The sequence below is a fragment of the Hyperoodon ampullatus genome (assembly GCF_949752795.1).
Source record: "Hyperoodon ampullatus genome assembly, chromosome: 10".
NCBI lineage: Eukaryota > Metazoa > Chordata > Mammalia > Artiodactyla > Ziphiidae > Hyperoodon > Hyperoodon ampullatus.
The window spans coordinates 72,631,558-72,702,556 of NC_136923.1; the positions used below are offsets into that span (position 1 = coordinate 72,631,558).

Sequence of the window (70,999 nt, forward strand, 5' to 3'; positions counted from 1 at the left end):
GAGGCCAGTGTCAGCAGGATACTAATCTTTTATGTCCTGTTCCGCAGATACAGTTGGTCCCACCTGGACAGATCCAGATCCAGGGTGGGCAGGCTGTGCAGGTACAGGGCCAGCAGGGCCAGACCCAGCAGATCATCATCCAGCAGCCCCAGACAGCCGTCACTGCTGGCCAGACGCAGGTAATTCCACTGTCCACTGTGTCACCACAGGAGCACAGCTGCTGTGGGAGGGTTAGACAACTGAGTCAAATATTTCACATGTAGTAGAAATGGGGAAGAAAACCATCCAAAAAATTTCTTTTTCTTAAAAAGGACTACATAGTCCTTTTCTTTGTGGTGTCTCTGGAATCCGTTAAATTGTGGCATTATTTATTTCCTACAGACGCAACAGCAGATTGCTGTCCAGGGGCAGCAAGTGGCACAGACTGCCGAAGGGCAGACCATCGTCTATCAGCCAGTTAACGCAGATGGCACCATTCTCCAGCAAGGTACGTGTGCCCATCATTTCTGTGGCACTTTTGGGGGGGCATCCTTTTTATCTTGAGCAAATGACTGCTTTAGAAATTTTGTGGTGACCTCTATACGACATATTTTTGAAAAACAACAGAATTTCCTCTAAGTCTCCGTTGATTGTTTAGTTCCTTGTCACCAATATGCGACCAATGTTGATTCCATTTGTAGAACTACAGTGGTTGTTAAAGACAACCACTAGGACCCTAAGGATTATATAAGCTTTTTATTCTTTCTGGGAAGAAATGTTTTCTAAATAGAAGATGAGAAATATGGAGTTTCTTTAGTGGTAGAGACATACATCGTAAGTCAAGTTGGCATTTATTGCTATTGCTGCTTTTTTTTTTTTTTTCCCCTGGGCCACTTCATTATTAATTTATTCCAAAAAGACTTATATGCCCACTGTATATATGTAGCACATTACTAAAGTAGTTTTCTTCTCAAAGACCCTCTAATCTAGTAAGTGAGACATGCATGTGACCAAATAAACACAGTGCATAGCCCTTATTAGAGGTATGTATTCTATGACTAAAGGTTTGACATGTGATTAAATTCAGCAGCATACAAGATCCAGTGAGTGCAGTAAGTGTGCTCTCCCATGACTCGGGCCTGAACTGGCAGGAGCTCAGAGAATGATGAACAAATCCTCAAGTGCTGCTGTTGATAGCTTGGGGGCTTGGAGTACCTGGTTTAATTGGAAGTTTTAGTCCTGCAGCTGTTTGACTCATTGTCAATTTAGGGTTAACAAATTAAAAGTTTATAAAAATCTTCATCCTGAAGCAGGTTATTCATATATATAAGAACAGTTGATACAGCTGGAGTCATACTGACCCATAGAAAGGGAAGCCTCTAAACTTTTTGGTCACCCATTGAAAACTATCATTGGAATACCCAGGGAATTATCCATTTCAAGGGTAGTTTTATTCAGAACTGGAACCCAGATAGTTAATAGAATTTCTAAGATTGTGACTACTTGGATTATATACAGCAAACCAGGGAGAGAATGGAGGAGTGCTTTTTTTCTCCTTGTGCTATTGAGTATATTTTTCCAGGGTGAATAAGTGTGTGCCACATAGAAGAGGGACTAACTGTGTTCCCTCCTTTCTGTGTACCTGTTTTTTGTTTGTTTTATGTTTTATTTTCTTAAAGTTACAGTCCCTGTTTCAGGCATGATCACCATCCCTGCAGCCAGTTTGGCAGGAGCACAGATTGTTCAGACCGGAGCCAATACCAACACAACCAGCAGTGGGCAAGGGACTGTCACTGTGACACTACCAGTGGCAGGCAATGTGGTCAATTCAGGAGGGATGGTCATGGTAAGAAAATTGATTTTTCATTTCACTGTTCTCATCTGTAATTTGTTTTTCCATGTATCTTTGTCTTTGAAAATTTCTTCAACTTGCAATTTGATATCTCTCATAAAGCTTGTTTATAATGCTGACCTCTTGGGATTGTGATTAATCCCTTAAGACACTTACAGAGATCTCCTTTTACAATAAACATTACAACAAACCATAATTCATTCTGAGCACCTACTATGTGCCAGAGACTATTCTAGGTGCTAGAGATAGAGCAGAAGATAAACAGATGTATTTGCTTTTCTGTAATCTTATTCCTAATTCAAATAATGAAGGGAGATACTAGCTACTGATCTTTGGGAACTGGAAAGTATATTGCCCAGAGTGGGTAAAACAAGAAGTAAGTTCAAAATTAGAAAGATTGTAATCAATAGAGAAACCAAAAACTGTGATGTAAATATATTGGGAAGATAGGGAAGGGGAGTTGGGTGGTGTGAGTGAAAGCTAAATCCTCATATATGTCAAAGTAGGGTGTCAGTGTACAGTACCTAAAATGGATAAATTAAGAATGAGTAATACAGACCTGCACAGAAGTAGAGGAACTACCAGAAAAAACAATACAACCATTCAAAGTTGTTATAGTTGGGAAGGTAGTGGGGCACGGGAGCCCGTTACTTGTTTCCTCATACATTTAGTACAGTGTTTTGTTTTTGTTTGTTTAGGAAAATATGGGTTGAATTATATAGTAAGTTAACAATTTAATTAAATTATTTATATAACTAAAAGCGTTTAGTAGCACTTGGTCAATCTGAACCTATGCTCCTTTGTGTTTTCCTTGTGCTCTTTCATTGCCTTACGATTGCCGTTCATGACCATTAGATGGCAGCAGACACTCCTAGAAAATGGAGCAGTTGTATGGACAAAAATTTGGACATGGTTGTGTCATTTCTCAGTATGGCTCCTTGGCCCCTATTACAGAATCATCTGGAATGTTTGTTGAAAATGCAGGCCTTCATCTCAAAAAATCTACAAACAATAAATGCTGGATGGGGTGTGGAGAAAAGGGAACCCTCTTGCACTGTTGGTGGGAATGTAAATGGATACAGCCACTATGGAGAACAGTATGGAGGTTCCTTAAAAAACTAAAAATAGAACTACCATATGACCCAGCAATCCTACTACTGGACATATACCCTGAGAAAACCATAACTCAAAAAAAAGTCATGTACCACAATGTTGATTGCAACTCTATTTATAATAGCCAGGACATGGAAGCAACCTAAGTGTCCATCAACAGATGAATGGATAAAGAAGATGTGGCACATATACACAATGGAATATTACTCAGCCATAAAAGGAAACGAAATTGAGTTATTTGTAGTGAGGTGGATGGACCTAGAGTCTGTCATACAGAGTGAAGTAAGTCAGAAAGAGAAAAACAAATACCGTATGCTAACACATATATATGGAATCTAAGAGAAAAAAAAAAAAAGGTCATGAAGAACCTAGGGGTAAGACGGGAATAAAGACACAGACCTACTAGAGCATGGACTTGAGGATGTGGGGAGGGGGAAGGGTAAGCTGTGACAAAGTGAGAGAGTGGCATGGCCATATATACACTACCAAACATAAAATAGATAGCTAGTGGGAAGTAGCCGCATAGCACAGGGAGATCAGCTCAGTGCTTTGTGACCACCTAGAGGGGTGGGATAGGGAGAGTGGGAGGGAGGGAGACGCAAGAGGGAAGAGATGTGGGGATATATGTATATGTATAACTGATTCACTTTGTTATAAAGCAGAAACTAACACACCATTGTAAAACAATTATACTCCAATAAAGATGTTAAAAAAAATAAAATAAAATGCAGGCCTTTGGTGTAAATGTTCTCCAAGAATCTGCATTTAAATAAGTGTCCTATAAAAGCTGCTTTTTGTAGCATTCAGAAGAAAACTAACAGGGACCAATAAACTGTTTCCCATGTCCATACTTCATGTTGCTAGTTAATAAGCTCTGATTTTCTTTTCACACAGATGGTACCTGGTGCTGGCTCTGTGCCTGCTATCCAGAGAATCCCTCTCCCTGGGGCAGAGATGCTTGAAGAAGAGCCTCTCTATGTGAATGCCAAACAGTACCACCGTATACTTAAGAGGAGGCAAGCCCGGGCTAAATTAGAGGCAGAAGGGAAAATTCCAAAGGAAAGAAGGGTATGTATAACATTGGGAAGGATACAGGATGAGAACGGCAGGGTTCTACTTTTGAAATTACCTTTTATGTAGTTTGTTTCCTTGAGTACCTTCCAAACATTGAAGTTAGATAGCTGTTACCTTTTATAAAAGCATTTATTATTGCTATATGGAGCTGCAACTACAATATTTAAAAAATAACTATGACATAAATAGGGTGTTTTTTTTTATCTTACGTAAAAGAAGTCCAGAGATAAATTGTCTTGGGCTGTGGTAGCACATTTCCAGTCCTCAAGACCCATTCTCCTCCTTTCTTACTGTCCTGATATTCTTAGTATGCTGTCCATAGTCCAAGATGACTGTCTGGGCTTTAGCCTAGGAGCAAAGGGAATAAGAAAGGCATTCTTTCAATGAAACATTCAAGAAGTTCCATACATCTCATTAGCCAAAGTTTAATTACATGGCCACACTTAACTGCAAATAAGTATAGGAAATGCAGTCTTTTTACTGAGCAGCCAACTAAAATTTGGTTTGTTATTAAAGTGAAGGAGAGGATATATATTGGGAGGTAGGTAGTGATCTCTCATATCTTTGGGGAATCTTTATTATTACTCATTTGGCATTTACATTCTTATGGTAGTTAGATATGGTTAGCTGCTGTTTGTGTTTTCTACAAAGATTTCTCCATAATACAAGGTCATAATTGCCCCTGGTGGGTTTGATCACAGCTGTCCTAAACTTTTGAGCATTAGACAGCTATGCTAGTTTCAGCTAGTAGTTTTATTTTTCTTATTTTAGAAATACCTGCATGAGTCTCGGCACCGTCATGCCATGGCACGGAAGCGTGGTGAAGGTGGACGATTTTTCTCTCCAAAGGAAAAAGATAGTCCCCATATGCAGGTAAGAAGATTTATACCTTTTATTCTTCTCTTACTGCCTTGTATTTTCTTGGGTGGAAGCCTTCACATTGTCCTCCTGATATTTTCAAACTAGGGACTAATCAGTCTCTAAACTAGATGCAACATTGTGTGTCTTAGAGCCCTTTTCACCTTAAAAGAACTAAGGTCTTTAATCAGTGGCCTTTATTCCTTCCAGTCTTTGCCAGTTATTACTATTAATTCCTTCTTGAAATTCTCACTTTTCTTGATTTTCAAAGAACAAGTTTGTTTCTTAGTGTAGTAGTAGCAGCAGCAGCAGCAGCTAACACTTAACTGCCAGCCATTATGTTAAGCACTTTTCTTTTGTAAGCATTTTTTCATTGAATCTTTACAACAAGCTCAAGCCCCATGAGGTAAGAATTATAGTTTCTATTTTACATTTGAATCTGAGGTTTAGAGGGGTTAAGTCATTTGCCTAAGGTAAAATATTTAATAAAATGGTGCAACTGAAATTCATACCTAGGCAGTGTAATTCCAGAACTCAGTCTGTAACCATACTGGTTCTTACATCTAATTTCACTGATTGTATCTTATTGGCATTTCTAGTCAGTATGTCCAAAATAGAACGGTTGGTTTTTTTATTTTATTATTTATTTATTTTTTATTAGTTTCTGCTTTATAACAAAGTGAATCAGTCATACATATACATCTGTTCCCACATCCCTTCCCTCCTGTGTCTCCCTCCCTCCCACCCTCCCTATCCCACCCCTCCAGGCGGTCACAAAGCACCGAGCCGATCTCCCTGTGCTATGCGGCTGCTTCCCACTATCTATCTACCTTACGTTTGGTACTGTATATATGTCCATGCCTCTCTTTCGCTTTGTCACAGCTTACCCTTCCCCCTCCCCATATCCTCAAGTCCATTCTCAAGTAGGTCTGTGTCTTTATTCCTGTTTTACCCCTAGGTTCTTCATGACATTTTTTTTTCTTAAATTCCATATATATGTGTTATCTTTGTCTTTCTCTTTCTGACTTACTTCACTCTGTATGACAGACTCTAGGTCTATCCACCTCATTACAAATAGCTCAGTTTCGTTTCTTTTTATGGCTGAGTAATATTCCATTGTATATATGTGCCACATCTTCTTTATCCATTCATCTGATGATGGACACTTAGGTTGTTTCCATCTCCAGGCTATTGTGAATAGAGCTGCTATGAACATTTTGGTACATGTCTCTTTTTGAATTATGGTTTTCTCAGGGTATGTGCCTAGTAGTGGGAAAGTCCTCTTGGTTTTAACTCTAAAATATATTCTGAATCACCTTACTTTTTTCCCTCGTAACTGCTGTCAGCCTGGTCTAACCTGCTCTTCTTTGCTTCAGTTATTACAGCAGCTGCCTAGTCTCCCTTCTTCCCCTCTTATGCCCCTCTAGTTCACTCTCCACATCTTAGTGTGATCTTTCTAAACGTGTATCATATCACATCACCATCCTGCTTAAATCCCTTCTACTCCCACCCTTTTCCATTTGCACTTAGACTAAAATACAGAGTTCTTACCATGGCCAGCAAGGCCCTGCATGATCTAGCTCCTGCCCACTTCTGGCTTTATTTCCTCCTGCTGCTTGGTCTTTATGCTCTTGCTGTGGTGTTCAGGAACCTTTGTCTTCAGAATAGCTGGTCTGAAAAGCTTTTCACGCCATCCTTTTGCTTTGCTATCTCCTTGTTTTAGGTCTTGGTTTAAATCTAAGAGGCCATATCCAGAGGTCTCTTCTACCCCATTATTTTCTCACATCTTCCTTTTCTTTTGAGTGCAATATTGATAATAATCATATTGTTTTATTTGTGTGATCGTGCAGTAGTTGTCTCCTTCACTAGACCGTAAGCTGTGTAGAAAGTCGAGGATTGTTGTTCTCGATTGTACTTAGCATGATGCACATTTAAAAACAAGCACTCTGTAAATGTTTGTTGAATTAATGTGTTCCTCTCATTTACTGATTCTTTATTCTGTATACCCATCACATCCCACCTGCACTACTGTCAAATCTGTCTTTATAAGATGGTGCTTTCTTAATCATGTCAGTCCCGTGCTCAAGGACGCATGCTAGTTGCTCATTGCTTTCTGCAGCAGATCTCAAACTATTTCTGTAAGTTACTTAGCCTCACTTCCTTCACCAGTAAAGTGGGATGCTATTGATACTTTATAGGAATGTTGGCATTTCATGCAGTAAGTCACTTTAGGCACCTGTTTAGCACAGTGCTTAGTGCATGGTGAGAGCTCAGTAGAGGCTGGTTATTGTTCATGCTCACTGATCAAGACCCAGCCTCTGGTCCTACCACCTTCAGCTTTTTCTTGGATCACACCAGTTGAGGCTTCAGAGTGTTGGTGTGGAGGAACTGAATGTGGTTACTGCCGAGTGTTGCAAAAAGCTTCCAAGGACTGATCCCCTCCCCCTTTTTTTGCCACACTGCACGGCTTACAGGATCTTAGTTCCCCGACCGGGGATTGAACCCAGGCCATGGCAGTGAAAGCGCCAGATCCTAGCCACTGGACCACCAGGGAACTCCCAAGGACTGTTCCTTGTCTTAACACTGCAGGTTTTTTGGTAAAAGGCAGGCAGTAGGCAGAGTTTAAGGGAAAGAAGATTAAGTCGTAGCCAAGAGGTTTGGGAGTTAGTTCTTGCTGGGCTCCTCACTAACTTTTTGACTCTAGTCCAGGCAAATCACTTCACCCATCCAGGCTTCAGGTTTATCTACAAAATGAGTGCATTAAAGTAAATAAATTCCAGCGTCCTTTCCAGCCCTGCTGCTCAGTATTTAAATATGATGATCAGAAAATATACAACATGACTTGGTTTCTCTGGGTCTTCTTCTTAGCCGCCTAAGGATCCTTAATCCTTAAGCATAGAGCACAGCATAGGTGCTTAGAAAAGAGAGATACTCTCAACTCTGGAGTGTTTATTAATGGAATGCCAGGCCAGACTTGGAATCTTTTTATGAATAAGGTGTATTGTCTCTTCTTAGCTAATGGAGCTGCATTTCAATCCCTGTGTGCAGACTTAGATACATCACAAGCCTTTGGTTTACTTAGTTTGTGTATTTCCCTTGGTGATAAGTAGTGAGAGCCATGAGTTCCCAGTTCTTTTGCGAAGGACTTTAATTGTTATGCTTTCTTTGTAGGATCCAAATCAAGCAGATGAAGAGGCTATGACACAGATCATCCGAGTGTCCTAACCCCAGGCCATGTGATAGAACTGATCAAGGTCATGTTCCTCGCACTGTTTCCCACTGTTCCAAGGAAACTGATCAGCTCTTCCAACGGGACACTGACGATTACTTTCTGCCCTTTTCTACAGGACAGAAACCACTTAGTTTTTAATAAGTGGCTTAGTATTATAATTGCAAGGATGTCTGGCAAATTGAAGTCGCAAGCCTTTGTCTCACCCTTTCAGTCAGGACTTATTTCAGACTGTTGGTGACGTTGACATTTCATGGATTGGGATGATGCAGGGGACCCGTGCCAGCCCAGCAGTACCACACCTAGCACTTAATGTTGACTGGTAATGCCAGCCAGCCATCTCAGCAGAGGAGAACGACCTTCTCAACCTAAACTGCAGTCAGGGAAGCTGCAGCCCACTCCTTCCCATGGATTCCAAACAGCACCCATCCCTCTGATGGGGGATCTCAGGCTGACTAATGGACACTTTGTATTCAGAGATGGTTTCCAGGCAAGGAACCTTCATCTCATGATATGGAAACAATAAATTCTCTGAGATACATTCATCTAATCTGTGGTAATAATAAGACTCCCTTCTACCCAGATGATAGGTTGGTATTTTTGGACTCCAGCCAAGAAGAAGCTAACTCTGGGGATAGACTGATAAAAGACTCAAGCACTAAAAATATAGCTGAATCTCTTAGCTTTGACAAGTTGTGGTCTGCTTGTCTGTCGACAGGTCATGTGGACTGTAGTTCTTGCTGTGGTTACTTTTAAGACAATTTAGAGTGTGCTGGACCTCGACACTGCCTTTCCTAAGTAGAGAACAAAATTACAGAACGTCTGTGCTGAAGTGCTGAGGACATTTGTAGTAATTACTTAACAGAGCAGAGCTAGAGATTTTCAATCACAGGCTTTGTGACAGCGTTTGGGGAATAGAAAGGTTCATGTTTGTTTCAGTCTAGAAGGACAAAGGGTAGTATATATACTCTCGTGTTGTCATAGCACGATCCACCAGTGGATGGATGCCTGGGATGGATCATTAAGGTGAAGAGAATAATTTACATTTATACTATAACCTTTTAACAAGCACGGAAAGGGAAAAGTCTGAGATTTGGTCCTTGACAATTTCTGGAAAGCACTGTTCAATCAAGCTATCCTGGACATAGTCCAGGTTGCCTGCTAGAGCTTGAAGTGTATGTTGGCTTCACTCCTGCGCTTTGTGCTGGCCCTGGAGAGCGAACATTCTCATTCTTCCCATGGCAGCTGATTCTTTGGTGCCAGTTTCCGTTTGTTTCCCCTTTTCTCCATAGGCATTGTGCGGAAAGGTTTTCACATTTGCGTCCGTGTTCTGGGGATAAACTGCGGACTGGAAATAGAGATTCCTGCAGGGTCAGGAACAGGGCCACAACTCCCAGAGTGGATTGTGCCTCAGTAATCTGTTTCTTTTCTAGACGTGGAACCCTGGGAGAACTAAGATGATATTTCAGAAGAGTTACTGTTTTCTTGGAAACAAAGAAAGAAAACATAATCCTTTTGAAGAACGTTTGGGTTTGATTTAAATACTAAGAGTAGAGATTGGCTCTTTATTTGATTTCACTGTAGCTGTATTAAGAAGGTAAAGAAATTAAACCCTCTAAAGAAAACATCACAAAGGGAAATCACTGTAATGGTACAAAATAGAGGTACAGAGCTATGCAAAGAAAGCAGGAAGTGAAGTATCTCCCTAGTCCCTTGAATCTAGTCATCTGTCCTGGCTTGCAGATGTTAGGCGGGGTTGACCTGTGGGCTCACTAGAAACTTCTGGCTCTTTGTGTGAGTTTCAGGTGTTAACTTTATTCAGTAAGCCCCAAGTTCTTCAGATGATAGATTACTAAAAACAATGAAGAGTTTATATCCTTTGGTTTGTTTAGGAACCTTCAAGATGCAGAGTTCAGAAAGAAATTCCTCAGACCTAATTTCTAGTACTTAAGCCAACAACAGTTCTAAAATGCTATTTATTTGTGTTTGTTGTAAGTTTGTACATAGTAATACCAACCTCATATTGTTGCGGATTTTTGTTTTCACGAGTTTGAGTTTGGTTTTATTTGAAATGCTTCAGTTGTCATTTTGTCATTGCCATTTCAGGTGGCTCATGGCCCTTTTATTGCGGTCATTTTAGCACATAATAACCCACAAAGTGGGGGTGAGGTTTGGATTTTTTTGTTACTAGAAGTTCTTTTATTCATTTGTCCTTGTAACTGTAGTGATGGCTTCATAGATGCAAAAAGAGTGAATGGATGAGTGAATAACTGGTTTAATGCATAGTTATTTCACTTCTTGAGTGCTTTTTTTTTTGCAGGATAATTGTAAATATATATTTTAATTGCACTGGTACATTGAACATGTCAGTGTCTATACCACTGGACCAACAGCATTTTTCTGGCTAATGGGTGCCTGATAATAATGTCTTGATTTTCCTTTGGGACTCAACTATACAGAAGGTTTTTTCCCTCAGCTGTAGGGGGAGCACAGGTGATTGATCATTGATGTCATTTCAGTTGTTATTTTTTAAAATAAATTTATAAAATGCTTTAAAAGTGTCCTGAATTTTGAGGAGTCTACATCCCCTGGGTTCTGGGTTGTGTTTATAATGCTGATATTGTGAACTCTGTAAACACGCATGTAAGCTCTGTGGACAGTGTGTCAAACTTGAGAGTGTCCAGCCTTTCAGCTGTGTCTCCCCTTGATCTCTTTTCCTTCCCTTTTGGCCCTCCCACCCTACTGAGGAAATATTTTCTGTTGCCTGTGGACTGATCATACATTTGGTCTTCCCACTGTAAGTGTTCATGAAAACACGATGAATTAATTCCACGTTACCAACAAAACAGCATTGTTATATATTGTAGAACTAAAGATAGTAAAGATGTAATTTTTAGATTTATTTATGCAGAAAAACATAGATGCATTTCTGATTGTTAAAAATCCACAACATGCTCGTCCTTTTATTGCTTTGTGTTCACCAATCTGAGCCACAGACCGGCAGCCTCAAATGGGCCATTACCACACGGAAGTGTGAGAAAAAGGGCTCAGGGGGAGTACTCCCATGAGACCAAATGACCTGTCCTGGCAGACAACAGAAGTGGAATACGTTCCCTAACAAGGAACAAGACTTTCTGTGTTAAACGGCCTTAGTCTAACTGTTAAATTTAAAAACCATCCTGAGTTTGCTTTAGTCAGATGCCAATGGAACTTGTCCTTAGAAACTGATACGAGGAAAAGACCACCCTATTGATATTTATCCCAGGTAATCAGTTTTATCGTAATAGCAGCTTCACGTTTGAAAGAGATTTTAAAACAGCCTTTATTCCTTAGAACGCTCCGCCCGGCCCTCCTTCCGCCCCTCCACCCCCGGAATCCTGAGCGAACGCAAAAGCGTTGAAAACAGGGGGGCGGGGCCCCAAGGGAGCCCGCACTGATTGGTTGGCGGGAGGGACCCGTCAGGGCCGTCGTTGCGGATTGGCTACTACGTGGAGGAACGCTGTTTCAGGTTGTTCGGCGAAAAATTTCGCCGCTGCCGCCGCCGCTATGGCGACGGGCAAGGGGATGGCGACGCCGCCTCTGTGGCCAGTAGAGGCCCGGTTGGCGGCGCTGCTTCCAGATCTGCTGGTCTTCAGGAAGCCCCGGGGAACGGAGCACGAGCTTGCCACGGCCCAGGGCGTCCTCCTTGGCGTCCACGTGACGGGTGAGGGCGAGGGGAGGTGCGTCGCTTTCCCGACCTGCCGGAGGGGCGGCCGTTGGGCCACAGCTGGTAGGGGCCGCGGCGGTTACGGGCCTGGCCCCGGGGCGAGCTAAAGGCACGGTTTCATTGCACTTTCGCCGCCTCCGCCGGAACCTGAGGGTCATTTTCCGAGCAGGAGGACGCCTTTTCGGACGACCTGTCGTAGCCCTGGAGTTCACTTCAGCTATGATGAAACTGAGACTCAGAAAGGGGAAAGGACTTTTTCGGGGCCATATGGCAGGCTTTGGACCCAAGTTTTTCCCCAGTCCCGAGCATTTTCCAATAAGCATTCTGCTTCATCCAATGATTTTATTTGTTCAGTTATTTCCTTCTTTGGGTCCATAAGTAGGTGCCCGCCATTGTTCTAGGAGTTGAGACCTAGCAGCTACTATGAGAGTCGTTCATTTAACAGGTATTTGTGGAGTTTATGTGCCACGGATATGAAGATGAGTGATTCGGGTGCCTGTCCTCGGAGGAGCTCACCATATGAGTTCTCCATAAAGCTTTCATCCATTCTCCTTGTCAGTGATTTCTCTTATCCCTCACGTGGGTGGGGAGAGGGGAATCCTACAGGTTCCCTTGGCCAGGGAGCCTTAAGAGAGTATGATGGGAAAGCAGTAGCTGGATTCCAATGAAAAGGGCACTTGTGGGTGAATCTTCACCATCTGCAGCTTCTAGAAACATGGGGAGGGTGGCCCTCTGGACTCCCAGAGGCAGCAGCAGCCAGCCTGGCCCTGAGTACTTGCTAAGTAACACCATGTTAAAGGATAATGAAATTACTCATCTTAAAAAGATCCGCTTCCGTTCCACTGGCCTGATGTGTGGAGGGAATAGAGCCTAAAAGTTTAGGATTTGCAGCTAACATAGTAATTTTTGCTTTGTTGGTCAGGGTTTACAGCATTAATGGACAGGTTCAGCCTGAGCTGCAAGTCGGAACATGACATGGACACACTGGCCCACCTCTTCAGTTATTACATTAGTGACATCGTGGAGCGTGAGTGACTGTTGTAGGGGAGCAAGGAGGTGTGGTGATGGGCTCTTGAGGGTTTGTAACAGAAGGGGGCTCGGGGGCACTTTAAAACATACTAAAGTGACATCCTTTATTAGTGTCACCCATCCTTTATTTCTTCAGGTTGCCTCTGACAAGCTAGATCTTTGCCTGTATCTGCCATTCTACCCAGTCGCACATCCTGTTGACTCGGTGTTCAGAAAGGGCGGGGGGGGGGTAGGAAATGCTGGTTTTTACTTTGCATGTTTGTGTTTTATTTCAAAATAAAGGATTCCTCAGGTTGTGTCTTCTAACAGTAATATAATGTGCCTCGTGTGTATATCAGATATAATTTACAGAACACCTTCCCATTGTATTACTGCATTTTGATCCTGTGAAGTAGGACTGAGTGTTTTATTTTCTGCCATGTATCAATACTAAGCTTGTGGATATGTGCCTAATCTGAGGGGAAAAAAAAACCAAAACATTTTCATTTGTACAGTAAACATGTTTTGAGTACCTACTCTGTGACATAACACTGTAATGGGTGCAGGGAGTGCAAAAACCTATTCTTCGAGTTTTCAGTCTAGTTAGGTCTACCTAACAGAAATGACTCTGGCCCTATACCCTTTAGTACTAATATAACATTCCCTTCTTGTACTGACAGTATCCTGTTGAGTTATGTCCATCATTCTGAGATTCACCAGAATGATTACTTTGTGGCATCTTCTTTAGCCACATAAAGTGGCTATGTGACTCACCCCTTACCCCTGAGGAACAAGTATAAAAAATATCTTGGGCATTCCCTGACGTCCCAGTGGTTAGGACTCTGCACTTACAATGCCGGGGCCGAGGTTTAATCCCTGGGCCAGGGTTCAGACTAAGATCCTGTAAGCGAAGCGGCACTGCCCAAACTTTTTTTTTTAATTTAAAAATAAAAAGTCTTTCAATTGATTTCATCAAGTTTAGATGAAAGAAATAGAAATTATGTATCATGTGTGTATTATAACACCAGGAGTTGCTGGGTACTAGAAATACATGGAAAAATAAGAAAGACACAGTGTCCGCCCTCATGGAGATTGTATTATTGGGATCTGATGGAGGGTAGGTGGTAAGAATGAAAGCTGGAAGAGGCATTTGGAGCAGCTGTGGAGAGATGATGGCAATTTCATCTAGGTTAGTGTTTCTCAACCTTGGCAGCACATTAGGTAACAACTTAGGAAGCTTTTAAAAATCCTGAGGTCTAAGGAATAAAGACACAGACCTACTAGAGAATGGACTTGAGGATATGGGGAGGGGGAAGGGTAAGCTGTGACAAAGTGAAAGAGCGGCATGGACATATATACACTACCAAACGTAAGGTAGATAGCTAGTGGGAAGCAGCCGCATAGCACAGGGAGATCAGCTTTGTGACCGCCTGGAGGGGTGGGATAGGGAGGGTGGGAGGGAGACGCAAAAGGGAGGGGATATGGGAACATATGTATATGTATAACTGATTAAATTTGTTATAAAGCAAAAATAAAAACAAAGCAGGAAAAAAGTGTCACTGAAAGTGGTAAAATATAAAGTTTTTCATTAAAAAAATATTGAATTACTTAAAAAAAAAAAAAAAAATCCTGAGGTCTAGGCTTCACCCCAGTTAAATCAGAATGTCTTGGGTTTGCCCCAGGAATAAGGATGTTTAAAGTTTCATAGGCGATTTCAGTGTGCAGTAAAAGTTGAAACCATTGGTCTAGATATATGCAATGAAGGGAGCTGTATAGAGATGAATTGATTTGAAATATATTTTGCAGTTCAGCAGACAGGATTTTCTAATGTGTTGGATTTCAGTGGGAAGTGGTGAGGAAAGGGACTCTCAAGTTTTTTGCCTTTCATAACTGAATTTATGGTGACGTCACTTATCAAGATGGGAAAGATGGCTTTGAGAGAAAATCAAGGGTTCTGTTTTAAATATATTGAGTTTAAGATGTTAATAAGTCAGTCAACTGGAGAAATGAAGTTAGTAGGTATGATTGAGCCTGGAGCTCAGAGAATAGATCTGTTAGAGATGAAAAGTGAATTGATGGCATAAAGATGTTACTTAAAAGAACTGATTGAGTCCACGTGGGGAGAGTGTAAATGAAGAAAAAGAGCCTAAGACTGAGGCTTAAGGAAGTCCGGGGGAGGATTATGATTAGGAAGAAAGAACCTACAAAAGAGACTATAAAGCAGCCAGTCAGGTAGGATTCTGTGGTATTCCTGAAGCCAAAGGGGAGGTAGTGTCTCTAGAAGAAGAGGCCCATTCCAGCTGGGTTGAAAATGAAAAGTGTCAAATATAGTGATGTCTGAAAAATACTGAATTTAGCAAAATGAATGCTGTGATGATTCTGATCATTTTAGTGAAGTGGTGGAAATGGAAGTCAGATTGGAATAAACTGAGAAGAGAATGGTAGAGGAAGAAAATTAAGCATGAATTTGATAGGAGGAGAAACTTGTATATCGCCAGCTCTTTTGAGAGTTGTTTTGCTGGGAATGTAACAAAAATTGAGCTAGTAACTAGAGAAGAAGGCAGAGTCAAGACTAGGTGGGTTAATTTTGTTGTGTTTTGTTTTCTTTAAAAAAAAAGATATTAATGGGAATGATGGAGTAGAGAGAAGATAAGGAAAGGAGTGAAGTTCTTGGGAGGGTGAGAGGGATTAGGATGCAGAGCACGAATAGGGGGATGGCTTTGAAGATAACAGGAGGACTTTTCTTCCATTTTAGAGAAGATGGATATAGGAACAGACAGATTTGAGGAGAAGCTAGGGGAAAGGAAGAAGGAGTCTAAGCCTTGGAGTGAATAAATTGACCAGAAAAGATATGAGGAAAAACTCTGTAGGCCATTCTTTTCATCATATATTATTCTGCCATGATCTGGCATGTCTCTGATTTTGACTCATTTTCCTCTCTCTCCCTTACTTGATTTCAGATGTGCTCTGTTTTGGAGGGGATATCCTAAATATCACAGGTATTTTTCATTTTTTTCTAAATATTTAAAGCACTGTAAGCAAGGAAGACTATAGGTGGAATTTGGCATGTTTGTTTATTCAGCATTGTTTGATTATTTAGTATTTGCTAGGCCCTGGGGAAACAAAGATGAGGAAGACACAGTCTCTGCGTCAAATGATCTCCCAGTCTAATGGAAAAGCCTTGTCCATATTAAGCTCCCAAGTACTTTACATTTTGTTTACATTGAATGACAGGAAAATAAGTGCCTATAAAGCACTCATGAGAAAACTAATGAGAAACTTGGTCATTAATAGCAGAAGCTAAGTAGGTAAGAAGTCTAGCTTGTCTCCTATCTGGAAAACTCTTACGATTATTAACAGCTATATGCCATAGAGTTGGCCTATCTTTTCATTTAAACTTAAAGAAACCACCTAAAATCTTAAAATTCAACTTGAATGTAAACCTACACTTTGTGAACCTCTTAGATCTGTTAGTATACTGATGGAGAGAAGAGTACCAAAAATAGCCCTAGGTTTTAGGAACATTTCAGCTTCTACTTAGTCATGTTTTTATATGCTGAATAGTTTTAAGGATCTAAGGCCGTATTTTAACCTAGTATGATGTATAGGGCCAAGAAACCTTGTCTGACACCTTGCATGATATCTTCTGCATTATTGGGGGCTTTGCTCTGGCAAGTGAATCCAGATGTTTGATCTCTGTCAGCCTATCTTGTGTCTCTACAGGGAATGTGCTCCTGGCACTCTGGACAGTGGAACAGGATCAACTGAGTGACATCATTACCCTGGTGGCAAAATGCAGTCTGGAGATACAGGAGAAATTTGGGATCTACCATACCAGAGAAGGCCAGGACCTGCAGCTAAAGATAGGTATTAGCTACTAAAAGAGTGATCAGTTGGAAGAAAAAAAACAAAACAGTATAAACAATTCAAAAGGTAAATGACAACCTGGAAGAAAATATTTGCAACTTATATCACGTAGACAACGGGTGAGTTTTCCTAACATAGAAAAAACACCTAGAAATCAAGAGAAGACTAACATTCTAACAGAAAAATGAGCAAAGAACATGAATAAATAACACATAAACATAGAAATCATCCCTTGTAACTTGTGAAACACTGGTCAACTTCATAATAAGAAAAATGCCAATTGAAAGTACCAATTGAGATCATTTCTTACCTATAGATATGGAAAAATTCAGATGCTGAACACACTGTTGAAAAGGCTGTGAGGAATAAGCCTCCTCACCCAGTGCTGGTGGGAGTCAACAGTGGTACAGCTTCCATGGAGGGTGATTCAGTAATCTCTCCCAAGATTACAAATGCATTTATTCTTCAACCCAGCAATCCTAACATGTATCCTTCAACCCCAAAGTTTATCCTATAGGTATACCTGAGTATTTATAAAATAGCATATGTATAAGATTATTGATTGCAATATAGATTGTGATATAAGGTTGAAAATTATCTGTAGGAGACTGGTTAAATAAACAATAATAGGTCTACCCGATGAGAGTCTCTGCCACTTAAAGTTGTTTTGATATAGCAGTATCTCCAAAATATAGATGAGAAAAAGCAAGATGCAGAGCACTGTGTTTAGTATGCTACCTTGTGGGCTTCCCTGGTGGCGCAGTGGTTGAGAATCTGCCTGCCAATGCAGGGGACACGGGTTCAAGCCCTGGTCTGGGAAGATCCCACATGCCGCGGAGCAACTAGCCCCGTGAGCCACAATTACTGAGCCTGCGCGTCTGGAGCCAGTGCTCCGCAACAAGAGAGGCCGCGATAGTGAGAGGCCCGCGCACCGCGATGAAGAGTGGCCCCCACTTGCCGCAACTAGAGAAAGCCCTCGCACAGAAACAAAGAGCCAACACAGCCATAAATTAATTAATTAATTTTAAAAAATATATGCTACCTTGTGAGTAAGGAGGAAAAATAAGAATTTTTCTTATTTGTTTATATTTGTATAAAGAAACACTGGAAAGATATATAAGAAACGAATAAAAGTTACCTATTGGGGGAAAATAGTGTAGATAGGTATATAGGTGGAATCAAGACTTTTCAATGTATATTCTTTATATAGTTTGGTTTTTTAATTATGTTACTGTATTACATTATCAAAAATATAATATAATGCCATAGAAATTTAAAAGCTGTACACAGAGGCCATAGTTTCAACAGAGTCAGGATTGAAGGCAAAGCTCTATACGAAAAACTGCTTCTCAGGAGTCCAGAAACCTCAAGGGGTTTCTAAGTTAGGGCAAAAGTTGGCTCTAGCTATTCATTTGTATTTTGAGGAACAGAAGTGAAGAATCATATTGTGAGTTGTATGGCATCTCTCCTATCCTACCATCCTTTTTTTGTTCTTCTTGTTTTTGTTTTATTGATAGATAATTCATAATTGATACTGTACATAGACATATTTATATACTTTTGAAACCATCACCACAATCAAGATAATGAACATATTCAACACTCACTAAAGTTTCCTGTGCCCCTTTATAAACTCTCCATCCCACTACTCCCCTCCCCATCCCCAAGCAACCACAGATCTATCACTGCTTTTTTTTTTTTAGCCAGCTTGCAGGATCTTAGTTCTCTGACTAGGATTATTTATACACTTTTTGATCTACAATAGGATTATTGTCAGTTTTTGACTATTACAAATAAGGCTGCTATGAACATCTGTATACAAGTCTTTGTGTAGACTTATGCATTTATTTCTCTTGGTTAAATACCTAGGAGTGAAAGGGCTGAGTCATAACGGTAGATGCATGTTTAACTTGTTGAGAAATTGCTTATCTTTTTCCCAAAATGGTTGTACCATTTTACATTTCCACCAGCAATGTGTAAAGGTCCCAATTTCTCCATGTCCTAGTCAACATTTATTATTGTCTGTTTGCAGAACTTCCTTTAACGTTTCTCATAGTGTGGGTTTGCAGGAGATGGGTTAGTTTAGCTTTTGTGTGTCTGAAAAAAATCTTTATTTCACCTCTGTTTTTGAAAGGTATTTTCCCTGGGTATAGAATTCTAGATTGACAGGAATTTTTTTCCTCTTACATGAAAGCTGTTGTTCTACTGTCTTCTAGCTTGCAGTATGTCCAGCAGGAAATCTGCTTTCATCTATATTTTTGATTCTTTGTATATAATGTCCCTCCCCTTCCACCCCAGCTACTTTTCAATTTTTTCTTTATCACTGGTTTTAGGTAAGCGGATTGTGATGTACCTTGGTACACTTTTCTTCATTTTTCTTATACTTGGGACTCATTGAGATTCTTGGATCTATAGGTTTCTAGTTTTTATAAAATTTAGAAAATGTTCTGCCATTATTTCTTCAAATAATTTTTTCTCTCTTCCTCCTCCTCTGTGTAGTTACACACATATTAGGCTGCTTGAAATTGTCCCACGACTCACTGATGCTGTTTTCATTGTTTTTCTATCTTTTTTCTCCCTGTGTTTCATTTTGGATGGTTTCTATTGCTATGTTTTAAAGATTACAGATCTTTTATTTTGAAAAGTCTAATTTGCCTCTGATCTAATATATTTTCTTGTGTATTTTTGTAGTGTATTTTTCATCTCAGACCTTGTGGTTTTCATCCATATGAAGATACCATATCCTCCATGTCCCTACTTGTTTAGTATCTCTCTAGTTCTTGAATATATGGAATATAGTTATAACTTTTAATGTCCTGTCTACTAATTCTTTCGCCTATGTTATTCTACACTGGGCTTGATTGATTGATTTTTCTTCTTATTATGGGTCATATTTTCCTTTTTCTTGGCATACCTGGTAATTTTTGATGGGTGCCAGGTGTGAATTTAACCTTGTTGAGTGCTGGATTTTTAAATATTTCTGTAAATATTCTTGAACTTAGTTCTGAGATGTGGTTAGCTTAATAGGTTTTGCTTTCACATTTTGTTGGATAGGACCAGAGCAGTGTTTAGTCCAGAGCTAGTTTTGCCCCATTGCTGAGGCAGACCACTTCCGAGTACTGTACCTAATGTCCTGTGAAGCATGAAGTTTAATACTCTGGCTAGTGGAAATGGGAACTATTCCCAGCCCTGTGTGATACTAAGATTGTTCCCTCTAATCTTTTCAGGGGGCTCTTTCCCTAGCCTCAGGTTGTTTCCTCACACTGATGCACTTAAAGACCTGAGGGGGACTCAGTTCTCTGGAGTTCTGTGGCGTTTTCTCTCTACGCACTCTCCTCTCCAGCACTCACAGTGCCCTGTGAGCTCTAGCTAGCTTGGCCTCCTCAGACTCCTACCTCTGTCTCCTCAACTCAGGGAGTCCTCCAGGCTGCACCTGGGCTCACCCTCCCTGAGATGTGTACTGGAAACTCCCTCTAGGCGGTGGTGAGCTGGGGTATCAGAGAGTTCGCCTTGTTTGTTTCTCATCTCTCAAGCATACTGTCCTTAATTACCTAATGTCCAGTATCTTGAAAACTGTTGTTTCTGTTGTTTTGTGTATTTTTCCAGTTCCTTGGTTGTTCCAGGCATTAAAGTAAATTCACTGTCTGTTGCTGCACGTTGGCCAAAAGTATATGTCTCTTGCCATTCTTTTAAAACTGCTTTTTCCCTTGTTTTTAGTGTGGATTGGGTGACTTACCTAAGGGCATACTTCTCCCGGTTATAGTAATTTCTTCCCTGGCAAGCAAACCCGTTTTTCAGCTGTTATTAGCAGTAAGAAATCCCCCAGGACAAGAAAAACAGGAGGCAGAAATAAAGGGTATGGCAAAGCCGATGTGTGGTAAAATACTGTTTGTCTACTCACTGAGCCCTGGTTACGTATGAGGAGAGCTGGTGTGGTCACGGTGGCAGCAGTTCCTGAGCATAATCATCTGGTCTCTGCCATCAGGACCTAGCTGTCCATTAGAAGAGCAATTTAGAGACAAGACTCTTGGATGCCTAAGATCCAAGAGTTTCTTCCCTCATACAACCCAGGCTTGTCTGAGTGTCTGTCTCTAAGTGTGTTTAAGACAGAAGGAAATCTGGGGCAAGGTATTCTTCTTGAGGGGGAGCTCACCTAATATTTCTGCAACTGTGGGTAATAACGAGATATGGCGTGATGCATAAAGCAGTGTGAGGATTCCAGACCCCAGCCTTTGCATAGTTTTCCAGCTGAGTTTGTCTATTCACCACTTGTCTCCTTTTCTCTGGATAGGTCTGTCTGCAGGTCGATTTTCCCAGGTTATTGTTGGAGACGATCAGCGACAGTACCTCTTGGTGATTGGGCGTGATGTAGACGGTGTCCAGTTAGCTCAACGGTTGGCTCAAGCAAATGAGATTGTCTTGTCCTGGAACTGCTGGAAGCTCTGTGAGCAGTACATGTTTGAAGTGGAAATCATGAGGGAGGATGAAGCTGTGAAGGTAGGAGGTTGGTCACATCCATTGAACGTCCTGAAAAGGCCTTCCTACTGCATAGGGCAGTGCTCTGGTGGTGCTCAACACCAGACCAAACCAACCACTGGAACTTTATTTTGGAGGGAGGTGAGGGATATTCTCCCAGGAGGACAGACGAGGCAGAACAGTAAGGCTGAAAAGATAAGTGATAAACAAGGGAGATGGCATCCTTAGCCCCTCTATTAGGGAACCAAAGGTAATCCAGTTGGTGGGTGGGCACAGAATTGAGCAGTTTCCTTTCTATAGTTAAGAGATATGCGGATCATTGACCCATTTGACTTTGATGAGCATTTTTACAAGTGCCTCGATTACCTGCCACATTACCGGACAAGTGCTGGTAAGTTATTTTGTCCTTTATTATACCCATGCCCAAAATTTCAAAGATTAATTTTCCACATGGCTGGAGACATTTTGTTTGCTTTCCTTCTCTCAGACATTCTAAGAACTGCCCTGGAGTTGGATCCAGACTCTGCACTTGAGCAAACCCTGCGGAAGCACATAATGAAAAACCTTTTGAAGAAGGTTATTTCCTAGCTCTTGAGTCATTGTGTGCAGACTGTGTGTGTGTGTTTGTGTAAACAAGTGTACATGTACAAATGTGACAACCATTTGATTGATCCAGTTCATCTCCCGCTTCCCATTGTAATACCAGCAGATTTTCCCATCTGCACCAATTACTGTGATGACATGTCTTATAAGTTTAGATTTCTCAGTCCTACAAAGTAGAAGCCATATTTGGTTTTTGTTTGTTTGTCCCTCTAGAAACTAGTACACTGTAAACAGGGTATAGAGTATGTGCTTGGTAAATAAGTGTTGATTGATTGTTTATATGTGAATCCCATAGTAAGTGATATAATGACTAATAGAATTGGACATATCAAACTGTGTCTTAGAGAGGAAATATAAAAGCTTGGCAAATTTCATCAGTGAATTAGGTTTAAAGTCAAGCGATTTTAACTCCAAGCGCACTGGTTGTATATCTTCTATACCTCTTGAACCTGAATTTTAAGTTTTTTGTCTGACATCTTTAAGTCATTTTCTCATGTTTACCATGGACTATAGAATTTAACTGCCTAAACATGATACTAAAAGTTGAAGATACAGTCAAGGTAACTCACTGTGTCTTTGTAGATTGATGAAGGCCAACCTATGGAGTATATATCCGAATTCCGTACTGTGACTATGGTTTTGGTCAGCCTAGAATTCCACAAGACAGCATGGATGTTGCATTTGTGTCCTCTTATCCAGGAGGCTGCCTTATACATCTCCACAGTGATAGAGAAAGGGGGTGGCCAGCTGAGCCGGATCTTTATGTCTGAGACAGTAAGTACAAGGGAACTTGACATATCAACATTAAAGGTGAGTGAGGAATAATAGTCTTAAGACAATTATAATAGTCTTATGTTATTATTATAACATCTTATGTTATCTCTCACATAACACAGACATAAGTCAGACTCTCTGCTTCTTATTTTGTAATAAGCTATGTTACATTAAAACTTCAAGTAATAATATTTAAGGAACGGGATGTTCTAGGTAGTTTAATTTTCAGGGTAACTGAGTGTTATCCTCCATATCTTTTTTATTCTCTTCTTGTTGAAAAATCCTTATGAAAGCATGAAGAATGTTTTTCTGGCTCTATTAGTAAAGTAAGTATAATCAGATCCTTCTGAGGTAATTTAGGAGCTTGAAAAAGAGCAGTATCATACTTGACATTATAGGTAAACAAAATATAGGCAGATGGACTTAGCTCAAGGTAGACACTAGAAATTGAATTTTTGAAAAGTTCTTAACATCGATTTTTCTTATGTTTTAAATTTCAGTTCTTTAAATAGTTAAATCAAGATTTTTTTTCTTCTTTTTTTAAAATGTCCATGTTGATGTGGCCTAGAACGTCCATTTCATGAATCTTATAGAATCCTACATTCCTAATAGAAAACTAGCCAGGAAGGGGTCTGGCTTCATTTAGGGAAGTTGGTTCAGTTGAGGCGAGCCATATTTCTTCCCCAGGTCAATTTCCCTTTTCTTTCTTTGTCACCTATCTCAGGGCTGCATGTTCCTCTGTGTTTTCGGCCTTCCTGGGGATAAGAAGCCAGATGAGTGTGCACATGCCCTGGAGAGCTCCTTCAGCATATTCAGCTTCTGCTGGGAGAATCTTGCTGAGACCAAGTGAGGAGGAAGGTGGGGCAGAGAGGAGCTTCTCAGGCCCAGGGGGCTCTTCAGGCAGGGTAGGAGGCAGTAACAAGTAGCAGGGGTTGAGGGCATCCAGTGTCTGCCTAAAGGGGTGGGAACATGCTGAGGGAAGTCAGAAAACAAGACATATTAAGAAATTACTAGGTACAGAACTATGTACTAGATAGCCAGGGGAAATGGATATAAGTTTCTGTCCAGTGGGGTGGGAGGGGGGAGCTATAGAATACGCATAGCAAGATTCAAGCAACAAGCAAACATATAAACTAATATGCACATAATACATCTGTATGTGAAGAGAAGGCTGCCTGTCTATGGGGAGGGGAGGCGTGGGAACAGATGTTGTGGGACAATTGCCTAGATAGGAAGGGACCACAGCTGGTTAATGCTCTCCTTGGCTTTCACTCTTGGTCTTTCCCAGTCCTGTTGATTTTTTTGGAATTCACACTGAACTGATCTCCTGCCTCCGTATTCACCCCACCCTCCCACCTACAAAAGCCTAGCCCTAACGAAGTTATAGAAAATTCCATTTTCTGTAGTGCAACTATGACATGATTTGGTTGGAATTTTTCAAATGACCTTTTTTCTTTTTTCACTAGAAAGCTGTGAGGAAAGCCATGTACATGAATAGATTTGAAAAACGCTCGTTCCTCATGTCAGCACTGAGTCAAAGATTTGTTTGCTTGCCATACTTATTCAAGATGAATACAAATTATCTCACATATTTACATAATGCTCTAACATTTTTAGAATACTTTAGTATATGCTACCAGTGTGAACTTTTGTATCTGTTACACATGAGGAAACTAAGGCCACAGAAGAGTAGCTAGTAGCATGTAGCAAAGCTGGTAATGAAACCCAGAACTTCTGCCCTCAAATCCTGTGTTATTTTCATTACCTCACAGCTGCCTCTTATAAAATACAAATATTCCCCAAAAGGGATAGCATATATTACTATGTGATAACCATTGTAGAGGCATACTCATAGGACATTAGTACTGAAAAGGAACTTAGAGATTATCTGATCCAACTCCTTATTTTATAGATAACAAAGCTGCTACAGTTGCTTCATAGATACTCAAACCCTTAGTCCAAAGCAGATACGTGGTGGCACTTCCTTCAGGCTCGGTGAGATCTGCGGATACTCGTACAGCCTGCTTTCCAGTCGCATCTCCAGTGTGAGTGTGCTAAGCCATTCCTTTCAGTGCTGGTCTATTCTGTTTTCAAATTTTGCCTTGACCTCTGGTCTTCAAGAGTCCTGCTGTTAACCCTTACCCCTGAATAAGACAGTCATTTCTTGGTCATTAGAGGCTATCTTACAATGCCTTTAAGGATGCCTTCTATGAGTCTTAGACCATAACTTGGTCTTTTCAGTCTTTTTTAGTTGAGAATATAGTAGATGTTAGGCGCTAGATAGGATCCTAAGAGTTCATCTCATTTGGCCTCCTTAACTTAAGGAAAGTAAGATCCAGAGGTTACGTTGGAAAGCCAAATAGTTTGACAGTGTTAGATCCTAAAAGCTAGTTTCCAGGTCAGTGTTTTTTTCCTTGAAGATAATGACTAATTTATTGATTTCCCGAAGTGTGGTAGGACATTAGTCCCTTAAAAAATCCTGAAAAAAATATTTTCATGGCCAAGTATGTTTGGGAATTGATGCAACTATATTTCCTTCCTAAAGATTCACAATATACATTAACATCAAAGTTTCTGAGCAGTCTTACAGTAAAGAAATTTGTTATATTTTGTTTTATTCAACCTTTCCCAAATTTACTTGATCACCAAACACCAAGACCTGTAAACACCCAGAAGAATGAATGTTCTAAGGAGCATATTTTGGGAAATGCTGCACTAACCAGATGCTGAAGTTTGCCTTCTTCACCTGTAACTCAAGTTTAGAGACAGGGTCTCAGAGGTGCCTGTGTGGCATCGGTAGCAGATACTGTTGCTCATGCCTCTCTGCATCGCACCAGCCTCACCCAGACTCAAAACCACCTCCATGTCTCCTTTCTCAATGACCCTGTTCACCTTGGGTCATCTTCTAAGTTCCTCTTTCTAGTCTAGGAAATAACCTTCAGTTTTCAGTTCATTTACAGAAGAAAGATGATTCCCTGTGTCCAGTGATTGATCAGGCTTTTCTGGTTTGTGACTATTTCTCCAGGATATTTTTGAGACCCAGGGAGTGCAGTCTCCATATCTCATCATAACAGTTTTGTAGCCCCAGAAATACTTTACATATATGAGTAAATAATATATGTTTCCTCAATGAAGAACACTTTTAAAAATATTTTTTGGAAAGGATAGAACATGGACCACCAGGAATAGCAAGGGGGAATTATAAAGTACAACAGAAAGAAATAAGAAATAACCAAGTGAAAAAAGTATTACTTGTTTCATTATCATAGTCTTGCTAACAGCTGAGTTTCTGGCATGCATAAATGCATTCATTCAACAAGCATTCATTGAATAAGCCTCAAGCCAGGCACTGTGCTAGGTATGGTGGACATAAAGAGAAATAAGACACTACCTCCTCAGCTCTGTAAACAACTAATTTTAATACGGTGAAACTTAAATGTAGGAATAAAACACCTTAGGAGCTACAAAAAAAGTGCTGTGGGAAGAAATAGTTCTCCCCAGAGGTACTAGAGAAGTCTTGACTATAGAGATGATTTTTGAGCCAGTTGTGAAGGAAAGGCGTTCAACAGGTGGAGAAAGTGGGGAAGAGTATTTTAGACAAAGGAAGCATTGTGAGACAGCAGATTTTCAGTCATTCTTGGGGTGGTAGCAGGACCAACTGCCTAGTTCTTGTCTTGAGTGTCTCTGATTCACTCTGGGCAGTGGGCCCAGTGAGTGAATATAAGAGTCCTCAATCCTGTCCTTAGAGGAAGACAGGAAAATTTTGATGGTCTGGGAGACATCAGTGTTAGGATTGTTGCCACTTTTCGTGCTCTCGGTGAACAACTGAAAATTGTTTATTTGTAAATTTAACTTGAAGTTAATTATGCTTCATTGCACCTTCTTTCTCCAGATGTATACCTTGTTACCTGTCACATGAAATTTTCATGTCAGTCAAGTAAATCTGCTTATTCTGTTATGCATGAATTGTTCATTGCCACCTTTGAGCCTTTGCCTCACCTGGAATAGTATATGCCCTTTTTAAAAATAATTTATGTTTCTAGTGCTTTTCCATCCATGGCCTAGGTAGGACCACTTTTCCTTCCACCTCTTCCTATTTCAAACACCTCCTGTGTTCTAGCCATCTTGAACTACTTAGTTTTGCACAAATACACCAGGATTGCTAAAGCCTGTGCCTTTTCCCACTGGACAAAATGCCGTTGCCTCACTTTGGCAGTACTTCAGCTTTCAAGGTCTGATCATGTGTCCTCTCCTTTATGAATACTTTATTTCTAATCTCCAGTATCAGTTAATGCATCCCTTTGTTTGCTCTGTTAATTGCTGTATTGATCTCTAATATGTAGTATTTTCTTGCTAACTTATGAATATATCTCTTCACCTCCCTCAATCTCCTTCACCAGCCCAGACTGAACTTCTCCAGGACAGGGTATTTTAAACACCTAGCCCAGTACTTGGTACTGTACATGCTTCTCAGAGCTTATTAAGTGAGTGAATGTATGCATGTGTGAATGGATGAATGAAAAAATATTACTCCTTTTAAAAACTTTATTTCAAAGACTAATTTGCTTCAGCAAGCCTTCCATCAACAGCCTGATATTCTGAGTATTCCTTTACTCTCACATTCTGGCATTATTTGATCCATTAACCCTGTATAGATCTGTTGATCTACTTTTCATTTTGGGGTTTCATGTGAAGCAGCATGGTGTGGTGGAAATAGCACTGGTCTGGGAGTCAGGAGGCCTGGATTCTCATTCTGGCACTAATATTAACTCTTGTACAACTCTGGGAAAGTTAATTAAGTCCTTCAGTTTTTCTTTTTCTTTTGTCAAATGGGTTTTAAATATTTGCCCTACGTACCTCACATGTTTGTTGTTAATTATCCCTCAAAGAATCAGATGAGGTAATGAATTTGAAAATACTTCAAAAAGCACATAAAGAGTATCTGACAGATATAAGGTGTTTTTAGTGTTTTTACTAATAATAGCTCCTCAACTAAAATTCCTAGAGTAGGGGGACCATTTTGTTCCTTTTGACTATTTCCCTAATATTCAGTACTTTGTACCCACCATGTGATGCAAACTGACAGCAGCCTCTGGCCTTTTGCATTCTGAGCTCTAAAACTAGACTTCTGGATCTAGGGAGTGGCAGATCTAGTGCTGGACTTGGTGGCTTCTGAGTGCATATTTACCCACGGTTGCTTTTCTGATCCCCAGGCTTGTTTCCATCAGTATCACCAGTGGACCAGTATTCTGTGGCATGGTTGGGGCAGTAGCAAGACACGAATATACAGGTAGAATAGGACATTGGACTGTTCGCTCTGTGACTTAGGGGGTGAAGGTAAAGGAGGTGATCTAAAAATTCTCCATCCTTTTCTGTCTCCCTGATACAGTTATTGGCCCAAAAGTAAGCCTTGTGGCAAGAATGATAACTGCTTATCCAGGTTTGGTGTCCTGTGATGAGGTAACGTATCTAAGATCTATGCTACCTGCTTACAACTTTAAGAAACTGCCAGAGAAAATGATGAAAAACATCTCCAACCCAGGGAAGATGTATGAATACCTTGGCCATAGAAGATGTATGTGAGTGTCATTATGTGATAGTTCAGTCCCATCTCTTTTATAGAATCAGAGCATAGGAATAATCAATGCTTGATTATATGAAATTAGAAAGAAAGATGCTTTTAGTACTGGCCTGATGGAATAAGAGACATAAGAGGAGGGTTTCATATCTGAGATCTTTAGCTTTTATGTTTAGCTCTTAGCTAGTTCCTCAGGGAACAACTTCTGTCCTACAGGAAGAGAATAGCAGTAGGTCACTAGTCTAGATGTTCTTTTTTCTATGTGTACTTCACAATTTATTTACTTCCCTGAGCCTGGAACAATAAATAGTTTTTCTCCCCTTCCAAAATTTTTTTGTGTTTTTAAAACTCTTTGATTCAGAACTCTGGACCTCTTTAGTTGCCTGAAAGTACTTATTTATAAGGACAACTCATCCTCTGTCTATTTAAAAACATATTATCTGTCTATCCCAGTCTATTTTTAATTAACACATTTCCCTTTGTCCTTTTTCCCAGAATGTTTGGGAAGAGACATCTGGCCAGAGAGAGAAATAAAAATCACTCTTTGCTAGGTAAGTTTTCTTTTTTAACCTTAAATCATATTGTTTTTAGCTGTAGATGGTTAAATGTGATTTAAAAAGCAAAATTTGAGACTAAATGCTTCTAAGCTTGTATTAAAAAATAGAGAGCAACCTTCTTAGTGAATGTATGTTAATTTTGAAGAGGACTTGCCATTTCTTTTCCATGTTGAATGTTTAAATTTCAGGTTCCAACATTTAGTAAGAAATCTTTGTAAGGATTCTCATCTTTAGAGAGAAATCTTTAGAGGGAAATTCCTCATCCTGAGATAGTGACAGTAGCACCGAGACTGTTCCACCCACACTATATATTCCCTATCTTTATATTTGTTTTATCTAGATCCATTAGTCCGTTAGTTTCACATAGCAGTGACAGACTTTGAACACTAAATTGTTATAATGGAAATTTTTACAAAAAGGTAAGAAGATGTAGTAGCCCCCATGTCCATGTGGTGCCTAGTTGTTCTAAATGTTATTACGTAGGCTCTGGAGCAAGTCCCCAAGCCCAGCATACATTTCTTTATAGTCCGGAGTTGATTTACTGGAAAACGATGTGAAGGCTTACCAAATAATGGAATTCTGTCAAGGATTCTGGGGAAAAAGCCATTCTGAGAATTACCTTTACAAATTAATTCAAATAAATAAGTGTCTGCTAAAAAGCACAGGAGTGTTAGGTTCTCCTTGTCTCTTTACAGACCGGGAGAAAGAACTGGAAGCCTTCCGAATGGCACAGCAGGGAAGTTTGCACCAGAAGAAGGGCCAAGCAGTTCTGTATGAAGGTGGAAAAGGCTATGGAAAAAGTCAGCTGTTGGCTGAAATAAACTTCCTGGCCCAGAAAGAAGGGCACAGGTAAAGACTCCAGCTTTCTGATTTAGCGTCTATTTCTCTTGGGGGTCCTTTCCCTTGTTGGTGAGACTCTTGTATTGTTAGATTCAGCATTCTTGGGCTGGCGGATTGAGTAACCTCTCTGGATCAGGGGACTCCCAGTGACCACAGTAACATTCACCAGGGTGTTGCCATTGAAGCTGAAGGAAGCAGATTCCAAGCAGTGCTTCTATGCCATCCAGACCCTCATGGCCATCTTCTTTGAGATTGATATGTGCCCAGCCTGTTACCGGCAAGAGCGCCTCCACAAACAGCTCCATGGGATGGTGGAGGAATCGCTTCACTGCCTGTTTAATGACCTCTTCTTTGTGAAGGTAACAAAGGCAGTGGCTTTCTGAACTGGATTACTGATATTTTTAGTGGCTAGTTGGACCCAGGATTGTCTTTGAATATAAAACACACACACACATATACATATACATATACATATACATATACATATACATATACATATACATGTATGGCCTAAGAACACACAGTCAGCAGTGGCAGGATTGAGATTTGAAAAGTCTTTGACACCAGACCCCAGGCTTTCTCCTTTTTGAGAAGAGTGGATTCTAGGACTGACTCTGAAACTTGCTAGTTGTATATCTTGGCACAAATCACTTGGCCTCTCTGAGCCTCAATTTTTTTCACCTGTGAAATGACAGTAGTTGTACTTTATATGGTTTTTGCATAGATTTTAGAGGATGTAGTATATAAGAGACTGCATCGTAAATGTGAAAGTACTAAAATTTGTCAATGTGATATTGACCAGATGTGCATATCCAGCAATTATATGCATGTGTTCTTGAGTTGGTTGCAGCATTTTGTTCTTTAACCTTACCTTTCCATTCCTGGGTCATGGAGTATGTCACTTGAACCAACATCTGAATCTCAGAAGCTTCCAGTGGTCTAGGATTTATGTGGTACCCAATAGCGAGTAGGCTAAGAATTCCCTGGTCCACAATTCCATTTGTCCATCCTCCATCACTTCTCCTAATCTACCCAGCATGCAGGGCATTGTATCTAATGAAAAACAGAGAAAACAAAAATCTGTCCAGTCCCTCAGCATAGCCCTGTCTTAAGACAGGCCTTACCTGGGGCCCTGGCCGAAGTGGTCAAGGAGTAGCCTCACTTTGGCTCTCAGGTCCATCGTAGCTCATGTGCCTTAGCCTAGCACAGTGTTGGAGATGTCCATTGCAGTTCTTTCTCACAAGTCTCATGCACACATTCATTCTGATATACTTGGAATAACTGGGATACTGGACTTGTCCAAAGTGACATTGCTAACTCTGACCTGTCACTTTATTCCTTAGTCATGATCCTTTAAGAGTTTGCCAGAGTCCAGTATGGAAAGGAGCTATCTCTCTCTAACCACCTGTGGACTTTCAGTCTCACCCTCTGAACTGTATATTGACATTGGATTGGTATTTGTAACCCTATGCCTAATCCTGTAGAAATCCATTCTCACTCAAAATAGAATAATTTTCTGTTCCCTTTTGAGAACCTGTATATTTTTATTAGATTGTCATTTTGAATGATAATATATGAATAATTTTCCCGGTCAGTTTCCCTTATCCTTCAAAGTTTCGCACATGGATGACCTGACCAGACAAAAGAAGGTTAAAGCATGTTTTTTTCAAGTGCTGCAGAAGGTGGGTACTTTTGCTACATACCATTAACTCTTAATATGTGGAGATGGTTTATGCTCATTTCAATCTATCCACATCTTACCTTCACTTGGGCATTTCTCGGCCTGCCTATTTATTGATATCTTCATTGTTTCTGTCTACCTTTAACCTTGAATCCATCCTACAGCACAGCATACAAGGAAGGTCTTTGCTCTTTCCTGATCCTGTTTCTTTTTTTTTTTTTTTTTTTTTTTTTTTTGCGGTACGCGGGCCTCTCACTGCCGTGGCCTCCCCCGCCGCGGAGCACAGGCTCCGGACGCGCAGGCTCAGTGGCCATGGCTCGTGGGCCCAGCCACTCCGCGGCATGTGGGATCCTCCTGGACCGGGGCACGAACCCGCGTCTGCCGCATCGGCAGGCGGACTCTCAACCACTGCACCACCAGGGAAGCCCCTGTTTCTTAATGAAATTTTAGTAACTTAGAACAGTAGCTTCTGGATGCAGGCTGATAGCTATTTTACCTCCTATTTATTAAAAATACAGATACTCAGGCCCCAACCTAGGATTACAGAGTTAATAATCTGTACGAGGAGATGCTGATGTAGCCATTCGGGAAAGCTACCTTGAAGTAACCAGTCAAATTTTAATAACATTCATCCTCTATACTGAGCACTTCCACTCCTAGATATATATCCCAGGGAGTCTGTTCATTGCAGTGTTTGTTTGTGGAGGTTAGGGAGGTGTTGGCATGAATTCATAGATGAACACTGTGGAGTGTTTATAGTGCAGAAGTTAGAAGTAAGGCAGTAGATGAAAGCATAGCAACATGGAGTAATCTAAAAACAATCCTGAATATTTTATCTTTTCTTATGGCTGAGTAATATTCCATTGTGTATATATATACACCACGTCTTCTTTATCCATTCATCCATCAACTGACACTTAGGTTGTTTCCGTATCTTGGCTCTCCTAAGTAACGCTGCAGTGAACACATGGGTGCGTATATCTTTTTGAATTAGGGTTTTTATATTCTTCCAGTGAATATCCAGTAGTGGAATAGCTGGATTAAAAAAAGGTGAAATCTTGCCATTTGTGACAACATGGATGGACCTTGAGGGTACCATGCTAAGTGAAATAAATCAGATGGAGAAAGACAAATACCATATAATTTCACTCATATGTGGAATATTAGTAAATAAATAATCAAACAGGGACTTCCCTTGTGGTCCAGTGGTTAAGACTTCGCCTTCCAATGCAGGGGGTGCAGGTTTCCCTGGTCAGGGAGCTAAGATCCCACATGGCTCATGGCCAAAAAACCAAAACATAAAACAAGTAATATTGTAACAAATTCAATAAAGACTTAAAAAAAAATGGTCCACATCAAAAAAAAAAAAAAATTCAAACAAACCAAACAAAAACAAACACATAGTTACAGAGAACTAAGTATTGGTTACCAGAGGGGATGGGGGGTGGGGAGAGGGCAAAATGGGTAAAGGGGGTCAACTGTATGGTGATGGATGGAAACTATACCTTTGGTGGTATAACGTAATGTATACAGAAGTTGAAATATAATATTGTACACGTAAAAAGTATATAATGTTATAAACCAATTTTTAAAATCCTGAGTAAAAAGAGAAATAATGAGACCTGTTATACAGTACCATTTACATAAAAACAATTTACATGACAAAACAACAATGCACATTTTATAAGAACATAATACAAGCAGAAGGTAATATGATAAACACATTGGCATGGTTACCTGTGGCAGTGAGGAATGGAATGGGAGTAGGGAATGTGGATAAAAGAGAATACATTTGTTTTAAAGTCTACATGAGTAGGCATTATAATTGGTAGCTTTAGCTAGCACTCCCAGGTAATTCTGGTGTGCAGCCTGGTTTGGAAATTACTGTTTTAAAAATACTGTGAATTCCCACACAGTTTGAATCTTTTGCTAAAATGAAATATTTGAAAGCTTCAAGTTTGATTTGGAGAATATTTTGATGCTTATTTCATATTTCAGTTAGAGTATTTTCTTGTTCAAAGAAACTCAGTACATTTCTTTAGGAATTAGATATATAAGCTGTATTTTATATTTATAAAGTAAAATATTACCTGGACTAAGAATACATTTTACTCTGAAAATCCCAGCCTTTGTTGACATTTTATTTAAATTGTTGATGGGAAATTCATGGTAGATTTGAAAATCAGATGACTTCATTTCTAATCAGAGCTTGTCATTGTTTCTTTACTGTTATTTCCAGGCAATGAGGGAAACACCACTGACTTTCCTCATTGATGAGGCCCAGTATATGGATGCAGCCTCCTGGGAGTTTTTGGGAACTTTGCTCTCCAGTGTGCCCATCATCATGGTGATGACATTGACCCCTACCTTCACCCTTTGTGGCTGGGCCCAGCACTTCCTGCAGAGCCCTCGGGCTATCTTTGTGCCCATCTCGAAGTTGGCAGCGACCTCACTGTTGAGAATGGCATGTTGGGAACTGGGGGTGGTGAGCATCCCCCAAGAGCTGCAGATGTGAGTGGCTGGGACTAGCTGGGCACTTCATCAAGGGAGGAGCCAGTGCCGTAGTATAAGAGAAGGCTCAGGTCTCACACCGGAGTTGGGGGAGAGTATGGCATTAGAAACCATGATGAGGCCCCAAACTGCATTTAAGAGTAGACAGTCTCCTAGTAACCCAGTAAAGGGCTGTCTCCCCTGGGCTCTTCACCCAGGTTTTCACAGGACAGTTAGGACCTGGATGGCTTGCTTAATAGGTCCATTATGTGTGGTCAGGCCAACTTCTGCTGGACCCTTTAGCGAGGGGATGTTAGTTCCTTTTAACATCAACAGAAGCAAAATAGTTGAGAGAAAAGTTACTGCCAAAACCAATCAGAAACCTTTTTGTACATTTCTGTGCTGCTGCTTCCCTCTGTTAGTGTATATCATCAAGAACTGACTTTAACAAAAGAAGAAATATTCCTCAGTATGAAATACCCTTATGCTTGGCTCTCTTCAAGTGGGCATCTTTAGTCAGCAATCCCCTGCTTACCTCTCTACAGCTACCTTCTCCACAGGTGCTTTGGAAACCCCCTTTACTGTGAGGTCTTATGCCAGGACCTTCTCTCTAAAAACATACTGCTCTTTCATGGCCTCCAAAAGGAGGAGGAGGAGGAGGAGGAGAACAGCAAGTGGGAGACCCTCTCAGGTAAGCTGAGCTTCCCAGGGTTCTACCCTGATCCTACTGCTGGAGTTCATTCTTGAACATGGCATCACCTGGTCCTAATTAGGCATGTGCCTCTTCCCTGCTGCCATGATAAGCAAGATTAGACCTTCCTGGCTAAGTGTACTGTACAGATAATATGCAGCTGTGTTGAAAACACAAACTACCTGCCTCAGATAAAGTAATTGAGTCAATCTACTTTAGTTCCTTTTTGAGCAGCCCAGGAGGCGGGGATAGGAAAATAGGATTTATAAACATCAGAGAGGATTGATAAACATGACAGTCTAATAGAGAATTGCACATTACTGATGAGAAAGATGACTTGAGGGTTTGAGTGGGGGAGGGGAGAAGGGAGGAAGAAAGAGATAGAAGTATGTGTAAACCCACAAAGGCATCCTAGAGCTGTGATGTCATAGAAGAGAGGGCTATTGGAAGGTAAACAGGAAGAGTGAGAATGTTAGGTACAGAACAGAAAATGTTCCGTTCCTAAGAGAAAATAAGAGAACAGGCAGGATGGGTGGGGTAAACCACTTTAAACGTGTATGCTCCATTTAGCTTAATCCTTTCAGTTTCTTGACTAAATATTTGTGGTTTTGTGCCTTTAAAACTACAGTCACTCAGCATGGTGTTTTCCTCAGTCATAGTCTTCTTTCTCTACAGCCAATGCCATGAAATCCACAATGTATAGTATTTCTCCTGCCAGCTCTGAAGACCAGGAACTTTATGTCTGCACAGTCAAGGATGATGTGAACTTGGATACAGTGCTTCTTCCACCGTTATTAAAAGGCAGGTCCCTTGAAGACCTCAAGTGAATCAATTACAGGTGTCATTGCACTTAGTAATTTGGTGGATGATTGATTATAGATCCCTCATTATCATGCTAGCTTCATTTCTTCAAAAAAGAAACCTGCCTTCCAGAAATAAATTCTGGCACTGCCCGAAGAGTTCTTAAAGACTTGTAATGCTACTTGAGTAATGTTTTATGTACGTGAGCCCACTGTTCTCTTTGAGGCTGCCTGATAACCTGGGAAAGTTTTCTAGTTGTTTAATAAAAACTATGACCTGAGTTTCCCTTTGTGCATATTCCTGTGCTGGAGGAGACAGTAAGCAAGGGAGATAATGCTGCTGAGATTTAGGAAAATCCATGGTGCTGGTGAAGAGACAGTATTAGGGACATAGCAGGGGGTTAATAAAAAGAGTGCAAAGTAAGCTTATAATGACTGATGAGATAAAGAATAAAGTCGTCAGAATTGGGTAGGCATAATTAGACAGGCGGCGTTCTTTTTAGAGATGAGGAGGGTTTTTTTAATGTTCTGTTCAAATGTTTGGTGGCCAGTGTACTTCATTAACCCTTCTTGAGGAATGTTATGATGGATAAGCATGTCTTCAAGTCAAGCATGGTCTTACTGAGAATACAAGACACGCGTGTGAAACAGCAGTACAGAACACATTGGTAAATAAGAGCCAGGGCTCTGGCGTCAGAAAAACCTGGGTACCATTGCTTCCTCCACTTAGTAGCCGTGAAACATTAGATAAACTTATCTAAGCCTTAGTCTTCTCATACTCAAGTGAGGATAATGATAGTCCCTACCTCATGGGGGTAGTTAAAGATTAAATGAAATAAATCATGGTATATAATTAATAGTCAATGACTGTTAGCTATTATAAGCTGTTCACTCTGGTGGTTTTAGGTCCACCTGGACAGTTCATATTCCTACAACTGTGATAGGCCACACTTGGCATTGGCTTTACTAACTTAGAAGCGTACAGGTCAGGAAACACAGCACTGTAGCAGAACAGGAGCAAGTGGTTTTCTTCAGTGGGGGTCCTCACAGCAGTTCCCACTGCTATTCTCTGGAGCCTCAAGGAATAGCTTACATGTGATGGGATGAGACCATGATGGATGGGTACTTAGATGCCCCATTTCCCAACAAGGAACTGGTATCTCTTATAATAGTCCTGTAGGCATAGTTTCTAGGCACTGTGACCTGTTACAAGAATTACTACACTCAAGGAACCCCAAAGCTGTGGCTTACCACCAGGTATTTGTAGCTTATTCACAGTTTTCCTAGTCCAAATTCAGTTTCCAATCAGGGATCACTCTTCGCATAAGCAGTGTTACCTGGTAACTCAGCTGACATGCTAATTTTATAAGGATCCTAGGAAACAGCTAGAAAGTTAACCCAAGATCAGTATTGTCCACAGGGAAGGAAAAAGGATTTAATTCATAAGCTAAAATGAACAGTCCAGTCAGCAAGGCCTTGGTCTAAATGAAAGGCCAAAGCTACATGGTAAAAGGCCATGTAAGTTATAAAAGTATTTAAGAAGGGAGCTGACATGACTATATTTGTACTTTAGGTGTACAGTTCTACCACTAGTTAATGTGTTATTGAGATAAGAATGAGAGGAAATTAGAGATGTTCAGAACAGGGTAGCATAGTGATCCAGGTGAAAATGACTACTTATACTAAAATTGTTTAGGAGGAAGTATATTCCAGAACATTCAGAAAGAGAATGAGTGGGTGACAAGTTGGTTGTGAGGGAGAGGGAAAAGTTTAGAATTATTCCAAGATTTTGGGCTTGGTGCCTTACTGGTTCAATACCAACTGCTTTAATATATGGGTCAGAATATGGAGAGATTTACTAAAATGCTTGGAGTTAAGATCTTTATACTAATTAGAGTTCTGGGACCAGGAAGCCCAGCCTCCATGTTTAGTTGAAAGTAAGAAGAAAATGGATCTACCAACAAAAGGTTTTGGTGACCATGAGGAACAGTTTCAGTGTTGTGCTGAAAACCTGATTGTTGGTTGAATAATGAATGGGGAATGGGGACAAAAGAGGGCATGGAGATAAGGCTCTTTCAAGAGATTTGGCTGAGTGGAGAACAGATGGACAAAAAAGCAAGCCCTTTTTTTTTTTTTTTTGAATTAACGGACTGTTAACAGTGTATTCTATGTTTGTAGAAAGCCTGTTCATTGCAGATTTTTTTTTTTCTTCAGAAATAGCAGTGAACCAACTGGATCAACTGAGCCCAGAGGAACAGTTGCTGGTTAAGTGTGCTGCAGTCATTGGTCACTCCTTCCACATAGATCTGCTGCAGCACCTCCTGCCTGGCTGGGGTAAAAATAAGCTACTTCAGGTACTGAGGGCTCTTGTGGATATACGTGTGCTCCGCTGGTGCAACAAGAGCCAAGAGCTTCCTGCTGAGCCAATGTTAATGCCTTCCTCTATCGAGATTATTGAACAAACCAAAGAGGAGAGAAAGTCAGGTGAGGAAGAGCTGCTCCCTAGTTCTCAGGACTGAATAGAGAGCTCAGGGTGAGGGTATCTGTGTTCAGAAAGAGTATCAATATCATACATCATGGGCCTCAGTCTCTTGAAGCTTATGTCTAAGAGGTTGGGGAAATTAATTATTTTAACCATGGAAGACCCATGGTTATAGTGAACGAATAGCCTGTATTTTTCAGAATCGTCTTAATTTCAAGAATTCTAGCTCCATGTTAACCCCATGTGTTAAGTATTTGTATTTTGACTTTTGGTTCAGAAAATATTGCCATAGTCCTTTATTGGCTCCTTGGGATAAATAATAGGAAAATAGGATAAACTGTTTCTAATTTTAGAAATTCACAAGGACGTTAAACACATGTGATATTGAAACATATGAACAAAGCAAGATATAAATTAAATAGCTGCAATCTCATATTCTCCACAAAAAAGAATAAAATTGTGACATAGGCTACCGAAAGCATATATAATCCACAAATAATTTCCCTTTGACTTTGAAATATGTTTGGACCTCATATTTGAGCAGAGCCTTTCTGATTATTTGATGTTTATAATAATTTGCAGTAAAAAAGCTCAATTTAGGAGGAAAAACTAAGAAATCTATCCAGTGTAGTTCTCTACAACTAGTCATTTCTTCCCTGTTGTACTTCATACTAGATACAGTCAATATCACTCTCAGATTGGTATAAAATTCTTTATACAAAGGAAGCCATAATACCAAATAGGAATTATAAATAAAATTTTCTCATACACTAGCAGCATGTGCTTGGGAGTTTGCTGCCTGGTAGCATAAAAGGACTTTAAGGGAGACTCTCATTTAGATTTTCCTATATTTCAGATGCTGGCTCTCCTCTCAGGCTACAAGAGGAACTATCCCTACCTCAAACCGAGGTGCTAGAATTTGGAGTGCCTCTATTGCAGGAAGCGGCTTGGGAGCTGTGGCCCAAGGCACAACAGACAGCCCTACACCTTGAATGTGCCTGGTTTCTTCGAGATTTGGCCTGCCGCTGTGCGAGCTGTCATGGGGGGGACTTTGTCCCCTTCCACCGTTTTGCCATCTGTTCTACTAAGAGATCCAGTGGGACCTCCCGATTCTGTAGCTACAAAGATACTGGCTCGATACTAACACAAGTGATCCCAGACAAATTGCAGCTGCCTTCTCCCCAAGGTAAATCCAGGGGGCAGAAAGAGGACACGTGGGCAGCACTTCTCTTTAGTCGTGTACTTGGAGCTCTTTATTCAAAAGGTGAAAGCAGATTAAAAGAGAAAAATAGGTGGAGAGAGCCATTTCTCACTGAAGTACCAGAAATAAGAAAAGTGTGATCTCAGAGTTAAAAGGAACTTTAGAGATTATTCTTGGTTTGGTTGGCAATCTTGGGCAAGTTACATAACCTCAGTTAATTGAGGAAAATAACAATACACATTTCATAGTGTTGTGAGGATTAAATGAGTTAAAATATGTGCTTTGAATAGTGCCAGGCACATGGTTAGTGCTCAATACATTTTAGTTATTGTTTTTATTATTATAATTATTCAGCTCAGTAATTATTCAGCTCAGTACACATCTATGGAGCCCTTATGTGTATCAGATGCTGCAGTTAGGTGTTAATAATATAAAATGAAATTATCAGCTTTTGGGGGGTGATCCAGACATATAAATAGAGAATTCCAATATGGCATGATAAAGGTGATGAAAACGGATTACATAGGAGTTGGGGTACCTAGAGAAGGGGCCATTAGCCCAGCCTGAGAAATGAGTAAGATAAGACTCTCCCTTGAGTGAGATTTGAGGGATAAATAGGAGTTAGCTACTTAAAGAAGCTTGGATTAGTGGATAGATGTTCCCGAAAGCCTACAGCCCTCTACCACATCCCAGATAAGAGTTCACCCTCGGGAATTCCCTGTGGTCCAGTGGTTAGGACTCCATGATTTCACTGCTGAGGGCCAAGAGTTCACCCTCTTTGTTTTAACATTTTCAGTTAGCTTACCTTGTAGGACATCCCATTTCATTCTCAGTAGCTGTTAGAAAGCTTCTTTCATCAAGATGAACTCTACCTTCCTGCAACTTTTTCACTCATTTTTCAGAGTTGTGCCTTCTTTCATATTTGAAGACAGCTGTCAAGACCCAGGCAAATCTTCTCTTTTTCTACTTTGATAAAAGAGAAGTTGGTGTTGGTGTTGACAGGGGAGAGGGATATGGGAGAGGTGGTGAATCGGTGGTGGTAAAAGACTAAAATGAAGATGTTGATCTATGATCCTGCCTCTTCTGGCCATAACATTCTTATGACTCTATGAAGGTGGACCAGTGACTTGGAGAAATTGGTCACTGGCTGATGAGCTCTACAGTCATTTGCACTTTTGTACTTTCTGAGGGGAAAGAGGAAAGTAGTAGTGAATGTCCTGGTTGGTATTATGAAGAAATCACACTATCATTCATATTTCCTATATGGCCTTTTGTTTTTGAGAGGTCACTGTCAGCTGTAGTTTCGACAGCCTGGTCAGTCTAGCTGTGAGAGAGGCCCAAGACCTTTCCAGCACATCCGAACCCTGAGGAGGCTTCTCAGACCCAGGGCTGTTGTGCATGACCATGTAGAACAGAGGGTGTTATTCACGCAGGCTGTGATATGATGATGCCCTGAGAATTGTGCATTGCAGTAGTGCTGCCAAATTCCAGTTTCCTTAGTTACCTTAGCCTTGCTTTACCTTACCTTAGGTGACATCATTAAATAACCAGAGAGCCAGTCCTTTTACTTAACACAAGTCATCCCTATAATTATTCTCTTAGACTTCTTTTCAGTCCCACCACCTGTGCTCCTGAGCCCAAATAGGTAACATCCCCACATCATTCCCAGTCTTTGCTTTTTGGTCAGAAGACAGCTGCAGAGAAAAAGGCAAATCTAGAAGATAAAGGTTATTTAAGGCCAGCTAGGTAAAGCTGAAAACCCCCGCTGGTCATTGTGACTCTGGTGGGACGTGGCATCTTATGCCCTCATGATTTGCTTCACTAGGTCTTAGGATCTGTGGTTCGCTCCCATCTAGTCGTAAATCTGATCAAGATATATTCTTGGATTTCTCCTATTAGAATTAGTCATCAGACCAGATGAACACATTCTTTATTCATTTCTTTTGCAAACAGAATTAGGAATTGGTTTGGGAAGTTTGAGAATGAAAGGAGTTACTATTTGAATCACAAATAGTTGCATTTAAGGAAAAAATTAGCACCCTAATCTTGTGTGTAAGGCTAATTTTAAACCTAAACTTATCATTTTTATAATGGGGGAGGCAATTAGGTCATGAACTAAGCTGCAGTGGAAAGGTAGTCAGGAATTTTAAATATTCTCAGTTAATACAAATATGCGCAATTAAAGATAATCATCTCTTTCTCCTTACAGACAGTTTTCAGTTCCAGACAAAATCACCCAGAAGTCAGGAGGCCTCCACAAGGGAACACTGCAGGTAGATGGAGATGCTGAGAGTGGGCGTGGAGGAGGCCAGGAAGTGAGACACAGATAACCATTAAACTAGGGCACTCACCTTACCTACAGACAAGGAAGGCATCTGACCACCCAGGAGCAGTGACTCTTGTACTCAGCCCAAAATTCAAGTTAACAGAGAATCAGAAAGGCAATTTTTGATTGTTTGTAGGGAAATTATTTTTTAGTGATTAAGCAAAACTTTAATAGCTCTCAAATGTATTGTACATGTAGCAGATTGTTTTCAGCTATAAATTTGCCTTCCCAATTACTTTTGAGCCCAGATGATATTAAAATGATTTTACATCTCATAACTATATACTCCCTGGCTTTCTAATGCCTGTCTTATCAGTTTTACATGTTCCTACCTTGAATTCATCAGCCACTCTCGAGTTTCCTATTATACTTATCCAACCTGATTTCCTTCAGTTTTCAAACAAAAATCTACATTCTGCATGAATCACCCCCACACGTATTGTGTCTCTGCTCACACAGTTCTCCCTTTTAAACATACTCAGTGGCATCCACATCCTTCCAGTTAACAGAATGTTCACCATCCTTCAAAGCCCTCCTCAGTTCCCACTTTTTTCGATCATTCTATCTCAGAGAGATCAGACCTCTTTTGAACTCGTGGTGCCTTTAGAAAGCGCATTGGACTAGTAGTCAGAAAGGTGAACTCTAGTTTTGGTTCTACTCAGTAGCTGTGAGGTCATACATAAGTCACTTAACCTCTCTGAGCTTCAGTTTCCTCATCTGTAAGAGGGAGGTAATTTTTGCCTACCTGAACGGCAGGGTTATTGTAGGATAAGGTGGTGGTATTGTATAAAATAATATTCAAATATGCCATGATGGAGTTCAAATGTGGTAATAGATAAAGGTATTATTACTTACTGCTTTGTATCATTTTTATGTTTTCATGTAACAGTGTTAGTTTATTCTTCAGGTGTGGCCGTTTCCTTTAGTTTGTGAGGTACTTTGGCTTTCGGTTTTTAAAACTCCCTAATAGGGCTTTGCCATTATAGACCAGGTCCCTGACTTTCAAAACCTTATGAAGCAATGGAGGAGAAAAGATAGACATAGAATTAATGAATTACAAAGGAAAGCTTCCTGGACAAAGTGGCTTTGAGACCTGGTAATGCCTCAGCAAGAGTGGCTGCTGGGCGGCCACTCTCAGCTCTTCATCTTCTCTCCACAAAGAACAGAGGAAGAGTTCCTTGATCAAGTGAACAGGAAACTGGCTCAGACCAGCCCCGAGAAAGACATGTTGACCACGAAGCCCTGCCACTGTAAGGAAGTCCTGAAGTTAGCGCTGTCACCTCTCACCCAGCACTGCCTGGTCATTGGAGAAACCACTTGTGCGTTTTACTACCTGCTGGAGGCTGCCGCTGCCTCCTTGGACCTGTCAGATAATTACATGGTGAGCAAGCTCTGCTCTCTGCCCCTGAGCTGAGCCCTATGACTAGGGGAATTTTATAGGGATTTCTTACCATCAAGTAACTTGCAATGAAAAGTGGAGGAAAGTGGGAGAGAGAAAGGAGCTGTAAGGGGTCTAGGAGAAAATATGAAGTGGGAGTGAAGGAGCACCATGTGCTGCCAGCCCTGCCCCAACTCCTGCACACACAGTCCAGCTCCCCATTTCTAACTGAATCCTGCCCCAGTTCAAATTCATCATAACCTTGATCTAGCCCTCGCCCCAGTCACACGCTTAGCAACATCCAAATCCTAATCCATTTTCTCCATCCCTTGTCTTGTTTGGAGGCCTTCCTTTATTTGAGGAAGGCAAGCAGCCTTCTGGGCCAACCCTCAGCATTCTCGTTTTTTAAAAAGCACAAGGTGAAGATCTGTCAGTTTGAGGAGGCCACTTTCTGCTGTCTTCGGTCAGAGGTGAGGACAGGGGGTAACCTTGAAGTTTGGGTTGTTTCTCCTTGAGGAATATCCTGTTATTTCCTTTAAAATCTCTTTTTTTGCGTGCAATTATAAATGTGATTCAAATTCAAAACAGAAATACATGTAGAAAGTGAAAGAGCGCTTACTAATCCCATGTCACCCCCAGCATAGTTAATAATTGGTGTGAATTCCACCAGCTATACACACATAGTCATATCATTATTGTTTTCCATTATTTTAAAAATAGAATCATAATTCTACATTGTCTTTTTTCTGCATCTGGTTTTTATTCTTAAAAATACAGATTGAACATATTTGCATATTGGCATACATCCAATCATAGTTACAGGTGCCAAGTACTACGTTATATCCATATATCAAATTTACTTAGCCATTTCCTTCTTCATGTACATTTAGGTTGTCTCTAATTTGGGGTTATTATAAACATTTCTACAGTGAATATTTTTGTAAATATCTCTTTATTCCCTTGTGAGAGTGTTTCTGTAAGAGAAATTCCCAGAGGTGGAAATTTTGCTAAGGCAGACAATATGAATGATTTTACAATTAATAAATATAATGCCAAATTGTCCACCACAGTATTATATGAATTTGAGTTTTTCTCACTTCTTCACATCCTTACCAACATCAGATATTATAAGTCTTCTTTAAATGTTTATTGGTCATTTATTTCTGTGAATTGCCTGTCATGCCCTTTGCTCACTGGAGTGTATATAAACTAATTCAGGGGGATGCAGGGGTGAACAAAATGGGTGAAGGTAGTCAAAAGATATAAGTTCTGGAGATGTGATGCACAGCATGGGACGGTAGTTAACAATACTGTATTGTATATTTGAAATTTTCTAAGAGAGTAGACCTTAAAAGTTCTAGTCACAAGAAAAAAAATTGTAACTATATGTGGCGATGGATGTTAATCAAACTTACTGTAGTGATCATTTTCCAGTATATCCATATATCGAATCATTATGTTATACACCTAAAACTAATACAATGTTGTATGTCAGTTATCCCTCAATTTAAAAAATCATCACATTGTACACCTTAAAGTTACACAATGTTATATGTCAAATATATCTCAATAAAGCTAGAAGGAAGAAAAGAACATACATTTCAAAGTCTCTCCCTGCAATCCTACCACTGAGCCACTGTGTCCTCTTTATGTATTCTACCAGAGGGGCTCAGCATACATAAATGTATATAATCTTTCCCCTTCCTTTGTTATATACAAATAGGAGCTCTCTATACTCCGTTCCACATCTTGTTTTAAAATAAATAAATAAATATACCTTGTAGATCATTCTATATCATTTATAACAAATTTCCCCAGGGAATGAGATTTGTATATCAAATAGAAACTCTGGGGAAAGCATGCCATGAGATATTCCATTTTCAAAAGACAAATAAGGGTAAACTTACTTATTCTGGATGAATAACTCATAACAGCAACTTCTCCCAGCCTCATTACTGTTAAATCCAACAGAACAAAATATGTTGGAATGATTATTTATCAAGTTATAAATTATGACTTCATAAAACCATGGGGGATGTTTTGTTAGAGAGCCGAGCTTTAAAATAAAATAAATAAAAACTAGTTTCAATGTGAACCTTAAGATACCTTGGTTAGGAGAGTAAACCTAATGTGTATAAATGCCTTTGAACACCAAAGGGAATATTAGAGTTGTCCAAGGTATTGCATTCTTTGTGTTTCAACCAAAAGGTCTTTAGAGCAAAGTTAAATAATTATTTCTTTCCCTTTATAAGAAAGAATTATTGTGCAGTCTTCCTAAGATTGTTCAGAAATCACCATAGACTTTATCATTTTCTTGGAGGATTTAGCCATAGAACATGCAGGTATATGATAACCTCAAGGTAGTTCCTCAGATCCTGCCGTCAAATGCACTATGGTGGTACAACTTGTTTATGAAGAGGGATATGGGATTTGGTGATATCTCAGATGCTTTCCATGGCATCTGAAGCATCTCAGTCTCTGCCCAAATGATAATCCCATCTGAGTCTAGCAGCATCACTTTCTAAATCACAGCCTTCCTCTACTACTCACTGACAAATGTGTGGGAGATGAGAAAGGAGAGTGCTTTCTCCGTAATTCTGTTTTCTCACTCCTTTACTTGGCTCGTGGCCCTACTGGTGCCTGGTAGCGTGGCCAGGCTCTGCTCCAACTCAGCTCACTCTAGCAGCTCAAGGGCCCCAAGTACACATTCCAAAATAAAAGCCAGTGTGTTACATCCAGAACCTTGTCCTCAATACTCTTCCCACATTTACATTACTGTTTCTCATTTTACTGTCTCCAGGTCTGTTTCAACATGGGACAGATCACCTTGGCCAAAAAATTGGCTAGGCAAGCCCTTCGTCTGCTGAACAGGAGTTTCCCTTGGACCTGGTTTGGTGTCATTTTCCAAACATTCCTAGAGAAATGCTGGCGTTCCTGTGCCCAGAGCCAACCCCCAGACAATCCTAGTGAGAAGTGAGAAGCCTAGCCAACTTGTCCTGCTTCCATTTAGGGCCACAGAGAACTAAACTAGGACCCAGCCTGGAGTTTTGCCTATTTGACTATAAAGACTGCTCTTTTTACAGCCAATTCAGTGTAGCTGAATGAGGACTTCTTTAGTTTTTGGAGTATGGTATTATCCTGTCTCTTTCAAATAAAGATACATATATGTGTATTGTGTGTACACATACACATATATGGCAATTTAATATCAATATTATTTCTCGGATATATATACACATAATACTAAGTTGCTACCTGGTTATTGAGCTATAATAATTTATAGGAAATGTATTCAACCAAAAGAGCAATTCAAAGAATGAAACCTTTTTTAAAAAACCTCTCTGAAAACTTTTTTTCTGGTTGAGAGGGATGAATTTCAAAGGCATATTGGGTTAGAAGTAGTGGGATCCCAGGAACCTTTCTGAGTCTGAAAGTCTGGGTGAATAGACTCAGATTTCTTGTGGGAAAGGATAGCGGACACTGGTGAAGAATAAGGGCATGCTAACCACCCTTTGCTTCACACCAGTAAGAAGAAGCTGGCAATCCTGCAGCAGCAGGTGCAATGCCTCTCCCTGCTCTGGCAGCTCTACAACCTGGAGGCCACAGCCAGCAGCCGCAGGTTTGCCTGCCTGGCCATTCTTATGCAGGAGAATTCAGCCAAGGAGTCTGCCAGTGAAGCCCAGGTAAGCCAGCCCTTGGTTTACATCTGTCCTCACTCAGAAACTTAAAATGCTAGGGGGAGAGACCCTGCCAAGTCCCTGGTTAAGTGTGGTTCCACAGTAACCCAGACTTAACGGGACACCACTGATCTTGTGTTTGAGCAGGGTTCTCAATTTGCAGTTTATACATGGGCTTCCAGGTACGAAGCTATCTGTGAACACTGCACTGAATGTTGACTTGTGTGTGTATGTTCAAAAGAGCATTTGGGGAGTGATAGGAAGTAGGGAAGGGATCATAGCTTTCATCAGATTCTCAAAGAAGCCAGTGGTCTGAAAAAAAGGATCAGAATTGCTGACTTAGGAAAAAAGAAGAAAGGGAAATATGTCTTCCTAATTTTAGTGTCCATCTGTCTACATCTCTCTTTTATCCATCTGTTCAACAAATATTTGATGAACACCTATTCTGTGCCAGGCACTGATCTTGGTTCCAGGGAAACAGATAAGTGAAATATGTCCTATGTTAGGTGATAATAAATACAATGAAGAAAAATTACGTGAAGACCAGAGGACATGGAGTTCTGGGAACTGGGTGCGGGGCGGGGCGGGGGGGGATGCAATTTTAATAAGATAGTAGGGAAAGCCTTACTGAGCAGGTGGCTTGTGGGCAACTATCTGAAGGAGATGAGAAAGTAAGCCACATGGCTATCTGGGAGAAGAGTGAAGAGTGGAGAGGAAGAGGGCATAGCGAATGCACAAGGCATGTCCTCTGTGTTTGAGCAACAGTGAGGAGGCTAGTGTGACTAGAGGGGAGGGAGGAGAGGTGGAAGACCCAGGAGATGAGTCAGAGTCTAGGGAGGGGGATGGGAGATGGTGCCGGCCTTGGAGGCCACTGTAGGGGTTTTGGCTTTTACTCTAAAGAAGGTGGGAAGCTGTTAGTGGCTTCTTAGAAGTGGAGTGACCGAGTCTGCTTATACTTTAATAAGATTATTCTATTGGAAACCTAACGAACACAGTGTTTCAAGAGTGTCATCAATGATGTCACATGTGCACGCAACTGATAACAGAGATCTAGGCAGCAGTTCTGAAGAGTTCTAAGGGGCAAGAATCAGAGGACTTAATTAGAGAAAACATAGAAGAGGTGCAGTTTGGCCAGCGTTTTGAAGGGGAAAGTCTCGGATTGGGGAGAAACAAGAGGCGCAGATGGAGAAAGTGGTTTGTTTCAAGAACAGGCAGTGAGAATGACCAAATTAGAAGTGTAGGGGTGAGAAGGAGTGTGTTTTCATAGCTGGAGTTGAGGTGAGTGGTGGGGCCCCCAGGAGTGCTGACTGAGTGAGCCGCAAAGCATGCAGGGGGCTCTTATGCAGGAAAAGGACGAGATGGAGATGCAGCCTGACTGTACAGTCTGAATATTTACCCCATGTTTGTTGCCCTGCAGGTTGTCTCTACCTACATGGCCCTCTCCCAGTTCTCCCAGAACATGGGTGACAAGGAGAAATGGCTGCATTGTGAGCAGATGGCCATTCAGAAAAACAGCCTCTGTTGGTTCTCCAGGGAGGGCTTGTTGGCCACAGCCCAGCTCATGCAGGCCTTGGCCTACACCAAGCTCTGCCTCGGCCATCTTGACTTCTCCGTCAGGCTGGGTAATGGGGCCTGACGCTGGTGGGCCTAGGGCTTTTAGAGAGGCCAGGTTCGCCTCTAGACCTCACATGATGCTCTTTAACCTCCTTAGGTCTTCAAGCTCGTGAGATATGCAGACACCTCAAGAAACCAGCTCTGGAGAATCTGGTTCTCTCAGTTCTCTTCAGATCTGCATTTCTGAAGAAAAAGTATGAAGATCATTTTCTGTCCTTTGTATTTGTTGCCTTAGAAGGGAGGGTATGATCTTCCAGAGAAGCTTAGAGTGGAGAGGGAGAAACTGTTCCCTCTCCACAGCCAGGACTGTCTCTTCTCTAGTCACTCCAGGAAGCATTGTCTTAAGTTTGAGGGGTCAGGAGTAGAAATGCAGAGTCTGAGCTACCAAATATTCCTTTTTTCCCCCATTTTTCTGCAGGGAGGTAGGTAATTGATCAAGACCCTGGAAATTGTCTCAGAGTCATTTTCCCACTTCCTTTGCCTTAGAGACAGGTCTGATCCCAGGCACAGATGCTCTCTATATAAATAGAGTTATGGAGAGGAGATTTAGGGGATATTAGTCTGCTTTGAAAGTGTAAGATCCCCTCCTCTCCTATACTACCCTCCCCATTCTCTAGCCGGTCCCAGTGGCTCTGTCTTTCGGCAGATTTGACCTGTGTGTCCGTGTGTTGGAGAGTCAGTGGGCGCTCATTTCCCAGGGTCATGATGTCCTTGGCCTGGCCTGCTTCTATTCTGCTTGCTTAGATCTGCTGCTCTATGGAAAAGGTAAATTTGTGCTGGGCTCTGCTGTACTCCTGAGGGATTCAGACCTCAGGTGGGGCCCTGGGTTTGGAACATAGGCAGTCATGAGCCTGTCCCTTAGGCATGGCCTCTGCTCCTGGCCTCTGGTTCCTTAAGGTCTAGGAACCACGTTGTGATTCAGGGATGTCTGCCTTTCAGGTGCTGTCTCCTCCCCTGTACCACACACCTTCTATACCACTTCCTACGTGGACAACTTATACTAACCTGGTTACTTTCTCTGTCCACAGGATGGCTGTGTCGGCCCTTTGGGGAATGTCTGCATTTCATTCAACATTATGAGCACAGCTGCATTCTAAATTCTCAGAGCAATGTCATGCTGGGGGTCCACTCCTCTCTAGCCATGTGGTAATGTGGGGTACCAGTGTGTTACTCAGGGCTGTGGGAAAGGGTAGAAATTTGAGGACACCATGAACTCATTTAAACTACTGCCTTTTGCCCTCCCAGGCAGGACTGTTCCACATCTCCAACCCACTTCTTTGTTTTTGTTTTTTTTTTAATAAATTTATTTATTTTATTTATTTGTTTTTGGCTGTGTTGGGTCTTCGTTGCTGCGCGCGGGCTTTCTCTAGTTGCGGCGAACGGGGGCTACTCTTCATTGCAGTGTGTGGGCTTCTCATTGCGGCGGCTTCTCTCATCCAACCCACTTCTAAAGACCACCTCCCATTTACCCCCCATCTTATTTGTAGGGTTCTTCTTGTCCCTTAACAGGTTTGGGCTTATAGATTAAGGGTTTGGTTTATAGTTACATTTAAGTGCAAGATAACCCATGGCATGGCTGAATATCATTGGTTTCCTTTTAAATCTCCTTACATGTGAGTTAGTAGCCTTGGCCACTTACCAGAATCACAATTCTGACTATCTAGGAGATCTTAGAGCCTTAAAAAAGTGACAGTTCTATGAAAGAGCCATGGTTGGTAAGCAGGGGAGAGAGCTGAGAGCTGTGATTCTTCCCTTTCAGGTTTGCCCAGGACTCACAGTGGAAGCTATTTGAGCACCACTTCTCCAAGGCTCGCCAGTTGGTGAAAAGAACCAATGCCTCACTATTTGGTTCACATGGCTTTGTCCGATTCCTAGAATGCCATGTGCTAATGTTACAGAAGATGCCAGAGGGTGTCTTCGTGCATACTCCCTCAGAGACTCCCCGCCAAACCCTCAAGGTACCTGTCTCCGTTACCCTTCAACTAACACCTAAGTTATGGTACTCTTTCTGCCACCTGCATCTCTCCCTTACTCTTCTCCTTGCTGCCTCTGTCCCTTTTTTCCCCCTTGAGCCCTTTTTTTACTCCACCTAGAAAGTCTTTCCACCTACCTCATGTATCCTCCCAGATATTCTTGCATGGTCAGGACTGGATTCCTTAACTTTCTGGATTTGCACAGCTACTACCCAGTACCATTAAAATGTTAACCCTTAGCCTTTCTCAGTGGACCACTCTGGCTCAGTCTATAGTTTGACACATCTCCCTGCATCCCTGCCTTCTGAGTCTAAAACATTCCAGTTCCTCTGTATCTCAAAACAGACTTTCTGGGCCTACTTTACCATCTGGGCCTACTTTTACTCCTTTCTGTTAACCCAGCCCTGAGTGAGTATGCTGAGTGGGGACTGCTGTAAGTTCTGATGGAGTGGAGTGGAGGTACTAATCCCTGAGCTAATGGACCTTCGCTTCCTTTCAGTACTTTAAGGAGTTCTTCTCTCGATGTGTGACCTGCCCTGTCTATCACCAGTGGGTCTCTGAGCTAAAAGCCTCTGTAATGAGATACGGAAAGAGAGAGTCCATGTCCTTGACTAACGTCATCAGACCTTTTGACACCTGCTTGACCAGGATTTGGATAGAGGGAGAATTCCTGGAGGAAAATAACTCCTTTGAAGGAAATTTGCAGAGTAAGCATTCCTTCCTGGAACCCTTGTCTGAGAGACATAAAGAATAGTCTCAGATTCTTACTCACAAGCAGTCAAAGACTGTACCTCCAAATAAGAAGGGACATGCAGATAATTAGGATTAGTCCTTGCTCCAGAGGTAATTGTCCTTCTCTCACAGTGCCGGACCCAGCCTAGACAGAGACCCCTTATATTGTTCAGCAGTGTAAGAGCCTCTCTTGGCCCTTTGTTTCAGCATCTATAACCCTTAGGCACAGGAAGTTCCTCCTTGGTCCCAGCTTAAACAAATAGATTGTTCCCTTGGAGTAGCTGGATGGTCACTAAGGGAGAAAGAAGGCCTTAGAAACCACAATGTAATGTCTGTGAAGGTAAATGATAAGATATGGGCAAGTAGGGCTTCCCTGGTGGCGCAGTGGTTGAGAGTCCACCTGCCGATGCAGGGGACGCGGGTTCGTGCCCCGGTCTGGGAGGATCCCACATGCCGCGGAGCGGCTGGGCCCGTGAGCCGTGGCCGCTGAGCCTGTGCTCCGGAGCCTGTGCTCCGCAAGGGGAGAGGCCACAACAGTGAGAGGCCCGCCTACCGCAAAAAAAAAAAAAAAAAAAAAAAAAAAAAAAAAAAAAAAGATATGGGCAAGTAAAAGAGAGGAAAGAATATAGTTTCTTGCTTTAGGGCCCAGCAAATCTCCTCCTATTCCAGGCCATGAGTCAAATTTGTAATTGCTGAGGAAATTCTTTGTGTTTGTATTACTCTTTATGTTCCTATTTTCAGGATTTGTCAGAGTGGCTGATGTCAAGGAGAATAAAGATGAAGAAGAAATTCAAGAATATATATGTTAAAACAAATGAACAAAAATCATCTGAAGGAACCATGATTCTTTTATTCCATGTAATACAAAGATATGCCCCTCAAGTCTCCTTTTTAAGATACTGTATAGTAAATATATTAAATATGCTAGCCTTTATCTATATCTTTGTCAAAATAAAAGCCTGTGTTTCTAAAGCATGAAACTTAGATCTTTCTTAACTCTTAACAGTCATTAATGCAACTATGGCAGAAATTAGAATCAGAGCTAGACCGGAGGCCAGGGAGGCTTTGAGATGAACTGATTCCATCTTATATAATAAGGTGAGATCCATTAACATAATCTTTTCAAGGTTCTTCCATGTTGTAGAATTCCTTTTTGTGGCTGAATAACATTCCTTTTTATGGATATGCCACAGTTTGTTTATCCATTTATGAGCTAATGGATATTTGGGTTGTTTCCACATTTTGGTTATTATGAATAATGCTATGACAAACATTTGTGTACAGGTTTTTGTATGAACATATGTTTTCAGTTCTCTTCAGTATATACCTAGGAATGGAATTGTTGGGTCATACAGAAACTCTCTGTTTAGCTCTTAAAGGAACTGTCAAATTGTTCTCCAAAGTTGCTGTACCATTTACATTCCCACCAGCAATGTGTAAGCATTCCAGTTTTTCACATCTTCACAAACAATTGTTATTATTTGTTTTTTTGATTATAGCCATTCTAGTGATTGTGAAGTGGTATCTCATTGTGGTGTTGATTTTCATTTCCTTAATGACTAATGATGTTGATCATTTTTTTATGAGCTTATTGGCCACTTGTATATCTTCTTAGAGAAATGTCTATTCAAATCCTCTGTCCATTTGTTGTTGGAATATTTGCATTTTTGTTGAGCTTGAAGAGTTTCTTATATATTCTGGATACTAGACCCTTATCAGATTTGATTTACAAATATTTTCTCTCATTCTATAAATTGTCTTTTCACATTCATGATGGTACTGTTTCGCAGCACAAAAGTGTTTTGTTTTGATGAAGTCCAGTTTATCTGTTTTGTTTTTGTTTTTTGGTTGCTTGTACTTTGGTATCATATCTTAGAAACCATTGCCAATCTTAGGCCACAAAGATGCTTTTTCTCTGTTCTCTTCTAAGAGTTTTATAGTTTTAACTTTTATTTAGGTCTTTGATTATTTTGAGTTAATTTTTGCATATAGTGAATGGTAAGTTTCCAAATTCATTCTTTTGCATGTGGATATACACTTTCTCAGCACCACTTATTGAAAAGACTATTCTTTCCCCCATTTAAATGACTGAACACTCCTGTTGATTTATGGTTTTATTTGGTGTATGGGTTTTTTTCTGAACTGTCAGTTTTATTCCGTTGGCCTATGTGTCTACCCTTATGCCAATACACTCAGTCCTGATTATTGCAGCTTTGTAGTAAGTTTTAAAATCAGGAGGTGTGAGTCTTCCAACTTTATTATTCATTTTCAAGATTGTTTTGGCTATTCTGGGTCCCTTGCATTTCCATATGACTTTTAGATCAGCTTGTCAGTTTCCACAGTTTCCACAAAAAGGAGAGCTGCAATTTTGATAGAGATTATGTTGAATCTATAAATCAATTTGCAGAGAATTGCTGTCTTAGCAGTATTCCTTGTGTTTATATCTGTGATGATTTCCCCCTTGTCATTTATTTCATCCACCTTCTTGAGTAAAGTTAGCTAACACTTTGTTATTTCATTTTACTTCAAAGAATAAGCTCTTTTATTTATGTATTAGTTATGTCATTTTTCTCCTTTAAAATTAACTAGCTATTTGAGTAAGATGCTTAATTCTTGTTAAGGGTGTGAATTTTCCTCTGAGAACTTCTTTTTTTTTTTTTTTTTTTTTTTTTTTTTTTTGCGGTCCGCGGGCCTCTCACTGCTGTGGCCTCTCCCGTTGCGGAGCACAGGCTCCGGACGCACAGGCTCAGCGGCCATGGCTCACGGGCCCAGCCGCTCCGCGGCATGTGGGATCCTCCTGGACCGGGGCACGAACCCGTGTCTCCTGCATCAGCAGGCAGACTCTCAACCACTGCGCCACCAGGGAAGCCCCCTCTGAGAACTTCTTTAACTGAATTCCAAAGGTTCTGATATGAAGCAGTCATCTCACCATGTCACCTGCATTTTCTTTGCTTTGTTTTTGTGTTCCTTATAATGAAATTTAGTTTAGTATTTTCATCTTAGCAGTTACTTTTACACCTATGACTCTGGTTGGAAGTCTATGAATACCAACCAAAGCAATGATGGAATTAATATATTTCTCCTTCCCTCTTCTCTTCCAGCCAATTGATTATCTTAGTATTTTCTTTTGTATTGTTAAATATACCTTTACTTCTGTCACGTTCTAAAAAGTTCAAACTACATTCGGACCAGGGTACGTTTCTCCCAGAGGTGTGCTTTTTAGACCTATTCTGCCCTTCCCCCACATTCTCCTGCCCTCCCCCCCCCGCCACCTTGCCTTCCCACCAGGCAAGTCCCCAGTCATCTAAGCCAGGGGAAATGAGGGCTTAGTTGATTGGTGGGCAGCTCCTGCCTCCCTAAGGGACAGAGTAAATTTAGGTTCTGTCACAGGCTGAGACTTCATCAGAGGAAGCTCAAAACATCCTGCCAGAGCTTCCTGAAAATAGCATCACTAGACTTACACAGTCCCTGCCTGTTCCTTCTCCTCAGATACCTAGACCAAGCTTAGGGCCCTTCCAGATGGTCCAGATGGCGAAAACCTCTTTTTGCTTAGTTCTCCATGATTGTAAAAGACTGGGTTCCTGAGCACCTCATCTTCTCCATTTAAGTCTCTCATCTCAGTATGGGCAAATATTTTCAAACTGAACAGTTGAGAAGAAATCATGGCAGAAACCTTAAAGGGCCTCCTATCCCCAGCCTGGACTAGCTTTCATTTACACTGAACCATGGCCATACCCTCACCATTTGTTCCTCCTCCCCTCACCCCCATGCCCTTTTTCCACTGGTCTCGTCCCAGGCTCAGAGTTCAGGCCAAAGGGAACAGAACTACCAGATGATCACCCAGTTGAGAAAGAGCCAGCTCTGGTAAAACTGATGTCTGCAAAGTTCTTTTATTTCCTGGTGCTTGAAAATCCTTTGTCCTGCCAAGGATTAAGCTTGGTATCTATTTCAGTTTCTGATCTTACTCCTGTTTCTTTTCAACTCCATCTCTCATACCCCATCTGTCCTGAGTCTCCTTTAACTAATCATTATCCCCCTTCTCCCACCATATGTCGTTACATCACAAGATGTCACTTGTTTACAAGGTATAGAGCAGAAAGCAGAAGAGATTTCTAGACTCAAGCAAATGACTCTGTACTTTCAGGTATCCTGATAAAGGCAGGAAATACTTTTGAAGAAGTCTTCTTGATGCCCCTTAATTCAAACTGTGTGCAGTATTCTGACCAGGGAGGGAAACCACTTCCCCACTAGCAGAACAGGCAGGAGATCATACAGCACAAACCCTGGACCAGTCTTTTCAGTTCTCGGGCCATGTGAAGTCAAACTTGGGCCCTTTCCTTCCCCCTCAAGCATCAAGAGCTCATATATTATCATTTAGAGTTTATTTAGCCGTGTGGTGTAATGGCAGAGGAACTAGCGTGGGGGGGCTTCCCCAGACACCTCAATCGTTCCAAGTATCACCAGGTGAGACAAGTCAAGATATTAGATCAGATCCTAAAGACCCTCGTTGCTCTGATATCCTAAGGATCTAGGGCACAGGCTGCGTGGATGGCTACACAGAACCCTGGGGATGATCTCTCTGAGTTTACAGGATGGTGAACAGCTTAGCTGGGTGGAATCTCGCTATTAGGTGGATCCTGGGCTGGCTCGAAGGAGGCTCCTCCACTCTTGTCCCCTCCAGGGAAGATGACTGTGGCGTATGTCACAGGCTTGGAGCAGATCTCAGCCTTAGGAGGCAGAGGGGGCGAACAGGACGGGGCTGTGGGTGGGTGTTTCCCTGACAGGGAATCAAGAGGAAGGTTGGTGTAGGTGTTATTGTCAAAGGAAGGTGGCGAGTCGAGCCTAACATACGGTACATCCGATGGCAAATCAGCAGCCAGTCCAGAGTCACTGATGTGGTGGACTACGGAGGAGGGCGCCTGTAACAGAAGCAGGCAAGTCAGGCAAAGAGAAAATGCCTCCCTCTGCCCCAGTTCCCTTAGATGGGAAGCCTAGGACCAGACTGGATCTGTCTCTTCAATCCTGAGCATGTCAGTGGGCAAGAAGGCTTCACTTTGAAGATTTTCAAGCCCCAAGTTCCTCTACAAATCTGGGGAGGTGGATAGCAAGGTGGGAAGGTGGGAGCCCATTGTTGCCAAGTTTACAGCATTTAGGAAGAGGGTTTGGACCTCTACTGGGTCCCAGTCTTTTCTCCACCCCATCATCCTGGGACTTCTCAATGATTGTGGCAGAGGGAGGGCCTGGGGAATTTGGCTGGGGGCCTGCGGAGGTCTCTTACCAAGCCTGAGACTCCACTGCTCTGAAATCGTCCACAGGCAGCAAGCCTGTTCCCTGGCAGGGCAGAGGACAGACGCACAGTCTGCTTCTTGTGCTGACTCAGTGCCCCCCTCACGCCCTTCAGAAACTTTGGAAACCTCTGTCCTAGCCCATACTCACCTTCCCCACTCCCACCAGCAAAGTTTTCCCCTTCCGTCTCCCCAGCCAGCCCTAACTCTCCCCCCACCCACTTACTGCTTCCACAGCTCCCCTCAACCTGCCTCAACACTCAATCCATCTCCCGAAATCCCCCACCTCCTCCAGTCACCTCTCCCCAATCCCACTGTCTCACCCTCTCCAATTCCTGTTTCTCCCCAGGCCGCCTCCCACTGAATCTCTGCTCTCCTCTACCCCTCAGCCATGGGAATTCTAGGGTCTGGAGACTCTTACTGAAGCCCATCTGTAGGGGGAGCAGACCTAGATTCTCAGCCTTGAATGCAAGACTGACTGATACAGGACCAGGGGGCCATCCTGAGATAGGCAGGTGGACAGCTACCTACCTTTCCTTTTGGCCATCACAGCAAACAGCACCACCGCCAGCACCAGCAGGCCCAGCAGGAGCACAACACCCCAAATCAAGGGTCTGCTGAGAGACACAAAGCAGTAGGTGAACTTAGCCCTGAAGCTGGCAGGGAGCTGCTTGCCAGGAATTCTAGAGAAGTGGCACAGAGGTGCAGTTCTTGGTGAGCCATGGTTGGAGAAAGATTTTTGGAATGGAATGAGGAGGACAGACTCAGGCAGGGCAGAGAGAGACACTATCAGGGTATCCTGGCTGGAGATCTGGGATGAAGGGGGTCAGTGCTGAACTGGGATAGGGAGGTATGTCTGTCTGTCTGCCTACCTGCCTGGTCAGAAATTCCCCAGGAGTGGAAAGAATCATAAAGTTTCTTTTCAATTTAGTCTGGGGCTCTAAACAAGCCGTATCTTCACCACCACCCCTTCCCAGCTGCCCAAATACAGTCCTTGTCAGTACCTCTTCTTATCTCGGCTGGGATCCAAAGGGCTGGCACTGCCTACAGGATCTGAAGAGGAGATGTCAGCCAGACTGCTGACCTGATGGTTCTCCTCGTCCTCTTTCAGGCCAGGAGCTGAGTCAGAAGGAAATACTTAATGAGTAACATACCCATTGTGAGCAGGGTTCAAGGGCCTCTTGAGATCTGAGGGACTGGGGAAGTAGAGCTGAGGAAGGAGAAGTCCCAAGTAAGGAGCACAAAGAAGGGGTGCTTGGGATATTCCCTAGGGGCCTCTCATTCTGGAGGTCAGGGAATGGCCTCTCTATGTCTTTATCTGGTTGTGAATATGCTCACTTTCCCCTTTACCACCAGCTCCCAACCCTCTCCCCCTGCATTTCTTCTCCATCTGCTCCACCTGTACCCAAGCTGCTCAGACTATGCAGAAACCCTACTGGGTAATCTGTGCCCACCTACCCAACCTCACTCATCTCATTGGAGACCTTGCTCCTGGCTCTCATCACTTGTTCTCCAAAGGGGCCTCAGCCCAGCCAGCTAGACCTCTCCACCTACCTGCAACCCTGTGACCACCCCTGCAGGCTGGCTGAGCCCCACCCCAAGCTCTGCGCTCAGGAGCTAAGGAACTTAGGGTCAGCCCTGATGTGACACAATGCCAACTGATCCTTGCTGAGAGCCTTGCTTGGACCCTGAGACTCAGTTTTGTGACAAGGTTTCTGTCATCCCAACAACATGCTTAACTTCTGTCTGTGGGACTCAGGGTTGGTTTCTCTGGGCCTGAGGATCTGCCACGGGAACCCGGGCAGTCCTTCTAGACCCTCTGAGAGGAGAGTCTTGCCGTGTCCTTAGAGATTCACCATTCCCACTACCCAACCCATTCCAATCCAGGAACTGGAGACGCTATGGCCCCAATCTTGCTGCATATGTCCTGATCTCCTGGAGGTTTTTTTTTTTTTTTTTTCGGTACACGGGCCTCTCACTGTTGTGGCCTCTCCCGTTGCAGAGCACAGGCTCCGGACGCGCAGGCTCCGCGGCATGTGGGATGTTGCCGGACCGGGGCACGAACCCGCGCCCCTGCACCGGCAGGCGGACTCTCAACCACTGCGCCACCAGTGAAGCCCCTCCTGGAGTCTTTTAAATCACCCACATCCTCCCTGGATACCATGCTCTACCTGCTTGCCTGAACATCCATTCTCTACAGCTGTTGGGGTCCTCAGCACCTGCCCCACTGCAGGTACCTGTCTCCCTGCCACCTATTCCCAGTGCATTGTCTTGTCACAGCTTGCCATTTAGGGAGTTCTCACCTTGAGTTACTAAACCTTAGTGTCAAGGAAGAAGGAGAACAAAGGATGACTAGGGTTAACAGAAGTATATTTATAATATAAATAATGATTGTGGACTCAAGAGGGATTCTAATGAGAGCCTCGTCCATCCTCCTAATTAAAAGATGGAGAAAAAACTGAGAGAAGGAAAAATGCCTTTCTAAATTTCATTATTTTGGGCATTTGGCACAAATTACTTGAAAAAGGAAGACCTGAAAATGAAAAAAATGTCAGCATCCATAAGTGCAAGGTAGGACAGTTTCTGCTTCCTCAGGTAGCTGACCATGTTCCTGACAGAGCACTTTATTTTTTTTACAATATCCTATTTTTCTGGAAAAAAATTAATACTTTAAAATGTACTTTCAATAAATATTTAGACATGAGAAAGTTACAGGCTGTGAAAATGAAACCTGTGAAAATAGTTTCTATACTGAAAATAGGGTTGAGAATATTAACTATTCTCAACCCTATAATATTAACTATTGCTGACACTTTTTTCTGTTTTTAAAACGGAATGAGTTGAAGGAATTCAGGCATTGAATGTACCCTGCCTGTAGGTGAGGCACATACTAGATGCTCAGTGAAGACCTATAAAATTAAATAAGATATAAATTCAATAGTTTTTAAGCCATCAGACTTGTTATTACAGCAATAAAAACCTGGAAGATGTAAAAAAGTTAATTCCAGTTGAGATGTCTGGATTTAAACTTTGTTTAAAACATTTCTAAGCAAAATAATAGCATCAAGTATGTTGAAAATGCTGGACAAGGAGGCCAAGGCCCTGAGTGGGGAAAGAGAATTTGCCTTCCTGTGGGGAGACCCACTTGTGCGGGGGCGGAAAGGGGACTGCTATGTGGCTGGTTTATCTCAGACTTCTCACCCAGTTTGGTTTCCGTTCCCTGCAGAGCTGTCAAAAGGATATCTGCTCCCAATTCCTCCCCCACAAGGGCCCCTACCCACCAAGGACCCAAGAGCAGCTAGTGGGACAGGAAGGCAGGTTAGAGCGGTGGTGGCCAGGCTGGGATAACTCACCTGCAGGGAGCACCTCCAGACTGATTCTGTGCACAGTCTGGGGCCCTGAGATTCCCTCTACCACGCAGCCGTACTCTCCGGCATCCTCCTCCTGTAGGGTAACCATCTCCACCTGGAGCAGGCCACCCCCCAGGTCAGTGAGAAATACGCGGCTGCTGGCTGGGGCCCTGCGATCCACAGCTGACGACACCAAGGGCTGGCATCCCTCTGGCAGGAACCGGCACCACACCTTGCGAGCCTTGACATCCTGGAGTCGGTAGTGGCACTGCACCAGGATGGAGCTCCCCACAGGCGCCTGCAGCACCTCAGGGAGGCTGCCAGCCGAGCCCTGGCCTGGGGAAGGAAAGTTGCAGGGATGTTGGACAGGGCACCTCCTGGCCCACCCACTGCATAGGGGCACAGGGATCTAGAGGTCCAGCTTCTGGGCCTACATGTTATTGTTGCCATGGTAATGCCCTTACTCCTGCGCATGGAGCGGGGTACATGGGGCCCAGAGTGCAGCTCCTTCTGAACCTTACCTGCAAGTCCCAGGAGCAGCAGCAGCAGCAGGTTGGGGCCCATGGCTGGGCAGGGAGACATCAGCTCTGGGGCTTGCCTGGACACTGACACAGCATTCCCCTGGGGGCAGGAAACTTTTGCCTCAGACAGTCACGTGGGGTCCTCAGTGACCATGGGGTGGGAAGCAGGCACTGGTGGGCCCCTCCGTGGGTGGGGAGAAGGAGCTCTTCCAAGCCCTGGTTGGTTCAGTGCTCAGGAACTATCCCTGAGGGTAGGAATGGGCAAGGTAGGGTGAGAAGGCCCAAGGAAAAGCAGAAGGCTGGGAGCCTGCCCACCCCTACGGAATGAAGAGAGGGAGGAGGAGTGTGACAACCAGAGAGCATTAGAGAAAGGGGGAAGATGATCCTCAGGGTATTCCAAATATAGACTCCGATGATGCAGAGCTGTGAAGGAGGGAAGTACAGTGTCCTTCTCGTGGCCCGAGGCCATCTTGATTTTAAATTCTGTGTGAGTGCCCCGCCCAAGCTCTCAGGAGATCTCCAGGAAGCCCCACCCTGATGGTGCGCCCTGGGCTGGCCTGTCTTCATTCTCTCAGATGGGCGCTCCCTAGACACTTTGAGTGTGGACCCCGTGCTCCAGTTCTAGGATTTGCATTATTGCTTTGATAATTAGTTGGATATTGAACCTCATGTATTCATCTCATCTTCCTAGCTTTTCTCTCTCAGTTTCCATCTTTTTGTTCTGATTCCTAGAAGATAGCCTCATCTTTTTCTTCCATCCCTTCTCTCCTTGTCCTTCAGATTTTTATCCCTTGGTGCTTTTAATTTACAAGACTTTTTATTCTCCAAGCATTTCTTATTTATAGCATATTATTTTTGTTTCATGAATGCATTATCCTCTTTGCTAGGAGACAGTTCTCTATGAACATTTTCGGGCCTTCCCAGGAAAGGGCACTGACCAAGCTTTGTTCCAGGGCAATTGAAGAGCAAACATGCCTTGGGAGTTAGAGACAGTGTGTCAGCTCCAGAGAGACTTGCTTCCATCCTTCCCCTCCCTCCCTGGAGAAGATTAGTTCATGTTCCAGAATAAAGACCTCTCTCTCTCTCTCTCTCTCTCTCTCTCTCTCTCTCTCTCTCTCTCCAGAGAGGAAGAAGGGCCAACGTGCCATATGTTCTATATAAGCTCCAAGTCTCATAATTTGGCGTTCCTGTCCTATGACACAAACCCACTCCCTGCACAGGGAACATCTGGCCCTCTTTCAAGTCACCTTGTGCAGAACTGGGGTTGGGGATCCTGCATGGAATGTGAGTAATAAACCTGCTGACACCAGGGGAGCACCAGTGCTCAGAGAGACAGGAGTAGTCAAGGTGGGGATGGCTGGGAGGACACACTGCTCTGACCTAGATGGTCACACCTGGAAAGGGGCATGAAAAAGCTACCCTCCCTCCCTCCTCTGTCCTCTTTTCTCTCCTCCTCCCCTCTCTCTGCCTCTCTCCTTCCTCCAGGAGCAAGGGGGTTGAGAATGGGAAACTGGGAGCAGGAGCCCGAGAAAGCCGGCTTCTGCGTTAAGCTGAGCCTCATGGACATGGTGATAGGGTGATCAGCTGTCCCTGTTTACCTGGCACTGGGGGTCTTTCCGGGAGACAGGACCTTCAGTGCTAACACTGGCAGAGTCTCTGTCTAACTGGACAGATGGGTCTCCCCAGTGAGTGATATGGAAGTATGTATATCTGTCCTGCCAATATGTATCAGGCTTTCTTTGATTTCCTCATAAGAAAATTATTTTCACACTAACAAGCCATGTGGGAGCGCTGTGTGAGGAGGAGACCTCTCTTCAATATTTACTGAGTGCCTAAAACAGATACAGTAGCTGCTGGGTGCCTAGGACAGAGGTGGCCAGGATCCAGGGAGGTGTCCTATCACTGGGCATTAGAGAAGAGGAAGGAAGCCAGTGCTTATCCAGGACCTACTATGTGCCAGACATCTGGCCAGGACTTTAATGTTATTCCTTTCAATCACATAAAAACCCACCAAAGTAGGGTTGTTTTGGTTTGGTTTGGTGTTGGGTTTTTTGTTTGTTTTCACATGCGAGGACCCTGAGGCTCAGAGGAGTTAAGGAATTTGCTTAAGTTTTCTTAGTAGGAGGCAAACTTGAAATTGGAAAAGCCCTTCTGTTCAGTGTGCACTCCAGAGAGTCCGAGGCAGGGGATCCCGATGGCAGTCCGAATCCCAGGGTAGATGTCTCTGACATGGCACAGCAGGCAGGAGAAAAGGCTGAGCTCCCAAGGGGAGGAAAGTTCCAGCGGCACTCCACCACCAGGCACATCCTGGAGCCTCCCCTTCCATCTCATCACCCTCGGTGCCCAGACGGGGCGGGAGCGAGGGAGGTGCAGGGGGCTCAGTTTGGGCTCTGCTCAGCCTTGGCTCCTAGACTGTGCCTGTGTCTGCAGGAAGGAGACGACTGCCCCAGGACCTGATGGGGAAGTTTCATGTGCCGCTGAGTCAGGGACACCAGGGAAACACAGACTGGACCAGAGTCCTGGAGCTGGGGACAGAGACAGCGGAGCAGCCTAAGCAGGGAGTGGGTGAGGCAGGGCTGGGGCAGGACTGCAATTAGGGGAGAGATGTTTTGACATGAGGCTGGAACACAGGACTGCATCAGGGGCTCCTTCCCAGTGATTCAAAACCCCAGGTACCCACACCCAGCTTAGGGGGCAACGCAGCCCTGTGTGGCCATGGCCAGAGGGGCTCCTGGGCTTCCACCTCTCTGAGGCCCAGGGCAGAGAACCTGAGGATGTGGCCAACTTGTTTCCTCCTCTTCGGGGCAACCCACCCTCAGGGTAGTCTCCATCCCACTCTCCTCACTCCACCTCAGGTGGCATGTGTGTGTTGAAGAGAGAGAGAAGGTTCCCTGAGCTGCCTTGACTATTCCCTGTGCCCCATATACTCTTCCCCGCTTGTTTCCTCAAAGTGTTTCTCAAGTGGTTCCTTCTGAGTACTCTTCAGAACTGCATCATCCCCCGTGCCTTCTGCACTCCCCGTACTCCTAGCCATCTGACTGACTGACTGACTCTGTTTGTCTGCTCTCTTCCCACGAGAACATGGCTCTGTGCGGGCAGAAATCTTTGCTTGTTTTGTTCACTGTTGTGTCTCCAATGCCTAGACTAGTACCTGGCACAGAAAATATTTATTGAATAAATATACAAATAAATGAGTAGGATTGAGCTAGAGGGAAGGACACCTTGAACGCCAAGTGAAAGTAGGATTTCCAGGCTCTGCGAGGGACTTTGGGTAAATCCTTTGCCTTCTGAGCCGCAGTTTCCCTTCCACAGGATAAGGGGCTTGCACCAGTAGTCCCCAGCTCTGGCTCGCTGCACTCTGCGACCCAATCCCTTGCCATTTCTCCGGAGGCGGAGTAACATGATAAAAGCAGACCTCTAGGTTTGCTAGAGGTTTGAGTCAGCTGGGAATTGGATGGACTTGAGGGGTCGGAGGGAGGAAGGGGGCCTGGCGCAGGGGGCCCAGCAGTCATCCTAGGGAACTGATAGACAGGAGGCAGGAGGAGGCGAGGAGAGGATGCTAGCGAAATTCCACAGGAGGAAGCAGGGCTTGGTAATCAGATCTCTGGGAGGGAGAGAGAAGAATAAAACGATTGGCCAGTTTGGAGCCTGTGGGAATGGAGGGACATGACATCCTAAGACCCTAGGCCCCAAGGAGCCAGACCTTTTATCTTTTCCTCATCTGAATTCACTCTCCTAGCCTTGTAGCAAAAGAGAAGACCTTCATGATGCCCTAAACCATTGGTTAAACATGAAGTCTTGGATTTATTTGTGAGAGTGTTTAATGTCCAATGTCCAGAAGTTGGTAGATGTCCTTCCCACCTCCCATGCACACACACACACACACACACACGCACACACACATGCACACACACTCACACACAAATCACTGCTTCCAGGGGCCAGGAGAAGCAGGGTACAGGCAGAGTGGCCTTTTGCGAAAGCAGAACCAGGAGACTTGGTGGCCAAGGGGCGGGTGTGCAGCAGGCTGGGGTGGTCCGTGCAGACCGCTCCCGGGCCTCTCCTCCACCGTGGGTCCTCCTCTCACGTGTCTCTCAGCTCTGCAACAGACAGAGTACTCACTCGGCCCCTCTCAGCCCCACCTCACCAGCCCCCAGCCGCCACTGTGCTCGCCAAGCTCACCTGTCAAGGTTTGGAGCTGGTAACCTGGGTCATGGCCACAGTCCAGCCCCCTGGCATGGGGTGTCCTCCATTTCTGCCCATGCCAGGCTGCAACCCAGAGAGCGCTGGCTGCCAGAAGCTTACTGAGAAAGATGCAGGCCAGGAGGAAAAGGATGGAAATGGGTGGGAAGGGGCTCTCTTCAGAAAGGTTCCTTGGAGAAAAAAAGAGGACATGTGGGAGGCCATGAGGGGACCCACAGACTGGAATCTGCCCTCATAGAAGGAATGGGGAGACACCAGGAGCTCGGGGGGCTGAGGATATCTCCCCATCCAGCACCATCCCTGGATGAGGCTTTGCGGGGCTTGGGGGAGCCTGTAGCTAGGAGACCTGAGTTCCAGGCATGGATCTGCCTGCTGACTGCTTTTAAACAATTACGTCCCTTGCTGAGCAGTTTTCTGCATGATGGTGTAGTATGGTGTGTGTGTGCGTGTGTGTGTGTCTGCATGCACATGTGCACTTCATGGTTATACTCACAGTGTTTAAACACCAATCAAGAACCAGTCGGAACTGATTCTGGTCCCATCAGGGAAGCAGGGGTCTGAGGGTACCAGTTTTGTACTAAAATACTAAAAGTTTCATTGTTGCTGAATTGTGGAGATGTCTGAGGGCTGCCAGGGGAAGGGGTGGGAGGCCGACCGTTCAGGAGTCTTGGAGCAGCAGCTACTTACAAACTGTTAGGGAAGTTTTGCAATATTTTAACAACTGGCACAGTCATACCAACACACACTGGCTGGTTGGAGGGGTGTTTAGACAAGATCATATGCAGACACTTTAGTGTTCTAATTGCCTTGGAATTTGTACTCCTGGCACATGCCACCCCCCAGCTGCCACCCCATGCCTTGGCTCTGCAGGGTGGAGGTCTGCCCAGGGATTTTAGGAAAGACTTGTCACCTTACCTGGAGATGCTGTGCTCCACCTGGGCATCCTCAAAGCTCTCAGACTCCTCAGGGATCCAGAGATCTCCAGGGTCCTGGTAATTAAGGGGGTCTGTGGGAGACAGAGCCTGTGAGCTTCTAGCCCCCCTCCTTGATGCCACAGTGGGGAGAACCTCTCTGGGTGGGGTGAGGCTCTCTGGGACGTGGCCCTGGGTGGATCAAGTTGTTAACCTCTCTGAGCCTCAGTTTCCTCACCTGTAAAGTGGGGCAATTAGGAACACCTTCTTAATAATAGTGTTGCAGGATACAGTGAAAGCATCCTGTGTAGTGCCCATCCCCTCACAGGAGCTCAGTAACTGCAACTCCCACCCTCCCATCACACAGGGTCTTTAGGAAGATCAAACGAAATAATGGGTGTTTTTGAAAGTCCCGTGTAAACAGTCAAGCTGCCTATACCAGCTATGGATTATTGTTATTGTTGTTGTTGTTGTTGTTGTTCTTTTCCTGCTATCCTCTTGGGAGTCAGCTGAGCCTTAGACCCTGATAGGGCTGAAAATCTGTGTGTCCTCGCCCCCTACTCTCATGGAGGTAGGGTTTGGGGTCTAAAGCAGGCAGTGTCCCCTACCCTCCCCACCTTAGACAAATGTTACTTTCAACCTTCATTTCCATGATGAGGGGCCATGTTGGGGAGAGGAGTTGGACAAGGGGAGAGTCAGAAAAGGGATACGTAGCCTCAGATCTGTTCTCCTTTGGGACACAATCACGTTCTGGGGACACAGACAGAAAGCTTTCCTGAAGGGCATCCCCTGTGCAAGCTCAGGGATGAGAAGGACCCCACCACTGCCCATCTCACCTAGTCAAGCCTAAAATGAGGATCCCAAGCAGTTAGCAGCAGGAGGCTGGGGCAACGACTGTCACCCCCAAGCACTTTTAACTCTGTCATGTCATTTGTGTCTCATGGGAGCCCTGTGGGGCCAGCAGCACAGGCACCACCACCTCCATTTAAAGATGGGGAAATGGAGGCCCAGAGAGGAGAAGCACGTTGCCCAGGGTCACAGCAGTGTTCCTCTCTAGGGTTGTTTCTCTGTACCAGGTTGGTGCTTAATCTATGTTGGTAGGTCCATTGGGTGGTTGGGTGAAGGAATAGATGAATATCCTCCTACTCCTTAAGGACCACCTCAGTGCTCACGTCCTAACCAGATGCCAAATGGATAAAGCTGTTTGGGGGAAGCAGGACCACAGCTAGCTCATAAAGTGCCTTGTGCAAATTAGAGAACTGTACCCTTCCTGCAAGTGATGCAGTCCTTCACCAGGGAGCACAGCCTGGAAAGAGACAGCAGGGCTGGATTGTGACCCCCTTGTGCAGTTAGCAACCTGCACAACCATCCACAGTGACCCTGAGTTGACCCTGAGTTGTGGGGTAGGGAGGGACAAGATCCACACTGTGGGATTTTCCAGGGTCCCCGAAAGCCCTGAGGGTGGTCCTGTGCTCAGACACTAAAGATGACCCCAGACCCAAGGGCAGGCCAGGGTGCAGTCAGCTGCCCACTCACCAGCCAGCACCTCCACCAGGACCTTCCTGAGGGTGTCGGCCTCGCTACCATGGAGACTCTGGCACTGATAGAGGCCAGCGTCGTGGACTTGAAGATTCCTCAGCGTAATGGTGAGTGTGCCACCCAGGGCATCGTCCGTGATGGCCGTGCTCCCATTGTACCTCTTCAGGAAAGACAGCAGCCACGAGGGGTGAGTGCTGACCACCTGCTGACACAGGCCCTCTTCACCCAGCTGGCGGCACCAGGCTTTGCGTCTCCCCCAGTGCTTCAAGAAGTTGTAGGGGCAGGAGACCCTCAGGGACCGGCCTGCCATGCCCTGGAACACCGTGGTGTTGTGGGCTCGAGATAGCTCTGGGGAGGAGACATTCATTCACTTACCAAGTGTTTATTGAACACCTACTATGTTCAATGAACAGAAGAGACAGAGATCCTGCACTTAAGGAACTCAGGCCTTTACACAGGTTGGGAGAAGGTGACATAACCCAGGTATGTGTTTATAGGAAGCTGAAAACCAGGAAACCCGGGTCCTGGATCTGGCTTTATCACCATTGGACTTGCTGGACATCTTTAGAGAAATAACTGACCCTCTCTGGGCCTATTTCCAGAGACGTTTGGTCTGGAGGTTCCCTCCAGTCCTAGTCCGCTCATGTTCTTCCTGTCGCATGACATCAAGCCCTCCCCCCTCCCACTCCATCTCAAGAGAGCAGGGCCGGTGGCCCTCTCAGGCCTGGGCCTGGTCCCACGTGGGGCTGGGCACCCCCTCCCCACGCCCACCATCCTTGCTTACTTTGCAGCTGCCCACGCTCATACCAGCACTGCATTCTCCTCTTTCTGACCTTTAGCTTCCAGCTTCCCTATTTCTGTGCCTTTGTTCCCCTTTCAAGAGGGATGCGTCTCAGAACTATTTTGGGAGAGACATGAGGCTGCTATTTTAGGGACCCTCCTTGGGGTGGGCTTAGAGTGCCAGTCTATTGCCAGGGCAGGGGCTCTAAGAGAATCACCCAGTGCCCTCTGCCTTAGCCTCCCCTCTCTTCAACTACATCTTCAACCACATGGTGACAGAAACTTGTAAAAAGGGTTGGGGAGCTGGTGACCTGTCTTTTGTAACCAGAGAGACGTGGTGAGCAGTGCCCCCTCCATACTACCCAGACCATCCCTCTGCCTTTGGGCAGGCCAGCGCGTCCCCCTTCCCCTACTCCACCTCCAGCCAAGAAGCTCCAGCTCCACTGGAACAGTCTCTCCTCTCACCCAGGTATGTCTATTGCTCTGGGAGAGCAAGAGGCACCCTTCCCCAACGAGAAAAGGCCGTCATGTGCAAGAACCTGGGGTGCCAATCCCCCCAGCTCAATCACAAAATCTTTAGCCCCTTCATCTCCTATCCAGGGCTGAGGACAAGAGGACCTTCAGAGCACGGGAGGGACACCCCAAAGATGCAGATTGCCAGTAGCAGGTTCTTTTCTCCCTCCCATGCTGCTACTCTTCTGGGACTAGTTAAGTGATTCATAATTTTAGGGGCTCTTACCAGTGCCCCCCAAAACTTCCCCCAACTAATAGCTAGTGCCTGAGATGCCACCATCAGAACTCCTTCCTTTTCTAGGTGTCCGAATCCACCAGCCTCTGACACTTCCGTGTACATGAAGAATCTGATGCTGGGGAGAGAGGGAGATGATGAAGAATATGGGGCACAGTGAGAAGAGGGGGTGCAGGACATGCCGAGAATTTCAACCATCTTCACACTTTGGCTCAGTGCTCCCTACCCACCCATGCACTTGCCATATACTCAAGGAAGGAGAGGGAAAGGAGGCAGCAGAGGGAGGGAATCCTACCTGTGACAAAGAGCAAGATGAGCAGCCCAAGAGGCTCCATGTCACCCTTCCCTTGTGGAGGACAGACGCAGGGTGCCTTGTGCAAGATCTCGTCTTTCCCTTGAACTGCAGAAAGGAGAGGGTCAGGCTCGTCAGGCACTGCCCACAGGAACTGGCTACTGGAGGTTGAGCAATCATCAGGACTGGGATCTGACTTTATGATTCAAGGAGGGGGAGTAGGGTGGGGGAGGAGAGAAGGGGAGGAGCCACCACTGCAGCCCAGCAGCGGGGTGCTGAGGATCCCAGACCTCCAAGAGGACAGCCCACTGTCCTGCCTGTACCAGCCTTCTCAGTTGTTTAGAAGACTACCGTTTCTCCATTCAGTTGCCTTAGTATCTTTATTGAAGATCACTTGACATGTAGGTCTACTTCTTGACTGTCTACTCTGTTCCATTGATCTATGTGTCTATCCTTTTACCAATATCACCCCATCTTGACTACTCTCTGTAGCTTTATAACGAGTCTTGAAATCAGGTGGTGTGAGTAATCCAACTACATTGTTCCTTTTCAAAATGGTTTTAGCTGTTCTAGTAACATTGCTATGTAAATTTTAGACACTGTATGTCAATTTCTCCCCCCTACACTCTCCCCAAAGCCTACTAGGCTTTTGATGGGATTACACTGAATCTATAGCTCGATTTGGAGGGAACTAGACACCTTAACACTATTGAGTCTTCCAATCCATGGACATATTTCTTCTATGGTTTCTCTCACCAATGTTTTATAGTTTTCAGCATACAAATCTTGCACATATTTTGTTAAATTTCTATCTAAGTATGTCATGATTTTGGTGCTATTTTAAATGTTTCTAGCTTTCTGTATCTTAGGCAGAAGCAGAACTCAGAAATCCCATGAATCTTTATCTTACTTTCTGTCCCACTTGTGCTCCATTCTGACCTCTTCTTCTCACATCCTTCCTACCTGAGAAAAGCGTATTTTTTATTCCTCTAAGCCTCATAGCAAAGGGCAGGCACCAAGAAATCTTTGCCAATTCATGCATATGAATTCACAGCATGTGCACATCAAACTCTCTCTTCTCTTAGCTTGTGCTCATTTGTAGTTCAATCCCCTAATTCTCATGTCTGAGCATAGGAACATTTCTGCACCACCCCTCTCCCAAGCACAGGGTCCTTCCTTTCCTTGTGCTAAATCTGAGTTCAAAGATACCTGCCACTTCACACTTGGGCACAGAGATCTTTTCCCCTCTATTACATCAGTCCAGCTGAACGCCATCATTCACGGATGCATGCATTTATTCAACTACCATGTATGTGCTGGAGAACTCAGGTCTCTTGGAGCCTCAGTGTTCCTGGATACAGCGGTGACCATTGCTGAGGGAAGCCCTAGAACCAGAGGCATGACTGGACACCTGACATACTCCTGATGTCTAACTTTGGCTAAGACTTCACAGCTGCTGGGTAATCCTTTTCAGAATGTCTGGAAGTTTCCTAGTAAACTGCCTAGAGCAGCTCTTCCAAATCGTCACTATCCTCAAATACACCACTCTGCTCCCCCTCCTTCCCTAGAAATAAATCAAGATCAACATATGTGAACATCCTCAGCCTCTTTCAGATTCTCTGTTATCCCCACTCTCGCCAACCTGGGCGGCCAGAGAAGTACAAGAGTCCAGTCAGGACCATGGCCAGCACCCAGACAGGCCCTGGGATGGGGAAGGGTGTGGCTGCCAACAACTGGCAGGGAAATAAGCCTCTCAAAACTGGAACAACTCAAACTCTATCCAGGCACACCATCAGCCCAACCTGGGAAATCCCCTGCCCAGCCCTGCCTGAGAAGTGGGCTTGAGAGAGTGACTTTTGGTACCCACTCCACCCTTAGCTGGGACCACCAACCACAAACATTAGAGCCTACAAACATCATCTGCTGCTAAGCAGCCACTTAAGATGTCCTTTTCCCACTTCCCTCTTTGGTCCTGTCCTGCTTTTGCTTGATCTCATCTTCCTGGATCCAAACCCCTGCCTTCCACCCCCAAACTCTCTCTCACTTCTGATCCCTCACAGACTTGATGTGCTCCCACCTCTCTCTTTGTATTTGCATTGTCGCTCTCTGCCACTTCCAGCTGAGGCCATTCTCCCATTATTAAGATCTCATATTTTCTAAGCTAAAGATCTCAACCCCTGTCCAGGGGCCATAGTGAGGCAGGATGTCCAGCCAAAGGGAAGATCTGGTTGAGAACACCGGAGCTTAGAAGAAGGGACCCAGGCACTGAACCTGGTGAAAGACATCATAGGTGTAGGGAATCTCACCTGCCACTTGATTGGATCAGGGGTGATCCAGATCTGGCAGGGGCAGGGGAAGATGTCTAGCCTGAGCATGGGGCAGAGTGTAGGATTGGTAGGCTGAGTGGGACAGAAATTGAAACTACAGAGTAGGGGTGAAGCACACAGGCTCTGCTTCTTACGGTGAGTAAGCCCAGCTCTGTTATTTACTAGCTATTGGGCAGGTTTCCTAACTCTCCGGGTGGCTTCACTATCTGGGTATGTAAATGTGTATGGCACATTGTCAAGTGCTCAAAAAAAGGAGCTGGCATTATTTTCCTCCCTCTTCAATATATTTTTCTCTAAATTCTTTCTTTCTTCCTCCTGTCTATGTCCATCCCAGATTTCCATTTTCCTTTTCTAAGATGACTGCTCTCTCTCTCTCTCTCTCTCTCTCTCTCTCTTTCTGTCTCTCTCTCCCCACCTCCCTGCCTTTGACAATCCCCAGGAACTTGCTTTCTCACCTATGTCCTCTCTCTTCCAGTATCTTTAA

The 70,999-nt window shown here is 43.3% G+C and overlaps 4 protein-coding genes across 18 annotated transcripts in view; 2 read left to right on the forward strand and 2 right to left on the reverse strand.

The window, feature by feature from the left end:
* Positions 1 to 8,101, forward strand: part of NFYA (nuclear transcription factor Y subunit alpha) — a gene marked incomplete at both ends in the record, with an annotated part of 16,497 nt that extends 8,396 nt beyond the window's left edge. For 6 of the 15 annotated variants that reach the window (XM_079713275.1, XM_079713283.1, XM_079713282.1 and 3 more), the window contains 6 exons: positions 48 to 179; positions 382 to 493; positions 1,665 to 1,825; positions 3,839 to 4,012; positions 4,790 to 4,891; positions 8,048 to 8,101. In XM_079713275.1, the coding sequence (XP_079569401.1) occupies positions 48 to 179; positions 382 to 493; positions 1,665 to 1,825; positions 3,839 to 4,012; positions 4,790 to 4,891; positions 8,048 to 8,101 (735 nt within the window). The remainder of the gene's footprint in view (positions 1 to 47; positions 180 to 381; positions 494 to 1,664; positions 1,826 to 3,838; positions 4,013 to 4,789; positions 4,892 to 8,047) is intronic. The other 9 variants (XM_079713288.1, XM_079713289.1, XM_079713276.1 and 6 more) reach the window with 3 other exon arrangements.
* Positions 8,102 to 11,651: 3,550 nt separating this feature from the next.
* On the forward strand, positions 11,652 to 51,520 carry LOC307058607 (adenylate cyclase type 10-like; the record flags this gene model as incomplete). Its single annotated transcript, XM_079712137.1, is given in 34 exon segments — positions 11,652 to 11,808; positions 12,734 to 12,838; positions 15,780 to 15,818; positions 16,543 to 16,688; positions 17,003 to 17,167; positions 17,170 to 17,203; positions 20,978 to 21,183; positions 21,463 to 21,553; positions 21,650 to 21,738; positions 22,348 to 22,539; positions 23,264 to 23,385; positions 27,753 to 27,829; positions 27,929 to 28,118; positions 28,613 to 28,668; positions 29,370 to 29,523; positions 29,684 to 29,873; positions 31,110 to 31,196; positions 33,435 to 33,706; positions 34,231 to 34,376; positions 35,052 to 35,177; positions 37,391 to 37,660; positions 38,515 to 38,844; positions 41,069 to 41,132; positions 42,347 to 42,566; positions 42,908 to 43,033; positions 45,364 to 45,536; positions 46,090 to 46,246; positions 47,658 to 47,862; positions 47,952 to 48,048; positions 48,501 to 48,619; positions 48,883 to 49,000; positions 49,614 to 49,812; positions 50,327 to 50,534; positions 51,301 to 51,520. Coding segments are annotated over 34 exon segments (4,998 nt in total). The 3' UTR covers positions 51,369 to 51,520.
* A 3,643-nt stretch (positions 51,521 to 55,163) lies between these two features.
* TREML1 (triggering receptor expressed on myeloid cells like 1) lies at positions 55,164 to 59,758 on the reverse strand (the record flags this gene model as incomplete). Its single annotated transcript, XM_079712346.1, has 6 exons — positions 55,164 to 55,478; positions 55,838 to 55,890; positions 56,376 to 56,461; positions 56,849 to 56,963; positions 59,198 to 59,530; positions 59,716 to 59,758. The coding sequence occupies 6 exons, from the start codon at positions 59,756 to 59,758 to the stop codon at positions 55,164 to 55,166; spliced, it is 945 nt and encodes a 314-aa protein (XP_079568472.1).
* A 3,926-nt stretch (positions 59,759 to 63,684) lies between these two features.
* On the reverse strand, positions 63,685 to 68,231 carry LOC307058640 (triggering receptor expressed on myeloid cells 2-like; the record flags this gene model as incomplete). The annotated part of the gene is made up of 5 exons (XM_079712186.1): positions 63,685 to 63,815; positions 63,898 to 64,088; positions 64,834 to 64,924; positions 66,366 to 66,716; positions 68,192 to 68,231. 5 exons carry the CDS (start codon positions 68,229 to 68,231, stop codon positions 63,799 to 63,801), a joined length of 690 nt encoding a protein of 229 aa, XP_079568312.1. The 3' UTR covers positions 63,685 to 63,798.
* Between the last annotated feature and the right edge of the window lie 2,768 nt (positions 68,232 to 70,999).